The sequence below is a fragment of the Spodoptera frugiperda genome, chromosome 26 (genome assembly GCF_023101765.2).
Source record: "Spodoptera frugiperda isolate SF20-4 chromosome 26, AGI-APGP_CSIRO_Sfru_2.0, whole genome shotgun sequence".
Classification (NCBI taxonomy): Eukaryota; Metazoa; Arthropoda; class Insecta; order Lepidoptera; family Noctuidae; genus Spodoptera; species Spodoptera frugiperda.
The window spans coordinates 6,474,254-6,538,458 of record NC_064237.1 but is presented as its reverse complement, the minus strand read 5'-3'; the positions used below and the strand labels follow the sequence as shown (position 1 = coordinate 6,538,458).

Sequence of the window (64,205 nt, the reverse complement as noted above, 5' to 3'; positions counted from 1 at the left end):
CCATAAACGCTCAGATCCCCTTTATTGACCTCGAGGGCGATTTTGTTACCACCACTTAAGCCGTAATGGATTTTCTTTCACACCAACTTGCATTTAGGCCTATTTGTTTGGAATCTCAGCTCCTCAACACGTTCGCGATCAATTTCTCGCTAAATGGGCATTAAGGCACCATTCGAGCAAAGTTTTAGGTACGTAAGTTACGATCGATGCGTATTCGTTGAAGCGATTTACAAAATTGCTCTTATATCCAAGTTTCAAGTTCTTGCGGTATACCTGAACGAAGTTCACTTGTTATGCCCAAGAATAATGCTCGGTATATATTTGGAGGAGTTCACAACTTTTCAACGATCACGAAAAACTTGTTTGTTGTTTGACTGGCTAACGGCTCATTTTTCAGTCTAGTAGTTCGAGAAATCTTTTGTTCGAGCTATTATAAGCAGGTATTGAATATACTTTTGCAAATAAAAAGGTAAATAAAATTCATTGCTCTCTATTAAAGTAGATTGCCTGAAATATTTCAGCCAAATACTTTAGGTGCCTATATGTTTTTCTCTTACGTATTGAGATGCTTTTTTCACCAGTTATGATATTGGTCCAACTGTAACTGTGAGTGAATTGTCGTACATTAGTTACGTACTTAATGTTTATGTTAAAGTATATAAGAATTTCACAACAGAGAACTCTAGTACTACTTACTTATCTATCTACAATTCGAACCCGATATGATCTTAAGTATAGGTGCCACGAAAGAAATTAAATGCTGGTGATATCCGAATTTTTTTGAAATGTATGGTAAACAAAACTCCAATTCTTCATTTGTCTTTCCTCGAACAGTTGCAATATGTGGTTGGTAATTTTTCTTTACTATCACCTATAAAAAGTGGTTGTAACACTCTTATAGTTTCGGATACGAAAGTAGCAAACTAAATAAGAGGTTATACGATTTTCATTCTAATGTAGATGTGGTAAGGATGTTTTTTTGTTGGCGGGAGTAGAAAACAAGATCAACAGTTATGGCGGAGGGTAAATGATTAGGTGTGTACTGTTTACTCGTATCGTGCGTGATGTACTCTCAAAAATGGTCGTCTCTTCTTGCCGACTTGTCGAGACAATAAAGGAGATTAGGTTTCCGTATAAGTTTTCCTCCGTGAGACATTACCAAATAAAACCTTCGAACGTTTGTTTTCGTGAAAGCAAGATTAGAGATCTGTTTATTTTTTGTTTCTTGGAAATTATTTTCGGCAAAAATAATCAGTTATGTAGACTTATTTTGGATCTGATCTAATCTTTGTAATAGCATGGATTCTGAACTGTAATTTGTTTCATATAAACAACAAGAATTTCATACAAATTATTCGGTATTCGTAAATTAGCTTCGTCGTATCGTCAGAAAGTACTTTTTTATGAAATAAGCTGGTAAACGAGCAGACGGATCACCTGATGTTACAAGTGCGTTGCCGGCTTTTTGGGGGTTAGGAATTTAAGGGTTGTTGGGGAATCGGGGATTGATGAGATTGGGAAGGGGGGTAATTGAGCCTTCGGTAACTTCACTCACACAACGAAAGCGTTGTTTCACGTCGGTTTTCTGTGAAGCCGTTGCATCACTGCGGTCGAACCGGCCCATTTGTGCCGAACCATGGTTCTCCCACATTTGATAATTACTAGCACTAGCAAATTGGCTGGTTGAAAGACACCTAAACATTTTACAAAGTAAAATAAAGACTGAGCAATATTATTATATCGTCATTACATTACATGCACATCAATAACTGATAACAAATGATCATATATATGATAGCGCATCCAAGTCCAAGAGCCACACGTTTAATAAATAAGTCACGGCGACAACAGATGGCACCACTAGACAGTTTCCAGTTTATTCCTGTTTCTCGGTAGGCGATCAACCTTCTCCATGGTAATATATAGCTGACCCGATCCCCTCGCCGTCTTCAGCTTTTTAATCCCGTGATTTATATTAGGTACGGGAAACGATTTTTGAATACAATGGGATTTATTCTTACAGCTTCCCTGTCCAGTGATTGAGGGGAAAGTGTGTAAGTAGGTTAAGTTTTATTTAGAGTTTTTGTTCAGATTCTAAAAAAAGGTTTCTTAGTTACCTAATAAGTAAATTATGATTACTTAGCGAGGAATAAATTAATTGACGTACAATCTATTAACTGCTATATGCATGAAAAATTGAGAACTGTTTCAATTAACATTAACTGTACCTATACTACTTACATTATAAATATACGATACGTTTTATTTAATGCGTAGTATTTTTCCGGTCTTTCAGTAACAGTATAGTTAAGTATTCCTTTTTAAAATGGCCGGCAACGCACCTGTTACTCCACTGGTGTTGTGGGTGTCCATGGGCGGCGCTGATCGCTATTCCGCCTGCTTGTTTGCCCCCTATTCCATATAAAAACAACCTTTACCTTATTAATATTATTCGACTATAATGTATTGTGATCGATCAATACAATACAATAGATGAGTAATTAGGATACTAAAAATTAATATTAAAAACTGAATTAGAAATCAGTTTATGAGTAGGTACCTACTTAAGTACTTTTCCACCGTGAGTAACTAACTACCTTCCAACTGAAGGAATGGTAACCAAAGCTTTTTGTTAGAAGCAAATAATCAGCTTAAAGGTGAAAGAAAGGTGAAATCTAAAGCACCGTTCACACGTTACGGGTATTATAGAATTAATAAAATTAATCAACCGACTACGAAAATGTCTCTTTTGACGCCCAAAATAGATTATGAATTTCAGATTTAAGTTCAGACTTCTTTGCAAAGTTTTTTTTTATTATAGCAATATGAGTTCTACTTAAGTAAAAACAAAAAGTATACAAGGAGCTTCAAAAGTATATGCAACGGCTTGAAAGGGAGGTAGTGTTGTATTCGAAGATAACATCAACCGACTAGGAAAATGTTTCTTTTGACGCCCAAAATAGATTATGAATTTCAGATTTAAGTTCAGACTTCTTTGCAAAGTTTTTTTTTATTATAGCAATATGAGTTCTACTTAAGTAAAAACAAAAAGTATACAAGGAGCTTCAAAAGTATCTGCAACGGCTTGAAAGGGAGGTAGTGTTGTATTCGAAGATAACAATAGTAAATATAAATAATCGATTAAGAGTACAATAAAAAATCTACGTATGTGTTTGATATGAAAGAGCTATCTCTTTCACTTTCGCTTCGAATTAACTGGTTCCGTGTACGAAATTTCTTCACTCTTGTAATTTTCAAACATAACACTACATCCGATTAAAGCCGTGGCAGATAATTTTAGAATGCTTTATAATTATAATTTAACGAGTGTTCATATTAAATAAAAATAATTTGTATATTTGTTAACCTAGCTTTGCTCGTCACCTTATCTCATTTTAACTAATATGAACGTAGGTTTACTTGTGAAAAGTACATCATCATCATCATCATCATCATCAGCCGAGAGACGTCCACTGCTGAACAAAGGCCTCCCCTTGGTCCTCCACGTAGAACGACAAGCCGCCACCTGCATCCACTGGCTCCCCGCCACTCTGACGATGTCGTCGGTCCACCTAGTGGGAGGTCTGCCCACGCTGCGTCTTCCGGTCCGCGGTCGCCACTCAGTCACCTTCCTGGCCCAGCGGCCATCAGTCCTCCGAGCGACGTGGCCTGCCCATTGCCACTTCAGCCTGCATATTTTGAGAGCTATGTCTGTAACTCTTGTTCTTTGGCGAATTTCCATATTTCGGATTTTGTCGCGCAAAGATACTCCGAGCATAGCTCTCTCCATCGCGCGCTGGGCGACTCTGAGCCTTTCTAAAAGGCCAGCAGTTAGGGACCATGTCTCGGTACCGTACGTCATCACTGGCAACACACACTGGTTGTACATCCTGGTCTTCAGACACTGCGGGATTTTTGACGAGAAGACTTCATGCAACTTCCCAAATGCTGCCCATCCGAGTTGGATTCTTCGGGCGACCTCTTTCTCGAAGTTGGACCTACCTAGCTGGATGATCTGACCCAGGTATGTGTAGTGGTCTACAACTTCGAGTATATCGTTCCCAACGACAACCGGTATAGGTGCAACATGGACATTTGACATGATTTTCGTCTTGTCCATGTTCATTTTAAGGCCCACCTGTTGGGAAACGGTATTGAGGTCGCTGAGCATGGTGTTCAGCTCTTCCAGCGACTCTGCCATTACGACTATGTCATCGGCGAAACGGAGATGAGTGATGTATTCGCCATTAATGTTGATGCCGCGTCCGCTCCAGTCCAAGAGCTTAAAAACGTCCTCCAGTGCGTTCGTGAACAGTTTCGGAGATATAACGTCTCCCTGTCTCACGCCCTTCCGCAGCTGGATTGGCCTCGTAGTCTCTTCCTGGAGTCGGATGCGCATGGTGGCGTTGTTATACAAACACTTCAAAACCTCGATGTATCTATAGTCGATGTGGCACCGCTGGAGAGACTGCAGCACCGCCCAGGTTTCGATTGAATCGAAGGCTTTCTCATAGTCCACAAACGCCAAGCATAGTGGCAAGTTATACTCCTCGGTCTTCTGTATAACCTGCCGCAGCGTATGAATGTGGTCTATGGTACTGAAACCTTTTCGGAATCCGGCTTGTTCGGGAGGCTGGAAGTCATCAAGCCTGCGTTCGAGACGGTTCGTGATGACCCTCGAAAACAGCTTATACACATGGCTCAGAAGTGAGATAGGTCTGTAGTTCTTTAGCAGACAGTTGTCGCCTTTTTTAAAGAACAGAACCACCACACTCCGTTGCCATGCTGCCGGCGTGGTTCCCTCGAGTATGACGGAATTGAATAGCTTCTGGAGGGCTAAAAGTATCGGTTTTCCACCCGCTCGCAGAAGTTCCGACGTGATTCCGTCATCGCCCGGCGCCTTGTTGTTTTTAAGCTGTTTGAGAGCCATCCTAATCTCGTACAGGCTGATGTCTGGGATATCCTCAGTGTAGTGCCGCGTCAGTTTAGCTCTTGGGTCCCGAGCTGTACCGACGATGGGTTGCCGTGTTGAGGTGTATAACTGTCCGTAAAACCTCTCGAGCTCTCCGAGGATCTCGGACTTCGACGAGATGACGCTGCCATCCTCGGTCTTCAGCCTCGTCATTTGGCTTTGCCCAACAGACGAATTCTTTGCGAAGACTTTTGAGCCCTTGTTTCGCTCAATTAAGTCTCTGACTCTTGCGGCGTTATAGGCCCGCAGGTCACGTCGCATGTATTTCGAGATTCGTCTATTGAGCTTGCCGTATTCAGACATATCGTCTGAAGACTGCAGCCTCATCTCGCTACGATCCTTAAGAAGTTTTAAGGTTCCGTCGGAGAGCTTTTGGGGCCTGTTTCGGCGGGGGTCTTGAAGAAGTCTGACCCCACTGCTCGGACAGTTTCCACCAACCCATTATTTATCTCGTCCACGTTTCCACAATCAGCTAGACACTGGAAGCGATTTTGCAGTTGGAGTTGGAACTGCTCGGGGTTTTGGATCTGGGCACGTCCAGGGCGGAGCGTGGACTTCACCAGGCGTGACCGCTCTAGTTTTACATTGATGTTCAGTGTGCCCCTGACAATACGGTGATCGCTACCGGTTTTCACCTTCGCTATCACAGAGACATCACTGAATATACGTCTTTCGGTCGCCATGATGAAGTCGATCTCATTTTTGGTAGAACCATCAGGGCTTATCCATGTCCACTTCTTGGCCGGTCGCTTCTGGAAGAAGGAGTTCATCAAATAGAGTCTCTCCCTCTCCATAAAGTCGACCAGCCGCTGGCCCCGATGGTTTCGCTGCCCATATCCAAATGGCCCTATTCTCAACTCATCGCTATTCCGTGTGCCCACCTTTGCATTGAAATCCCCCATCACAACGGTGAAGTGTGTTTCGGAGGAGTGTATGGCTTTTGAAATTTCCTCATACAGAGCCTCTACTTCGTCGTCACAATGTGTCGAGGTCGGCGCATATACCTGTATGACCTTCAGCGAATACCGGTTAGATATTCTGAGTATAAGGTACGCTACCCTGTTCGACACACTGTCGACCTCACACACGTTGTTGACGAGAGACTTGCGGACGAGAAATCCGACACCACCCTGGGATTTACGGTCTCCTTCCCGGAAGAAGAGCAAGTTGCCGGAATCTAGGATTATCGTATCCTGACCCTCTCTTCGGATTTCAGATAGTCCCAAGATGTCCCACCGCATTTTGCTCAATTCTTCCTCCAGCTCGACAATCTTCTCATCAGTCCGCAGTGTGCGGATGTTGTGCGTTGCCAGGGCCAAAGTTCGTCGGGGGTGGTAGCGCTTTCTCTGCCGGGGATTCTTAGCACCCCCTGCTCCGCCGTTACCTGATCCGCTACCTAGATCAGGAATAGCGGAGCTGCCGGGGACTGGGGGCCGTGTAATTTTGTTGTCGCTCATAGTGAAAGGGGGGGGTTGCCATAATCCCCACGCTTGGCAGGCGGCTTGGGGATCGCAGTTTGGTCACCGATTAATTTTGAGAATGCTGTTGCCCATTCCTTGGTGGTTGGTCGCCGTTTTAGGACGTACCCGGGTCCCCGGTGAAAAGTACACACCTAAAGATTTCCATTAAAGGAACAACGGAATTTACAGAATATTGGTTCTTGTGGTAAACTAAATAAGGTACATTGTAAACAAACAGTTTGTGGTTGGTGTACAACAACAATCGTTTATTTAATACTTTGTAAGTATAAGTTTGAAGAATTGTGGTAAATTAGCTTGAGAGTTGTTTAAGCGTTGGTTTCCATTGCGACCTAAATAGTAATAAATAATAAGAAAACCGACGTGAAACAACGATTGCGTTTTATTTCGTTTTGTGAGTCAGGTTAGCGGAGGCCAAATTACCCCCACTTCCTAATCCCCGATTCCCCAATAACCCTTAAATTCCTAACCCCCAAAAGGCTGGCAACGTACTTGTAACGCCTCAGTTGTTTCGGGTGTTCATGGGTGACGTCCATATCCCCGAAGAGGTAGGCAGAGGTGTACATTATGGCACGTAATGCCACTGGACAATGTACACCTACTTTTCACTAAAAGTGTTATAATATATAAGTCCCATGTAATAGGGGGTGAGCCGATTGTATACGTACTTACAAATACATAAGTTGATGGCTTCAAATGCCTACCATATTGTTTTTTTAAATTTCTCTCATTAGCCGTCCAGTCATTCATTTGCTTGAGACGCGCCGGACTTTTAGTGTTCCGGTGTTTTCATGGTTGTATCTACTGTAGATACTGGCTTACAGGAGTTGCAGCGGTATGGGAGGTTGTGGCGGGCTAGTAAAAAAAATTGTATAAAATCAGTTGATTGGAAAAAGCCGTTCAGTAGAAAATCCGTTCACTGGAAAATCATGTTAGGAAATCTCTCTACTTTAGCAGGTAGACCAAAAACAAAACCAAATGACATCCAATCACATGATTTGTTATTAAAACTTATTAACAATAACAACCTCACCGCAAAGTCAATTATGCAAATAATTTTAAGCCATTTTACGGTAACGGCCCAGCTTGTTTAGGTTTCATGCTAATTTGCGACTATAATCTGGGAGTGCTAAATCCTGTCGTGTGTGCGGTACGGGACTAGATAGCGATGTTCCTACCCAACTAGCACAGACAGGCTGCATAAGAGTTGTATTTGAGTTTCCTTTTAAACTAAAAGCTGTACAGTCAGGCTGTACAAAGGCTGAATAAGCGCTTATACAGCCGTTATAATCGTAAAAAGGGCCCAAATTATACAGCTTATCGCGTTAGTACAGCTGTATAATAACTGTACAAGAACAAGATAAGCTGCTTAACAGCTGCATTAGAGCTGTTGTGTGGTATCGGAGGAAACCAATAGATTACAGTTGACCTCTTGTAAATACCGTGTAAAGATAATAGTTCAAAATCGGTTTTTGAAGAGAATTTTAGATGAATACAAAAATAAAGTACTTAATTGTAATTTATTTTTCCCTCCGGAACTTATTGTGACAAATGGCAACCATTTCAGTTGCTGTTGTTATTGTGTAAAGTATTGGAATTTTTAGTGGTGGCACTTGGCTAATACATGAGGTGAACTTCAAGTGCCGATTCATATTTATTGTGAACCTATGCATATATTTTAACTAAATTTTCACGGGCCGGCAAAATAATCAAGCAAACATTACAGAAAACATCAAAAAAGGTAAGTGAGTGCGTTTGTTTTTGAGGTTAGAATAAGAAAATGTAATTGAAATAACTAACCAGAGGACAAAAATAACACAGTTTTATCTTATAATCATGATTTGGATGTGGCTGTGGCCAAATAATGACTAAAATCCCTTTATTGTTATTTTATTTTTGTCTTTATTTAATTACAAAATGGCGAGAATTTAGAACAGCCTAAAGAGTATTGACAGTGTTGTATAGTCTTATAGGCTGTACTACATAAGATATGAATTCTACAATGCAGCGATTAGTTCTTAATCAGTTTTATAATAGAATATTTGTATTATTTCGGCTGCATATCAGTTTCTATCACACCACTTATAATACTATTTAGAGATACGTACTATTTAGAGATAGTTAAAAAGACTAAAGCTGTACCTGTGGCTAGTATTTATTTTTTTAGTGTTATTATATTCTCACAAACAGAAATTATAAAACTAGTGTATTTATAATAGTCTACAATTAAGCCATTAAAAAGAAGTTCAAGATTCGAGTCACTAAAAAAGACTAAAGCTGTATTGTAGCTGGTATTTACATTTTTAGTATTATAGTACCTTCTCTGACAGAAATTATAAAACTAATGTAGTTACAATGGTCTACAATTACGCCATTAAAACGAAGTTCGGTAATGGTGTTGAAGTGTACCATTGTACAGAAAAATGTATCGGGTGAGACAATGATAACACTTAGAGCTGTAATGGGGAAGTTATCTCATACAAAATACAGCCTTTATACAGCTTTAAAGATAAAACACTACTTGAAGTGTCACACAATACTTCAAGTGTTATTATAGAATTTTGGTATTCTATTAAGACACCCTAAGCTTAAACCGATTCCATAATACAGTCTTTATAAAGATTGAGCTGTATAATAACTGATAATCCCCTCTTGTAAAGAGAAAATAATTTTTTGACACTCTTGTAAGTCTCTTAAAGAATTATAAGTTTTAAATAGGCTGTTTTATGGATGATACCAACGCTTGTGTGCTGCTTGGGTACATATCTGCAATGCAAATGTTCACCATCAGAATTCCGCGCACACAACGCTATGTTGATGGACTAACAAATTTTTTGAATAAGGCCCTCCACAAATACACTTCTATATCCGTGAACTGTGTTTTTCACTTCAGGCTTCTTAAAATATCTGGGGAATGTTTGTGTGAAGTACAGTGATTACGTTTGTGTTTTTAATAAGTTAACGTAAGCAAATAGAGTCGTAACTATCAATGTATGACAGGCGTCAGTTGAGTTTATGCACATTTGAAATGAGCAACATTGCGTATACTCTCAGAGAATATTGAAAAGACACACATAGCCACACCTCTGTTTATTATTTAATACTAATTAAGTTTGTAGTAAAGTACCAAGTATGTATGTATAAAATTATCTAAATCATAGTAGACCTAGATTCTACAGAAAAATGTAATTTATATCTACATAATACCTTCATGTGCTAACGCATATATATTTTAAACTTTGGTGCTAAAGTTGACGACCCACAGTGCGACAGACGTACCTAAGTGTGTTATTTATTATCATGAAGAGAGGATTTTCTAAAAGCGCTCCAGTAGTTTAAATACTGAAGAGTAGTTGACCTTTTATCCGACCATTGGCTACGATTTATTTTGAGTGAAGAGAAAATTATTGTTCAAGCAATTTTATCTCTAAAACTTAATTATCTGAAATCAGTTTAAAAATCTCGGCGCAAATAAGTTAAATAACTTAGTTCAAACACAAATGTCTACTCTAACCAACGAAACGTTCTCTAGAAAAATTCTGAAACACAAACCAATCGGGGGAAATAGAAGTGAATTTCAAGCCGTTCTCTATTTATACCGGGCCGAACAATAAGCTCTAAAGCTATTTCCACAGAAATCTGTTTCTAGCTAACTTTTATATAATTAAAACTCCGGATTGGCTAACTCCACTACCGTTGCAGGCGAATAATTCATAAGAAGGTTAATTAAGTTCGGTCTTCGTTCGCAGTTCGTAGTCCAGTAACTTATAAAATTGAATTACCCCTATTAATCTAATTGCACACATTGGTTTTCGATCGGATCGCTTCCTAGAATAGCACTCAATGTGATAATGTATGAACAGTTAAAAGGTTTGCTTTTGCTTTAAAACTGTTCTGATTTGCTTTCCAGATTGTAAAGGTAACTATTTCTGTACTTCATTTAATGGATGCTCGATACGATTGATCGCTTATCAGTTATTAGTATTTTTTATGGGTTTAAATTGCTTTCGTTTTATCAGGTCAATGCTATCACGAATTTATTTAATGATTTTGATTCCCACATTGAGATTATGTGTTAATGGGGTGTGCAATTTTCAGTCCAATTCAGTTCTTTAGAACTGGATTATGAGCCTCTAGTCTCTATGACCTTGCATATCTGTCAGATGGGTTAGAGAGCGAAATCAAGAAGGTTCAGGTTTGCCCGAGAAAGAAGCAGCCCAGTTTCATTCAGAAGCGTGTAGCGGGTTCGATTCCCGAATCGAACAACTCTTTATGTGGTCCACAAATTGTTGTTTCAGGTCTGGGTGTTATGTGTTTGTATACTTGTATGTTTGTAAACGCTCGAAATCACGACACAGGAGGACATCCTAGAGTGGGTCAAGGTGTAAAAAAATGTGGAGTTATTCGCAATTTTTTTTTTAATAAAGTACATTTTACTAGACTGCCACTACGCAGCATTTTTCGTTTATTTTACTTGTAATATGCTACATTACAAAATTATTTCGTATCTCTCATTCTTTCTTTCTAGTGTAAAACGTAGTTGGGACAGTTTAATGAAAAATTTCTTGTCAAGTTAGGCTACTCGATGTCCCCTTGGATGCCTTAATAACATTCTTCACGTTTTAAACTGCATTTCGCCGTGACTGCAAATATTTCGAATTTCATTCGAGTTAAATTGTAAAGTAAATTTTGGAAAAAATACTTTCCTTTTTTGTGCATTGTATTGTATTGTACATGCCTTCGTCGTGTCGATGTCAGTATAAGTAATTATAATTCTTAACGTTTTGCTTTATTAAATCAAAATAACAACCTCAAAATTCTCTGAAACGAGTCAAAAATAGTTGTTTATGTATGATAAAATATGTTTATGTAGATGACTAAAGTAAAGCACTAGGTCTTTGTATAAAAATAAAGGTATTCTAAGGCACCGCGGGACACTCGGTCTCAACGTACTCCGTCTCGCTAGGCGTTTCATTTTAATTAAATTCGAGTGCTGCTGGATTATCTTAAATAATATTTTGGACCGACCCACGGATAATAAGAGAGGTTGGTTCTCTTAATATTTTCTGAACAAACGCCCGAAATAGCTTAGTAAAAGTGCGGTGCGTTTCCATGGATGGATGTTAAAGTACGGCTCTCGGCTCTTCGGCTCTTGAATGGGGTTTCTTTGTCCAAGACCCAGTTAGAGCTTTTGTTTTCCTTGTTCCGTTGTTCAGTGTGTAGGTTTTGAGGCCTGTCTATCGTTATTTCAATTGAAGGACGGAAATAAATTGTTTAGATAGGTATTCTGAAAATGTTCTTGTTTAAGTGTTTCCCAAAGACATTTATAGCTTCGAGTGTGAAATTATTCATAGAATTCATATTTTATGCTTAAAAGTGAATTATTGACTTTTTTCTTATTTTATGGGACAAACCCGCCACAGCCTCTCTTACCACTGCAACTCTTGTAAGCCAAGATCTACAGTAGATACAAACATGAAAACACGGGAACATTGAAGTCCGGGACGTGAATCACAGTCTTGGATCCCGCAACGAAATTAACCAGAAGATAATATTAGAGGAGAAGAAAAAGAATGAATTTGTGCCTACCAATTACTACTGTGGCGACACATTGACAAGTAACAAGTGACAGATGACAGAAGTCGCACATAGACTATCGACGAGCAAATCAACGGATGACGTCATAAATATCCTGCATCGCACATATGAAGTTTACATGCGAATTAACACGGATAGAAAATCCCAACGAACAACAGTTGGGCAGAAAGCCCACCAGGCTGATCACCTCGCCTGGTCGGAGGATCCTCCTTTGCTTAGGGAACTTTACTCTCTGTTCCCTAAAGTGGTGACCCCCGACGTGATTGAAACCAACCTTCACGGAGCAGATCAGCACCGTCATCCTTATCGTCATCTCCCTCACCCATCACTTCTCCGCTGAGCGGTAATCAAGTCGCAGCCAACCAGCATCCTCGGCCTCATCTGGGACCACCACACGCTACATCGAAGATATGCAGCCTGGTTCTTCCTTACGGCCTCATCAGCGTCTAGGCACAGCACTCTGCACACGGTCTGAGGACGTCTTCCTCCCGTCAACGCAGACGCCAGCCACTACGCACCTACCCTCGCAGCATCAATTCCCCGACTCACCGTGGGACACTGCGAGCTTCACTACTCCGACTCACTGGAGTATCACCCTGCACCGCTCACCCGACTCACTGGGCATTCAGCGGCACAGTTCCGACTCACTGGAACTAGGGGCATTTCTACACTGGCTCCGGCATCGCTCATCTCAAGCATCGACAGCCGTCTCAACAGGATCGACCTCCGGTCTTGGGGGGGAGTGATGTGGCGACACATTGACAAGTAACAAGTGACAGATGACAGAAGTCGCACATAGACTATCGACGAGCAAATCAACGGATGACGTCATAAATATCCTGCATCGCACATATGAAGTTTACATGCGAATTAACACGGATAGAAAATCCCAACGAACAACAGTTGGGCAGAAAGCCCACCAGGCTGATCACCTCGCCTGGTCGGAGGATCCTCCTATTTTTAGGGAACTTTACTCGCTGTTCCCTAAACTACAATTATACTATTATACTATAAAATATTAAGGGCTCCCATCAAAGTCGAAACTCGTGAATTATCGTGAGGAACTTGAATTTTATCCAATATCGTATAAATAATTACAAAAAATAATCAATTTACTGTTTATACACTCTTCTGCTAATCTTTTGCTAATCATAGGTAGATATGGGAGGGATAGCTGATAGCCTTTAATTAAATGAGACTAATCTCTTATCAGACGATAAATCCAACCTATTAACGTTATCAAGATAGTGTTTCAATGTATCGTGATTTACAGTGATGTATTCTACTCGTAAAGGATTATTCGTGACAGATGACATTGTATTTAGGTATATGCTTTAATCACAATATTGCTTATAGCAGTAACGTTTTAGAAAACAGAGAGTAAAGTTCCCTAAGAAAAGAAGGATCCTCCGACCAGGCGAGGTGATCAGCCTGGCGGGCTTTCTGCCCAACTGCTATTCGTTGGGATTTTCTATCGGTGTTAATTCGCATGTAAACTCCATATGTGCGATGTAAGATTTATGACGTCATCCATTGATTTTTTTTTAATGGCATTCACATCTCTAGTGTGTGAGACGTATTTGGCCAACTACGACGTTTTGTTCGTTGATTTGCTCGTCGATAGTATATGTGCGACTTCTGTCATCAGTCACGTGTTAGAGTGTCGCCACAACGTCAAGGCAAGAAAACAGCTACAATTTGCAATATACAGAGTGACTTGTAGTGCGATGTATTTCTCTCGGGAGGTGATAAATTAACTAATTTTATACAAAATTTACCCTGAGGTCCCTGGTCCGAGGTCTGAGAAATTCAACATTTTTTGTTTTGGTTGACCACATTTCCGAACTGATTATAAAAACATTAATTAATAAAGAATTAAATCAAACCAGTTGGTGTGTGGTTTGATTTAAGTATTTTTATCAGTTTTTATCAGTTGCTAATAAATCGATAAACATTAACTAATACTATGTAATAATGGCAGAAATATCATTCGTTTTAAAATAGCTACTAAAGTCTTATCAAATTAATTAGGAAATTAGTTATATTATCACTTTGCCCATATAACGTTTGAAATTAGTCGAGTTCCTTGTCAAAAAGTTATGTGTATAAGCCGATACCATAATAATTAATAATATATTACACGTCCGCCGAATTACAAGTCACCCTGTATAATCATATCAGTCAATTGACTGAAACTTTTTAAATTGACGTTTAAAATCATATCATATCACACAACTGGCAAAATGCGGTTATGCAACGGTTTTATCCCTTTTTCCACATTCAGGCGGTAACAAAATGTTGTACGTAATTATATAATGTTGTAAGTACTTATCTAGCTGAAAGATTTAAGTCTAGTATCAGAGTCTTCGATCTCTACAAAAGTACCTACCCACTATATTTTTTTTAGAATATTGCGTAAGCCTGTAAAAACAACTGGTACAATCATCATCATGATTATCATCAACAGCTCTACGACCACTGCTGGACAAAGTGCTCCTTCTTAGTCCTCCACGCCAAACGACAAGCCGCCACTAGCATCCACTGTCTGCGACTCTGGCGATATCGTCGGTTCATCCAGCGGAAGGCTCTGCCCACGCTTCGTCCTCCGGTCCGTGGTCTCCACTCGATCACTTTCCTAGCCCAAAGGCCATCAGTCCTTCGAGGGAGGTGGCCTGCCCATTGCCAATTCAGTCAGCAGATTTTACAAGTTATGTCGGGAACTCTAATTCTTCGTCTAATTTGTACAAACTATTCATTAATTAAACCTGAAAGTTAAAAATGATGTCTAGTACTAATCTGACTTTAACCTTTTATGCGAAAATCTAGTTTTTCGTTCATAACGAACATTGAAGGCTTTTATTCAAGAATTTGACACATTTCAGAGAACAAAGCTGAAAGCAGTGGCCTAGTGAAAGGGCACGTTTTGAACGAAACTAACTTTCTCATAGCACTTTCCCAACAAAGACATGCTAACGCTTTTGCAGCCAACTACGCAATTTCATTAACCATTCAAACATAAACTGCACAATAGACAATTTCATTATCATCGAGATTTGTATTAAAACACACAATAAATTCTATTAAGTAAATTGATAAAACCACCCCACTGCCAGTCTTCAATATCCAATAATAAATTACGGCCAATTTTCTTGAGAGCTTCGTTATACAAATTGTCAATAGCACTCGTTAATCCGGCAAAGTACCCACAAACAACGGGGTTATCATCGAAATTTATGAGCTATAAAATTGGCACGGACCACCTTTATAGGGTAAAATATGAAAATATTGAAGTTCGCACGGAATAAATTATTCTAAATTGCCCCAGTTTGGATTGTGGTGTACCCTTTAGAATCGGGAATTGAGGAGATTAGGGATGTCACACTGGGGACCGCGGTCATCTATCAGAGGAGATAGCGGTCGGCGACAATGAGACCCGCTTAAAGTAATTGGCTGGGATAAAACTACTTACACACCGAATTTGATGATCTTTTCTCAGATAGAATAACGTACAATTACGTATTGTATTGAGTAAGCGTGGTGATTAATACTCAAACCTTCTCCATGTGAGAAGAGGATTTGGTCAGCAGTGGCCACTTATAATAGGCTGATGATGATGATGATGACGTATTGATTAACTAGATGCAATCTTCATGTAACTTCTGTTCTTCTGCTATACAAAAGTCAAAAGGTATATTACGCTTCAAAAAATATGCCTGAAAAACAAAACTGTGGTCATAAATTGGCTTTATAATCAAAACGGATTCTTTCTAATCAGCTTATATCTAAATTAGATAAAAAAGACAATCAAAAACACACAATAGTTGAAATACATATCTATAATGAAAAAGAGTCAAGAAAAGATACCACATTTATCTACTGGCCTAAAAACCCGTTGTTGGTCGATCTTTGGCAAAGGCTACGCACATTTGCGAATACGCCTATCTCTCCGAACAACACAAATCAAGCCGACAAGATCTTTTTAAACGCAATAATACAAAAGTAATGTATGGCAATTTAGTCGCAAGAAAGCTTCCACGCTTTATCGCGCTTCCTTTTGCTTTCGTAATGGCGTGTGATTTACGATAGCAGGTATAATGATCTTGTTAACAAGTTGGTATAAAGTTATAATATTCTAATATCGCACGTTTGTATTTCTTGCTTAATTCCCAGGTATTTGTTTTGTGTATCATTATCTGGGTTATTTATAGATGTTCAGTTTTGATAAAGAATAAAAAGAAAATACAGAACAAATTGCTATATAGTTTGATGGCGAAATATTTAGAATATATTACGTATTACTTTCTACGTAGATACTCAATTCATAGCCAGAACTGTTGGATTAAGTTGTTAACTGTTGAATTGAATTGCCGTAATGTCCACCTCTGTCTATCCCTTCGGGAAAAAAGGGCGTGATGATACGATACGAACTGTAGAATTACACCATCATTTTCGTAGAGTGATTTATTCTTGAAATGATGGCACTATTATCAAATGACTTGGACATTTGGAAGTCTCGTTTACAAAAAGAAACACTGTCATACTGTAAATTTTCACGCTGGTTTTCATTGTGGTGGAACTGACATATAAAAAACTTGGCTTTACCACCAGAACATAACATCAGATCTAAACTAAACGAATAGTGTTTGACAACTATCGTACATCGTTCATTATTAGTTCATTAGATTGGTGGTCCACATCAAAATGTAGTAATTCATCAAAATAAGTACATAATACATACAATAAAATGTTGAAAACAACAGTACTATTATAACTAACGTAAGTAGGTATGTACGAGCATAATACCCGATTATACCTGTTCATGTTAAAATTGTACTTACTTAAGAGATTTGAGGAATTATAATACAATGTTATCTCATATTCTCAGAACTAAAATTAATACTTGTTGTTAGGGAAGGTACCGCAGTAGATAGGAACAGGAATATGTGAGGAAGATTGATAATACTATCATGTATTTTATTATTTTTATGTATTTTAAAATATCTCTGCGTATATCAGGCATTGGGTCGGGTATGTATTGTTATTATTACTTGAATTAAACAACTTTATATCGTTTCATTAATGTTTTACTTAATGTTTCACAATATGATATTTATTTTGCAAGGAGATGCGACTGCACTCCACACACACGAGAATGACAATGCCGTCGACCTTACATATTAGTGTTGGAGTAACATAAAATAAAGTTACTACCGACGAGACCGGATACCACAGCTCACAGAAAATCGACGTGAAACAACTCTTGCGTTGTGAGAGTGAGGTTACCGGAGGCCCAATTACCTCCCCAATCTTCCCAATCCCTGATTCCCCAAAAACCCTTAAATTTCTAAGCCCTAAAAGGCCGGCAACGCACTTGTAACGCCTCTGGTGTTTCAGGTGTCCATGGGCGGTGGCGATTGCTTACCATCGGGTGATCCGTTTGCTCGTTTGCCGGCTTATACCATAAAAAAGGTAAATGTTTTGTCCTAGATTAAGTACAAAGAGCTAGTCAGCGATGCCTGTTCAGCTATGTAAATTAAGGTGTTGAACACTTGCCCTAACACACACTATCTCAACTTTTCCAGTATAATTAAAGATTTATTTCAAAGTGCCTTAGCAACAAATTTCCTGTGTGCAAACTAACTTCTTAATTAACTGCTTTACTTAGGAACGTGAATAGACGCCAGTCTCTAAAGATCTCGTTACAGATTAACGAGTGATTTGTTTTAATTAACATTCAGCCTTTTTCAAAGCCCAATACGTTTTTCATAAAGGCATTGTTAGAATCAAAAACCCTCTGGTAAAAATCAGATTAAAATATAATGAAATCGGCCCCTCAATGACGGTTCGATTTTCATTCTGCTGAATGCTCTCTTCCAGATTAACGTCGACCGATTGAAAATTTGAAATGAATGAAAGATTATTACTTCTTCAACGATTTAGATAATTGACTGGGATCCTCCGGTTTCGTGGAATGATCTGCCATGAAAGAGTCCAGTTAAAACTTTTCCTTTTGCAGTTTCCCCGCAGTTTATTTAGACAAACTACTTATTTAATTGAATTTTAAACGAAATTCCTTACGTTATTTGAGTATAAAAGGCTCTCGGGTCGGCCAAGGAAAAAGGAAAACTTTTATTCATAAACTTCAACGTTGAGATACTGGGGTCAGAGAATTAGTGTCTATTAGGCATGTTTTTTCTGTGTTGTAATAATTCCTGGATCTTCCAAGTTTCTCAGCGCAGGGACGCCCTAAGGACGCTGAAAAAAGGGTCTCAAATGTTTTGTTTTAAAGTAGAAGAAGTGTTTAACAAATGACTCTCACAGTTTACGCATTGTTGTGTACGGTCAACGCTCGGTTGTTTTTAACAAAAGGAACGGCTTAATGTTGTATGAAATGAAGGTTTTATCAAAGAAAAATAAACATTAAGGGTGCTTTTCCACCAGAGATTTGCTTTGTAGCTATGCTACGAAGATGTTATAGGTAAGTTGTGAAACTATGTGACCGTTTCCACTGATACTAAGCTATGCCGCTGTGAGATTATATCGATAGTAGGGAAGCCATTCATAGCATACATCCATAGCACGCATCTTTCCATATAAAGAGTACGTTGACATATGGTGTAGGTACATAGAACGGGTCACCTACTCATTAGTCTGTCATAATATCGTCACTTATTATTTTTCGTTGAGTGTAGGGTACAAATTTTCTCTGAATTTTCTTGGGAGACAAAACTTGCCAAAAACTAGTTTTTTCTAGATAGGTACTTTTCTATAAGTACCGTAGCTAAAAAACCTATCTAAGTACGTTAGATGACAAAAGATTTTGAAACTAAAGTAAATTCTAATAAAGCAAAATTTCGCTCTAAGCGTAATGTAAATTGTTTTGTATTTGGTAGCTCAATGACTGGCATTTCAATTTTGTGCCAGTGTAGGATGTAGCGAATGATAGCAGTCCGTTGGTGTATGCTTCAATTTAGTCCGTATTTTAACTGTGTCAGCTTTATTCACTGTTCAATAGAGATTACTAGATTTCATCGGTATTGTTTTGTGATATTCAATATTCAAAGGTTCATGCTGCATAGAATTTCACTGAGATAGTAATGAATGAAGCTTATTGTAGGAGGAGAAACTCTAGAAATCTTCATAGTCTTTGTAATTATGATATCCAAACATCCAAACGAACAATCAAACAAACAAATGTCTTATATTAATGTTGGATGGAATTTTTGTAGAAAATGGATACTTTGTTGCAAATTGCTGGAGCAAATTGTTTTGCGTGTGAACTACACGCAAAACAATTTGCTGTACATTAAACTTTTCTTCAAAAGTATATCAAAAGGTTTAATTACCTATCAATTATTAAACAAGATAAACATTAACTACACTATTAACCCTTTAAGCGTCCAGTTAAATATTAAGTACATGAATAGAACAAAAAAAACATGCATGATCTCCGTCGCAGCAATGTGACATGAAAACGGTAGGGACACGGAAATGTTATAATATGGTCGGTTGCAAGCATGCAGGCAGTTAAAGGGCAAATAAGAAAGTTTGAATGTAATTTTCACATTTCTCAGTGGTTAACAAAAAAAGTAACCGAATCATATTATCGAATAAAAGTTTTATTAGCTTACTAACAATAATATCTACTTGAGGCTTATCTAATCTAAATAATACTTCAGAAGAAATCCCATAAAACTAAAAGAGAACAGATATAGCTGTTAATTTGACTAATAAATCACGAACAAACGTCTTATTGCGTTGTTTTTCTCGGAGAACATAATAAACTGGCTATTAAGTGTATCTGGTGGACTATCCGTGGTTCTACAATCAGATATCCAATGAAAAATGGCTGATGTGACGTAATTTGGCAATGTGCTTTTATTAGGAACTGTTGGGAACTAGATACATACGAGTAGGTACCCTATGTGTTTCCGATAAGCTATCTTTACTGTGACAAGGTCCTTTTTAGTGACGGAGGAAACCTTCAATAGACGCCTAGCTTTCTGGGAATAAAAGACTAGGTAGTGTGAGATTTTTACCTTACTAATACCAACTCGGTGGTCACCCTCACCTTACCTGTAACTGTTACAAGGTCCTAGTCACACAACATCGAGTTATTTACATAAGTGTGTACCCAAAATGGTAAATAGTACTAAGAATGAGATTTTGATTATCATGCTACAACTAGACTATTTTGTATAATCTTCCTTAGTACAATAAAATCACTGAGTAAGCGAGGTACTATCTCGCGAAGTCTATACCTCGGCTGGTAATCGCCGTAGCTTATAAACGACTCCCCGTAAATTATAATAGATTGTATCCGAAGATATTGCTGCCTGACACCTATACAAACAATTATAAGCGAGGAGCCTACCGCAGACTTATTACAAACATTTATTTCCCCCGAAAAACGGGGCCACGTAAATTACTTCGGTATCTTTCGAAGCAAAAACATAATTAATGTTTCGTTGTTTGTAATCAGAGAACTAAGTGGTATACAACGCCAGATGGTTGCCTGTTATTGCCACTCTACTATGTATTTTATCCGGCGCACTCTAAATGAGACTATCATTCTTACACACGTTCATTTTTCTTATAATATTACGCCTACGATTCCCTAGGGAGGAGGCGGTATGTCTCTTGTAGAACAATTTACGCCAGTTACGTTATTGGGCTTATTATAATACGAATTGAATCTATGTATTGCCAAATCCAACACAGTAATGTTATAAAAAAATCAATAGCCCCAATTTAATAAAGTCAGTGTAACATTACCTAGACATTAAATTAAGACCACTTGACTAAGAAATTTAATTAATTCCCGAAATTTTACGCACAAAACTCTTGAATGGCTAATTTAATAAATGCTTTCTATTGTAGTTTGTATATCATTAATCAGAGGAAACCTGGGATTGGAAGCTAGTGCCAAACAAATAACATATCTTTAACAAAAGAAAATCTATTTAAATAACTGTTTCTTATTCTAGTAACTTCGGTGTTACAGTTGCAATAGAAAATGTAACTGTCTGTCCAACACTGAACACATACGAGGTGGAAAAACGTCTTGCTACTAGATTTACAAAGATTCGTTCCGTGTAGGAATTGGACAGTTAAAATAGAGTGAATTTTAACACGAATTTATTTGTTTCGTTTGTAGTAAAATTACGATTTCTAAGTAAATAAGATGAATAGGTATATAACCTATTCTGTGATCGTCCACGACTGCACTATGGGTCTCTTTTTTTTTCGCAAAAATCAATCTTCGTACAAACATTTTACTTCTACGAAACTGCATAAACAGTAAGGGGGTAATCAAAACTAGACAAAGGTTAAATTCTCCGCCATAAATAAAATAAAATAATTTATTTGGAAATCAATTATTCAATTTAAAATTAAACTAATAATTACCTTTTCATTCAAAATTAGAGGATCTCAAAAAGGTCGACTCATAATTGGAAATAAACCTACGCCTACGGGATGTTGTTAATATTTTGTTTTCCTCTCAATTGACTTTTGAAACAGTGCCTCCGTAAGTTATAAGTAGCATTCAAATTAATTGGGTACAACAATTAAGCGTTACTGAAATGGTTGTATATGACCGCTTTCAAAATTAAACACATCTTTTGCCTTAGTTACATCGTTATTTCTATTTAGTGAACGTTTTATTGTTTAGTGTTTCTAATTTTGGCATTTTAAGCTCATTCTGTATTACGGGGAATCATAATGTAACTGGGGGAAAGTGGGACTTTGATATCTATTTGATATCTTTTCATGAAACATAATTATAATATAGGAACAACGTCATGAAAAGGTTTACCTTTACCTTTCTACTCTTAAGTAGACAACAATTTCAATGAAAGATCCACTATTCATATGTTGTAAGTTCCATATATTAGAAGTAGGCCTATCATCATAAATCGGGCGCATACCCGAATTAAGAATTTCCTAAAACCAGAAAAAGTTTTTTTGATACTTTGTCGGACTCAGAGATCTAATCTGAGACCGACCATAAAGATGACTCGTTTGTCTGCATAATATTCCTCTCTTGAAGAAAATGTGATATCATAAACGTATTTTTAATAAAATCTTTGTTACGTGGTTACAATATTGAATTTCTTTGCCAAACTTAACCTTCTTATAGAGAATGCAATAAACCACTTTGTAAGAGAACTTTCAACAAAACTTCAAGAGATTATTTTCAAATCTGTGACACTACCTGCTACCTACTCAACTTTATATTAAGGAATACTTCAGGTACATAACGGTATTGATAATATAACAGCTATTGTACCTATTATTAATATTATTCTTAAAAATGTTAGTTATATATATGTTATAAATAAAATGTTAGTTATATTTATCCAGAAGTGACACATAGATTCATATAAAATAGCATTTAATTGCTACTTGAATGAATAAATAGAAAAATAAAGCATGAATTGATGGATTTTTTGAAAAGAAGAATACAATTAATCATTAATGCCATTTACCTAGGGGACAGTTCCTCTAACACTACACTAATAGTTTTCTATTGGCAGTCAAAGACTTAATAAATTATTTTTTCACTAACATTACTATTTTTTTCTGTAAAACTGTGCTTACTAAAGTTAGTCAAGGGAATGGAATATTACTCATAATCATAACTCTTTCTACAACTCCCTCTGTGAACTGGAAAACTTTTCTTATCATCCATCGTGGCTGAATGAATTTAAGACAAACAACTGTAGTTTCAAACACAAAACTGTGGATTACATAATTTACCTGAAATTAGTTTTGCAAAACTTCATAGAAATTAACTCGAGATGAAGGCTTGAAACGTGATTAGTTATAAACTATATTCGCAACTAGAAGTAATCGATGAACTAGTAATTGCTGACACAGATCACTAACGTTTTGAAAATTCCCTGTAGAATTAACTGATTTGAATTAGTATAAGTACTCTTGTATCTCTCGTAACTTCATCACACCTTTAGTCCCTGAGACAGAGGTACTTAATTGACCATATAAAATGAGCCATTCTTTTTATATCATAAATCCCTTGAAATAAAGTATCTGGTACTATTGTCATCAACCGCCTGTGACAGTCCACTACAGCAATATGGGCCTCCTCTATATAAAATGACTCAATCACAATACATACACTAGTTACAATAATACTTTGGGAGTGAGCTCGATCGCATTCTCTCCCGCGATTGGTCGATATTATTCTCGCAACCAATGACATGGCGGACAGTGATCGAGTTCACTGTTACAGGAATATATGACGTAATGGATGGTCTATTAACATAATATTATACCTGTATTTAGTTACAATAAACAGAAGAAGTTATACTAAGGCTGAGAGTTTCGAGTAGTTAAAATATATTTTCACTTTTAACGCAAAAGCCGTCACAGATATATACAAACTTGTAAGAAATGGGCTCGAAACAGTCTCCCAAGACGTCTGAAGGTCGTCTGGGCAGTCATTAATCAAGAACAGATTATGTTTCCTGCCGTGACGCCATTTTAAATTTATTTATTCTCTGTACTTAATTGCGGTCTTCAGTTACCGGCTCCTTCCAGTAAAAAGCGTTCTGTTTTGATAATTAATGGATTCAATGCTCGTTAGGAGAGCTGAACGTTTTTGGACAGCTGTTTCAGTTTTTAGTACAGAAAACGTTGTTATCATTCGGTAATATAGTAAGAAACTTATAAAGACCAGATGTAATAATAATAATATAAGAACTATGGACAGGTATTTATTGGTGCGATTGAAACGATTAAGAGGGGTGATTCACAGTCACTCTCATCCATTTCTAGAATGTCTAACAGCTTAACCATGGCAACAAGTTTTGATGCATTCCGAGGTAATCAAATGAGATGTAGATGAACTATTCCTCGGTCCATATTCCAAATACCGAGCACACCCATCATCACATCAACAGCCTATAAGTGGCCAGTGCTGACCAAAGGCCTCTTCTCACAAGGAGAAGGTTTGAACATTAATCACCTCGCTTGCTCAACGCGAGTTGACGATTTCAAAATTATAATTATTAGAAAATAAATATGCCTAGATTTCCTCACGATGTTTTCCTTCAATGTTTGTTAATAGTGTCTACATAATACCGAGCACAATGCTAGAATCTATGCTATAATGGAAAGTTTCGAAATTGCTATTCACTTTAGGTAAGTACGTCATAAACACCATTATTTATGTTACACTGTCATCTCCTCAAAAGGTTTCCTCATATCAAAGCGGGAGTAATAACAATCAACACGACACGCAACGCGTACAATACGGAAAACATAAACAGTATGACGATAATGGCTAAAACACGAATGTTCACTGCGGTGAACAGATACGAAAAATTAGAGAAAATTCACAAAAGAACCAAGCATCCTGTAGATACTTGAAACAAGTGAACGGCCTATATAAAATAAAATCTTGCGACGCGAAGACGTTGTTATGCGACTTTGTCTTGCTTTCGTAATTTTTTTAGTCGCTGAATGGGCCATTAGGTAGCCTGTAGCCTTGTGTGTTATGAAAAAGTTTACTTCAAGACGTCTTTTAAAACAGGTAAATGGGAGCGTAATTTCAACGCTTTGAGAATGATTAATCGTGTTAATTTAAGTACGTTTTTTTAATAAGACCTTACTTTATTAGTCTCTTAGTAGAAGTACCTAGTGTTAGTGAAAAGGAAACTGAAATAAGTTTTTTACGTAAAATAAAACTTCGAGAGTATGCAGATAATAATAATAATCATGTTATAAACCACCTGTTAACAATTTCTTCTTAGTCGTTACACTCTTAAAAGAGTGGTCGTGACCATCATAATAATAATATAGTGGTGGTGATCTTCACAATTCGTCGCCACTCCTCGCGCACTGCAGCTTTCCTCATGCATTGGTAAATTGGATCATTGAGTGCAATTTTGATTTGATCCGTCCTTCGCATCGGTGACCTGTCACGCCACGCACTTTTTTACCCTCAATCATCCCTTGCACTACAATTCACTCTACAGAATTGTCTCTATAGCGGGTGATATGGCTGAAGAAAATGAGAATGCGACTCTGGACGATGGAAGGTTGGCGCTAAACAATTACCATCTAACACACAAGAACCACGTATACCTTATCATAGTACCACCAGAGTACCCATGACCTTGAACACACATGGAAATAAACCTCCAACATACACGAAATCGACAATAAATAAATAACCTTAGTATCGTGTGCTGCGTCATAATGATTTATAACCAGCAAAATTCCACTCACGGGACGGTCACGGTCTTGCGTGGCAGCTCGTAGCCTGAAGGTATCGACCAAATAAGGCGTTTGGGGAATTCTCTCGGGTCCAGGTGTACCAACATGCCTCGCATGACATAGTAATGAAGTTGGTATAGAACAGTATGTGATACGGCAATACTACCGTCAAGACAAAGATGAGATCTTAAAATGTTGTTGAATAGTCAGATCACGAGAAGCATCTATAGGTAAAAAGTAACATGATTATACGTAGGCATGAACAAGCAAACTTTGCTGCGTGTACTTTAACGCTGTATTATCAAGACTTACATAGGTAAGTTTTGACAATACAGCGTACGTATATAGATACGTAATCATGTAAAGAATCGAAATCTTGACCCGTCCGACTTGAACATTCCAATGTTTTCTAGTGTTCCTACGTCAAATTGTTTCAATTTTTTTCCCATATTGTCCCCAACTTTATAAATACCTACTCTTATAAAAGAACCTCCTGTTTAATGTTTCAACAAAATACATTTCCGCGTTCATACAATATACATTGAGGCCAAGAGTCACGCAGATCAGCAGTTTATCTTCGTTATGGTGTTACAGAAAACAGCAGAAAAATCAGCGACCATGGTGTTTAACTTTAAAGAGGGTCTTTTATATTATAAACTGCGGTCCAGTGAATTAAGTGCAAGAGCTTTAAAATTTTATGAGATTTTGTACTTTGCGTGTTTGATTTTTAAGATTATAATGGCTCTTTACTTGTTACGTTGAACAATATGCAAGAAGATAACAGTCGTTTTAAAGTTATAATTATGTGTTAAGGTTTGTTATTAGGAGTGGAACTAATTGCACTAATCTACTTAAAAATCTGTCTTCCTATTGATGATAATTGATGAGGTAAATAATAATTGATTTTATCTGAATTTGATCAACAGATACATTTAATCTTATACACTTTCATAAACGCATAACATGTACGATAAAGAATACATTTTTTTTTATTTCCCTAAACTTTTATCTATACAGAATTGTAATATCTACACATCTAAAAAATGTTTCGCACAATCTTGATAAAAATATAAACATCTGACATTGAATGTGCCAACATATTTACGAAAGCCCCATTACAGAAGAAAAAACATTTCTCTTCGCCGATGAAAAGGAACAGTAATCTTGAAAAACGGCCGAGAAATATTCAGGACGCAATAGCATTAAGTGTCTGGACATGTTGCGACGCATTCGCTATTTATTGGGTCATGAATTAGTAAAGTTGTAAACTCGGGTACCCACATCTGAGGCCCAAGAGATAGTTTTCGAACGACGCCTGTTTTTTCCATACCGAGTGGATCCAATGTAACATATGGCGGTACTTATCCCTCGAAACTACGGTAATTTCTGAGATCCAATTCAAGGATTGAAATAAAGAGTCTGTGCCAACTAGTGTACCTACCTCATACATAATGGAATCACACCCTCAAAGTTGGTAATGTCAACGTACAAATCACTTACGACTTTTGGAATAGGGTTGGTTTTTGGTTTGCGCTGAGAATTGTACAGGATTGTATATGGATAGGTATGTGTTTTGTGTATATCGATAGAGGACACGTTCGTGTTCGTTGGCTGTATTAAATATGTAAATGGTATTTTCAACATTGATTCTATTATTCACATAGATTTGTAAATCAATTAGCACGAGATTGAGGATATGCAATTTGGGTGGGCAAGTCATACTTAATTTTATACAGACATTATTTCTAAACATCAGCTCTCATATTGAAATCTAACTAGATGAAATCATGAAATATCTATTACTAGTATCTAGATTTACAATATCAAATTCTAGGATCCAATATTTCCCTTTCCAATAATGTCGTGTCGTCATACGGATTGTCACAGTGCCATATTGAATGTGACAGTTTTATTGAAACAACGTGAACTGGAAAGATTTTTGTTTGATATCTCTTTTATATTGAGTTTGAAGGCCAGATTCATTTTGCTTGATAATGTGTTTGTACTATGGTATAATAACATTCATGTATAGACACCATTCAGAGGATAAAAAAAAATCATAGTCATCAATCAAATCTAGTAATTTTGCTTAGTTACAGCAGATTTAGTGTACCTTTACTTTACATTTATTACTAAGAAGAATATAGTTTTGTGTGGTATTTAATACCCACAGAGAAAGAGAGCTTAAAGTGCCTACTTTGCCTTACTACACTCTCTATCTTTAAGCACTAAACATATTATTGTGATAAAAATCTAATTGTTTTGTTGTCTTAATCAGATAGCACAATAACGTCCTAATTAAGGCTAAAACATGTCTAGGTAGACCCAAATAAAGGGCAAATTAAGTCATTATTTTACAAGGGATTCCCTTCGAACCTCGCTTGTCTAATGGTAAGCGGCCTTTTTTCTTTTCAGATTAATTTAACAGCAATTCCAGACTTGCTCAACCAATTACAGAAAATTACCATGTTGAGTTATAAAATATTGTGTAGTTTTAAAAATATGTAGAGAAAATAATATGTTGATCGAGTAGCCCTTGCTCAGGAGTTGTAAGTGCGACTCCTGAGTAAGGGGTCTTGGGTTCGATTCCCGGGTTCCCGGGAATAATTCACAGTATTAGCACGGAATCTGGAACTGTACCTAGTATACGCCGGCAATAGGCTTACCCCCTATTACATGGGACTTATAACACAAATGGTGAAAAGTGGATGTACATTTTACAGTGGCATTAATGCTGAAGCTGTAATGTCCCTATTCCTTCGGAGATAAAAGGTAAGACGATTGTTGAAAATAATCCTGGTGTGTGGCAACGCTAAAAACACTTAATAAACCACACTAGCTCTCTAAACTAACATGTTAATCTAATCTGAAAATGGCCATAATCAATGCGGCCCTGAGCAATAGAGATGATGACGGGATATGAAAATTAAAAAAAAACAGTTTATAGAGCCAGTTCGGTAATAAAATAATATTAGACATGTTTTTTTTTGTCATATAACGTAATAATACTTTAATAAAACAAATTAGCAGTGGGAGCAAATACGTCATCTACGTGTAAAATGTACCTGAAGTGACGTCACGCGATATTTCAAATTGATAATTATCTTCGGAAGAATTTGTTACCGTAAGAAAATAAAAAATATGTGTCTAATATTTTAAAATATTCTAGAAGACGACATTAAAATAAAAATTAGTCATGTACCCTATTACTTTAAAAACTGATTTGCTATATTTAATAGAATAGCTTTTGACCATCATCTCGCCTCGTGGGCGATAATATTAAAAAATGGTATATTAATGCATTAACGTTATCTTAAAGTCCATTACAGATTTTACCAGTGATTTGTTATTTTTGTTTTCAATATAAGTAATCTAAATATGGGTACATCCCCTTCACACATTGCTAATGGATATTTTGATTTTTCCTATGATAAGTGCGGAGATATATATCAATATATTACTCTGCATTGAGCAATAATACTAGATAGTGTTGAGAGTACCTATTATTAGGCAACCTATTATTACAAACATCCATAAATATAATTATGATGTCATTAAATGGCACGTGTAGGATTTTCGAACGTAGTTTGTCTTTACACTGTTACATTAAAATAATACTTTTGCGAGAAAAGTCATTGGATGATTTTCCCGCCTCAAAAAAAAAAAAAAAAAACTGAAATTTTTTTAATCATCTTTTTTCGGTTTCTCGAAAATTTCTCAGTAGTAGCACGCAGTCTGGAATTGTGCCCAGTGTATGGCAATAGGTTCACCCCCTATTATATGGGACTTATAGTTAGGTCAAATGGAAAAAGTGGGTGTACATAGTAAAGTGGCATTACGTGCCGTTATATGCACCTCTGCCTACCCCTTCGAGGATAAAAGGCGTGACGATGCATGCATTTTTTAATCATATGCAACATAACTTTGTCTGACCTTAATTCGAGAACCCAATGGTCCAACTCAAGGTGAGGAAGTGACTAAGAATAGTCAATTTAAAGCCGGACATCAATTATTATTTTGCAATCACTACTGACTTGACATACTTATGGTTAATGAATTCTTCACTACTATAAAACTAATCTCACTTCTATTATAATAAATGTAAAAGATTGTTTGTTTGGATGTTTAGATATTTGTTGGTCAATCACGCTGAAGGTACAGAACGGATTTTAATGAAATTTGGTATACAGACAGGGTATGAGCTGAATTGAGTGATAGGATAAATTTTATTCCACTGGGACGCGGGCGAAGCCGCTGGCAGAAGCTAAAAGATAATAATTCAGGTTCATAAAATCGCACCTTCATTTAACAACTTTTGATAAACACACAACACTTTTATGGACTAACTTGATCAAATGCTAGATTACGTTTATAACTAGACACCTCGTTAAGCCAGGCAGAGTAGTCGTAAGTAATACCCGAACTTAGTAATACGTCTCCGAAAAGGTACTTACAAAGTGAGGCTCAGTTCTTCACCGAAATAACTTTAGACTTTCTTGACGCATTAAGAAGACAGGCCTTCAGAACTATCTTCGTGGCACCATCTGTCTTACTACCGTGTCCCCGCAAACGATCCAAGTTTGTTTCGACGTTCGGGTGCTTCGGGCTCTTACTCGCTTTTCTAGTAATAGTTGTCGAACTTCATATTTTATAGCCCTTTCGACACTCGTTCTTGTAGGTACGAGGTTTAGTAGCGGAGGTGTTTACTTACTCGTGTACGCCGTAGATGAATTACTTAGTAACTTCGTTACTGACTTTACTAAGTATGACTGTGGTAAGATCAAAATGAATGATAAGTAACTTGGTATGTATGTGCATGTAACAGAAAATATAGTGTAAAACATTTGACGTCACATTTTACTTTTTTATAATGTTTTCAAACCATCAAGAAAAGAGCAGTTTTTAAAAGGCCGGCAACGCACCTATGACGTTCCTCTTGTTTCGGTGTCTGGTGATTACCATCAGATAAAATACATGCTTGTTTTCCCCATTTATATAAAAAAAGTCTGGAATCATACATAAGTCTCCATCAATAATTTTTTACTAAACTCTATGAGAGCTATTCACTACGAAAAAAGGGACTCGTAATCGGGGCTATGACCGTGAAGCATTAAGTAAAGAACTTTTACGAACTAAGCATTTACAATTTTAATTAAACAAATATAAATTTTAAAAGATATAACAATTCCAGTATCAGCACTTTCCAGTTTGTTAAGTTAATAATCAAATTAATTAACATCCATATCATAATATCGATACGTTAAAATAACACCTTTGTACAAACAACCAATTTATTCTTGTTAATTTTAATTCGGCCGGGAACGTAAAATTATATGTAGTCATTAAAATAATGAGAATTACGCAAATAAATGCTCTCGAAATTTCGCTCCGGACCTTTGTAGAGAGATGGCAGTTTTTTCGCGTCAATGGACCGGCTAATTGATAGGCCTTCCTGTTTTCAAGCTAAGTAGATATTACCTGCCCTCCTTAAATGAACAAATTATGTTAAATTATGTACAAGTACGAGTATCGTTAGTACCTATCAGACGGTAGGCACTTTAGTGTAATGCGTAGTTATATCTAAAATAAGAGATTGGATTTTGTGTACATAACTGTCGCAAAATTCTGTAATGAGAGTGTAGGAAGATTTTTTTAAATAAATAAAAATAAATCCTGTTTATGATAATCGTTGTCTTCACTTTAAGATTTTTTTTATTCGATAAAAACTAATGCTTGACTACAATCCCACCTGATGGTAAGTAGTGATGTAATCGTTGATGGTGAGGCGCACTAGTTTCTTAAGATTTTCTACTGTACCTAAATATCGTAGAAGCGCTTATAAATTTTAAATAATTATACTTATATCGCATCCAGATCTGGAAAACAGTGGACCACACATTGAATCGTTCCATTTGGTTACCGAACGCGAGACACGATGCGCAGCAATCTCGTATCTCCAAGCGCCACTATGATTAATTTTGGTTTTGAAACATCGGTAAATAATGTCTACCTACCTGGGCATAGGTCGTATAGGCTGCTAGTGAAATAAAAATCTTAAAAAAATCTATAGAAAAGTACACTAAAAGGCTTGAGTCAAATCGACTTAACATTTCAATAGAATTCAATAAAGTAATAAATTAGATTAGGAACTACTCTTACTTTAGTACTTGTGCCTTTGTCCAGTTAGAAGGGTACTACATAGTGAGCTCTATGGATTGTCTGAATTGACTATGTAATAGGTAGGTATCGTTTAGATATTGTCGTTTGAAACGGGCGAATTGTTTACGAAGAATTTTAATAGCCAACCTTACTCTTTATACGTATAACAAACACAAAAATATTATAGTATACTTATATACCAATGTGTACGTAATGGAACTTTTGTTCACATTAGTATGAAATTACCCACACATGTATATTGTATAACGCTGTAAATGATAGTTGTGTCGATGTGTGGCCTGCTAACTAGATAGTGTTATCGTTTGTACATTCAATTTTAAATATGAATTTTGTTCTATACGATTAAACTAAATATGTAACAACAAGAGTCGTTCAACCAATGACTTTGATGTATAGCAATTAACTCAAAATTCTTCTCGATTAAATCTAAGAACAGATAATCGATTAATTGCCTCCCGACTGAAGTATAAAGCATAATAAATGAATCAATTTACAGAAAGTTTCGTCAGAGCCAGTGACAAAGGGTTCAATGTTCGCTGCCTTGAATAGCTTATTTGGCGCTAATCACCTAACTTTTAATTAATGACATCGTTTTATGTATAAAAGTAAAACGAACTACAGTCATCATTTTGAAAGAAACGCCCGCAATTAGTTTCTGAAAACCGTCGGCTTTTTAATGATTATTTCCATATTTTTAGACTTTTTTATGGTATAGGTAAACCAGTAAATGAGCAGACGGATCACCTGATGATAAGCATTCGCCGCCGCCCATGGACACCCGAAACATCAGAGGCGTTACAAGTGCGTTGCCAGTCTTATGGGGGTTAGGAATTTAAGGGTGTTAAGAAATCGGGAATTGGGAAGATTCAACACACAACGAAACACATAATTTCGTTTGCCCTAATTTATATTAATATTTGACCTACGTTGTAATATTTTTTAACAATTTTAGTTTGTGGGTAAGGGTCCTCCCTTTCTCTTAATTAAACATTATGTAACGAATATAAGTTAAAATACATGTAAGATTTTTTATCAAGAAACAAAACAATTCTATTTCAATCCTGTATTTTTACAAACAGACTTAACTGCAGTTTCAATAAACACTGTGACAAAAATCGAAAACAATAAGTGGCCCCAGGATTGCAGAGAGTAATTGAATTTCGTTCGGAGTGGTCTGATGTTTCTCGTTAGCCCCTGTCGCGTCGAATCATTTCGACGGAACCACAAACCGAATGTCAATCTATATTCAAACTTCATTTTCACACCAAAAAACACAAAGCGGATTTCTGTGCGCCAGTTCGAACCTTAAAAAAAAGAATTGGTGTATGCAATTACCTATTCGCTGGGAGCACGCTTGCATCAACTTGGGTTTTCTGTTATAATGAACTTTCGAATCTCGAGGTAACAAGAATAATGCTATTGCAAGTTATATTATGTGAGCACAAAAATATTACTAGAAATGGCAATTATTTCCAAAATCTTTATGATATAATCCGGTAAACGAGCAGACGGATCACCTGCTGGTAAGCAATCGCCGCCGCCCATGGACACCCGAAACACCAAAAGCGTTCCAATTACAAGTGCGTTGCCGGCCTTTTGGGGGTTAGGAATTTAAGGGTTTTTGCGGCTTTCCCACACTAAATTGGTCATCTGTCTTAAGGCTTCACACAATTAGGTAATTTTTTGAAAAACCTCAAACTTTTAAACTGCGATTTTCAACTCACCTGCTAAGCGTGGAGATTATGGCAAACCCTTTTATGTAGAGGTTCATATTTTGCAATAAACTATCACAGGCTGATGTAGTAAAGACAACTACTTCACTATTAAAACTATAACAATACTGATTGCGTCACGACTAAACACCAAAACGAACTCAAAATAACAATATGCAATCTATTTGCAACCAAAGTCTATAAAACAAAATACCGAACAAATTGGAACTGACTAGTTAACGGTAATTACTTACGTAGGTATGCGTCGCTTTTCATTTAACTGAACAGATCCAACGATAGATAGTCAACTGGTCGTACTTACAGAACTGAATGCATTGAGTAGGTCGATGCAAGAGCAGCTCCATAATTGTAACTGAGTTAATAGCATTAATAGATACTCTGAGAAGCTTTTAGCATTCTCTCAAGTTACTTTATTTTATTAGTTCCTATTGGTTTAATGTCTAAGTGAATTTAATTTGTTAAGTTGCAATGGTATTTTATATTTTTCTCTTCTTGGTTTGTTAAAGTAAGTTTGTTTATAAATGGGATAATTGCTAAGGTTCTATGAATGATACAAATTGAATTAAAGCATTTTTTATGCTAATTCTTGCAAAAATCATTTCCACTATTAAGCGTGCACTCAAACTGAGAGTACGTACAGTCTAGTAACTAGTCGCTACACAAAATCCCAAGCCTTTATTTTCCCACCTTCCATTTTACAAGCACAAAAACAAATATTGTAAACAAACGTTCAGAGAACGGAACTGTGGGGCTTACGGTCTCAGAGGACTGAGCATCTGGTTTGTAGCAAATTTAATACAACACGTTACTTAAGCCACAGTCTTCTCCCGAGGGAATAAGGGGCGCTCTTGTCGCATAGTGTGACTAATTCACGCTTCTTTCCCCGTGTAAGCAGATTACAGAGACACCTTCTGCGTCTTAATGAAACTATTATAGTGGGGGAAAATGTGATGATGTAAATTGACGCTTGGGAGTATTTTAAGAAGGTTGTTTTTTGAATAAATTGCTTGTTTGTTGCTTATAAAAAAATCAAGACTACGTTTTCTTTTTGTTATAAGAACATGCTAATGTTGCATTTAATGTCAAGGTACATGTACTATATTGCATAAAGTGAATTTTAGGGACATTACAAACGAAGTAGTCTTTAGTATTTATCTATGACAGGAGTAGGTAAATAATTTATTTTTTTCATTCAAGGTACTAAATGTCTAGATTCCCTCATAACTGGGAGAATGCTTTCAATGTTATTTATTAGTTTTTTTACACCACCTAGTTAATAACATAGTGATAATGATACGTTTGCGTGGTATACAACAAGAATTTTCAAAGACTCGAAACTGCTTTTCTTTTAGAGCTTTTCTCCATTAATAAACGTGAGAAAACCGTGAGTTTTTAGTTAATTTAGTATGTCTCACGATTATAAAACATTCTCAAAGACTCGTAAGTTCACGCTCCGATGTGAACTAAGCCTTAAATGCAGAGGGTCCTCATCTATCTCCGTAAAGGGCGTTACACCCCATTTGTATTTACGTGCAGCTGTTGTCTTTATTTACTTTACCCCACCTAATCAAAGCGGCAATAAAAACTTTACCGTCAAAACACGTTTAATAAGCATTTTATTTACGACTTAATTAAGTTACAAAGCGCTATTATAAAACAGTACTTCATAAATAAAGCCAAGCATACAACAAACGATTGTTTTACTTTTCTTTATTTCTTTGAATGTATTTCTTACAATACGAGTTATGGGTAAATGCAGACTTATGAAACAGTATGAAAGTAGTTTGCAATTTTCTTCAAGCGAAATACTGCATTCTTCTACTCTGTGACTATTTTCATTAAAGTTTTCCAACGAGATTACAATGCATGGGTGTATAGAGAAGGTTTTATGTTTCATTGGAGTTTTGTTTGAATACTGTAATTGTTTTATTATTTTACTTTCTAGTTCTACACGTATGAGGATTCTTATTTAGGTTACTTTCTGATAAGGAAACTAAATGGATTGGTGGTTTTTGTTATAATTGTTAGGTAATTTGATTATTTCTTGGACATATTTTTTATAATCTTAGCGTAGAACCTTAAGCTCAATTCCAAAGGTGATCTTGTTGTTATGTTCTAGTATTAGATTTCTACCCTTAACTCTAAACTCTTTGACAAAGTCATCCAATAGTTCAAAGACCTTTCCACACTTCACCGCTAAATTAAGTAAGTAGGTATTAATCATTGCGTATGTTTATAAAAAAAAACTTCTAAAATTACGTTTTTTACTGCCATCTACATAAAAATTAATTTAAAAATACAAAAATAAGAGTCGTACTTAAATTTTATCACTGTGATATATTTTATTCAATAATTTTAAACCACCAATATAAGTCTAAAATAATATTTTTATATGGTATAAGCCGCTAAATGAACAGGCGGATCACCTGATGGTAAGCAATCGCCGCCGCCCTGGACACCGTTGGCGTTACAAGTAAAGCACTTGTCACGTTTAAGGGGATAGGAATGTAAGGGTAATTGGGCCTTTGGTAACCTCACTCCCAAAACGGAAGCCCTTTTTCACACTTAAGTAAAAAATTACGTGTAAAAGTGTTACCTTGTAACCTATTAGTAAAAACAAATAATCATTTATCATAATAATCTATTTCAGAATCTCCTTGTAAAAGTTCCACAAAACATTGGCAAGCAAAGAACATAATTCCAAAATGTTCATGAACTTTTAAACTTAACAATTTGTAATATTTCTAAAGTATTAAGTGCAAGGTGAGTTGAGGAGTTGTTTCACTTGGAATGGAACAGTTATGTCGAAAATTGTCTAAATTGGTGAACATTCTCTTTTCCACGCTCACTTAAGATGGTACCACAGTATACATATATCATTCTAGAAATTAAGGTTTAGACTGTTATGTGTACACTTTAGAATAAGGTAAGATGTGGTTAGCATATCTTTGTTAGATAAAAACCCCAAAAAAATAAGTAAATAAGTTTTTAAAGACACCTTTCGGTGTTAGGTTGTTTAAGTCTGAAATGCTGGAAACCGCATTAAAATTGGTTCAACCAAACGCGAGATAATCGCGCACAAAGACATACAAACACATACAGGTCAAACTGAGAACCTCCTTTTTGAAGTCAGTTAAAAATCACGCCTTTTATATCTTAAATTACCAAAATGCCTATGTATGTATGTACGAACATGCCGTATATATGTATGTATGTAGAGATTTCTATCTTATACCCGTTACGTGTACAAAACACGAGTAGGTACTCAACTCTTACTTAGCAACGAATTGAAAGATTACACAAGTTCTTTTTTAAAGGGGCTACAAAACATCTCCTTAGGAAATGCTCTTATGATGGATTGCAAACATCTGTACCAGCAAACGAGGCTTGTAGAGATAAGGTGGCTACCATCATTCACTTTTTTGGCCTTCTTCGCTTCACTTTGTTATATTCCCAGGATATCCGAATGTTTTTTTATGACGACCTTTTTTCTTCTTCGCTTTCAAACGCTTTTATATTGATTTGTTTTTGCTTATTTATAGAAAAGGCTTTTTGTTTTTGTTCGTGAATCCGTGAATCTGTGTTCAATATTTTTCTGGAGTGTCTCAATACAGTTATTGGATATTAAATTCCAAACGTATTTTGTAAGGTTTATTTATTTAATTTAAGTTTTGATAAAACAGATTCATGTTTGATGTTGCAGATGATGATGAGTGAGTGAAATGATCCAAAGACTTCTCCCGCCTTGGGCGAGACGAGAGGGAGTGTCAGACTCTTACTGACCAGAAACCATCCCGTTTCTACTCCTCCTTTTCGAGCCGGAGCCCCGGTAACTCGCTAGGTAGTCCGCAACTCCGGATCAGGTATCAGCTCTACAGCCCCCCCCCAGAACGCGACGCGCCGTACTCACGGGCTTACTTCTGGTCGGGCGGCATGCTACCCTTGCTCGCCGTCTGCAGATTCGCAGTTAGATGAACCCTACAAATTAGTTTTTAATAACTTGGGTGGCCTTATTTCTTATTCTAATAATATTAATCATTTTTAATATCACTAAGAATTCTAAGCTACAAGAACTTAATCAAAACAACTACTTCAAAAAAGATTCTCCTTTTTTCTAATATCATCGTCCTCGTACAATCGGATTATTCGGTATTAGAGAAGCCTTTTGACAATATTAAGATTACCTTCTAAATCCGTATTAACAACAAAATCCTTGATTGAAATCCGAACTTTGATCAGACTTGTCGTCTTTTTTGAATCGCAAATCAAGTGGGCGGTTATTTGTTTGTCTAGAAGTAATAGCAATCGATGTCTTTAAATACATAGTAGGTCAAGTTGGTTGCTATCTCGGAAGGTACGGGGCTGTAGGATGAAAGTACGGCTGTTACTGTACAACAATTCGAAATGATTCAATAGCTTACTTGTATGAGGTTAATATCAATGTCTGTATGTTTCCTGTCGTATCATTAAAGAGAGCCAGGTTTAAAGATACGACACAGCTGCTGAGTAAATACTGTTTATTAATATAAGTTTACACACATGATATCACACCATACTTTTATAATTTATTTTCTTATGCTGAAATACAAAATATGTTTTATTTCTTAAATTTCGTCACATTCGTTTCATTGGTTACAACTGGGTAACTATTGAATGACTTTGTTCCAAAAAACATTTTTGGGGTAAGAGCAAATCATTCGTAAGGAATAGTTTAAGTAATCATTAATGTCTTTGAGTACGACAGTCATTTATAAGTGATTGTTACTTATGTACGAATGAAGGTAAGTAATAAATCAGTACATTGTTCAAAACGTTGGACCCGCTATTTGATAAGTACTTAGTTGGGTCCGCAAACACATTACTAACATTAGGTACTAAACAATCAGTCAACTGGAAGCCTTTAGCCGTAATTGATATTCAACGGGACGATCAAATTGACAGCTTCTAAAGTTTATAAGTAATTAGAGACGTGCTTAAGTGTTATTCTACATTTTTTTTTCAATTTAATTTGATATTGTAACTAATCGAGATTGATTGTAAAGATTATCTAATCGTAATTTGATTACTGATCTTATTCCAAAATCTTTGGATCGATCTAAATTTTAACTGATACTATCAATATAAAAGGGTATATGACTAATTTTTTTTTAATGTCTGTCTTGTAGATTATTTTAAAATATGTTGCTTTTATTTTTATATTAGATTTATCGATTTGAAATATCGCGTGACTCCTAAACTTTGATTCGGTTTTATCTAAGTATTGTTATCTTATATGACAAAATAAAAAAAATATTGGCTAATATTTTTCTTTATTTAACTGGCGGACTAAATTGATTTTTAATTTTCATACCCCGTTGTCATCTATTGTTTTGAATTGAGATTGCCAGCGTGGTATTGATATTTCGATTTTAAAACATGTATAACATTTCATTGTATAATGTTCTCGAGAAATAAAAGACAAAGTTGTTTCTAATTAGTGTAAGATTGAGAATTTGATGTAGATATTCAACCTTTAACGTTATGATTGTCACAAACAACCTGTATGCCTTAATTTCGCACCTCAAAACGTCTATATTAGTCTCTCAAACTTCGCTACCACAGACAATACTAAAGTTCTTAACAGTTAGAAATATCTAAACTTAGGTTTGAACAAGAATGGTTGGGTCAAAAGTATTATTATTGATGTTCGACAAAAGGTCTCGGTAAGAAGTGGGCGCGATAGACCGCGGTGCGGGCAATAATAGATTGTTCAATTCTCTTTCAATACTTAAGTCTATGTTCAATGGAGATTCGTATACGAATTCAAATGTTATTTTAAGTCTGTTTATTTGTGCCTAGGTATTGTGTAGGTGTATACCATTATAATTTTGGTATTTTAGGCTTTGATTTGCTTTTTGTGGGTTGGTATTTATAATATTGAAGTCTTAGAGGAGGCCTACGTTCATAGACGTTTTGTAATAATAAAATTATCTTCTTGATTTATTTAATAGACTAGCTGCTACCCGCTGCTTCGTTCGCACGGATTACGGACTGTAATAATTATCGACTTAATTTATTTAATAGACTAGCTGATGCCCATAGCTTTGTTCGTGTGGATTACGGATTTTGTGAATTTATTTTCTAAAATAAAAGTAGCTTTAGTTACTCCTTAGTACATCAGCTACCTGTCAACAAAAATATAAAGCGGTGGTATCAAAATTGCCAACAGATACTCCAATTTTATTTATGTATTAGTCTAGATGTACATTACAATTATGTACTCAGTACTTAGTAAAGGAAACGAAAGAATGAAGTATGTTGAAACCTTTATGTATTACTTTATTACGTAAAAATTGTGAATTGGTTAAAATACTACCTTAAAATTAATACTTTGATTTTTGAGGCACAATTTAAAAAAAAGACTATAAAATCGGTAGATACATTGATTGATGAAGCATATATAATAAAATAGTTGTAAAAACAATGGATACGATGTTGTATGCAACATAAATCAAACTGTAAACCAGGGATTTCAAAAGTAAATCAAAGTTTTATTTTTCATAGCGAATAAAAATCAATACTTACTCGAATATTCATTTTTATGGCGCACCTCTAAGCGGCTTATTGGAAAATCGAATATTTAATAAGAAATCCGATCTACAGCAGCATAAAAATAAATTAAGAATTAGGTATATTTTTCCGTTATTAATGGAGGATTATCATTTTTATTGTGTATAGCTATTCGATTATTATAATACCTTACATGTTTGGTTATTTAATGTGATACCATCGAATATAATGTTTTGAGAAAACAAGTGATCCGAACAGAGACTCTAATTTGAGATACTTTTCAGGTATCAGACACTTATCGACTAAAAACTAACCCGTTCCTACTTCTGCCTTACTAACCAAGGCCCCGGTTAATCGTTAAGCAGTCCGCAGCTTCAACTTGAGACCCCTTTTAGGCGAGGGGCAAGTGAGTGTCAGACTCTTACTGACTAAAAACCAAACCGATTCTACTGCTGCCTTGAGACACTAGAGTTACTGTGTGTTGGGAAGATTACTGACACGTTAAATTAAGTAGCCAGTTCGAGTTTTAATTCAATTCCTAGTTTTCTCTAATTATAAATTGAAACTAGGGTTATTAGTTTCAATACAGTTCTCGTTTAGCCGAAACCGCAACGTTCAGGTATCGATAACCGTAAAATGTATTACCGGTCAATTATCGGTACCTCGGTCCCTGTGGCTAAATGGCTTTGTATAATTAACTTACTATGTACAGTCGCTAGCAGATCAACCTTCACCTTTCCAATTTCTCTATTCGATTTTCAACTTTATTCTTGTTTATATAAAGTCGTAAATTTATTTAGAGTAGCTTGATCTGCTGTGTCGATACGTAAATTGCCGGTAGTACAATTGTATTCAGTCTGGTTTTGGATCTAAATAGAATGTGTTTTAGGGTGTGAATTATTAAGGTAAAGTAAGATATGTTACATTACAGTACGAATAGTGATAGGGGTTTTTAAGCAGGGGAAAAACATCCAATGACTTCTTCCGCCTTGGGTGAGGCGCGAGGAAATGTCAGATTCTTACTGATTAAAAACCACCTCGTTCCTACTCCTGCTTTTCGAGCGTGCGGAGGCCCGGTAACACGCTAGTCCGCAGCTCCAGGTCGGCATCAGCCCTACTGTGCCCCATCTGTGGTGATCTGATGGCTCTTTGAAGGCTCTTTAGTTCTAGTGGTGCGACGAGCTACCCCTGCTCGCTATCTGCAGACCCTTAAACAGTGATAGGCTAGTAAAGTATAGTTTTAGTATTAATTGTTTTAGCTATAATTTTTGTGTTTAAAAACTAGAAAGCTAGTATTTTAGGTAGTATAAATTTCAAGTAGCTAGAAACAATTTAGTAAGTACTAGAACATTGTTTCCAACAATTAGGAGCTTGTAACGTTTTCATTATGAGTAATTTGTACTTGTAGTGTTCATCATTCATCATACTATGTAGCTCTAATAATATTATATTAATTTGAAAAGTAATTTAAGTGTTTTTGCGCTAATAAGCACTTTATAATACAATAAAGCAAACTATTATTTTTTTAGTAAACGCCTGCGTAATAATTAATATCTGTACTGTCAGATTTACAACGTTTATTATACTCCATGATATAATATTTTAGGTGTTTATTGTATTTGAAATGTAAATGATATTTTCTAAATAATCAGTCAGGCTTTATAAAAAAAATGTTTTAAAAGTTAAAATTAAAATTGTCGTATTATTTTAATACAAAGCATATCTATTCACAAATTAATCAGTATGTGAACTGAATTAACATATAATACTATGATACATAAATTGAGATTCGTCTTTCATAATACCTACCTAATGCTTTGGTTTTATATTATTTTCGAATGCTTAATCGACATTTCTATGGAAATGAGTAATCATTGTTTCTCAATAACTTTGGTCTCAATTTCTTTTGTCAGTTTAGAAGTTACAGCGTCTGCTGTGATTTGGAACACAATAGCTTCATAATACCATTGATACTCGTAGCAACGACTTTGTCGAAGTAAAACATAGGCCAAAATGTCTTTGTTATATAAAATACACAATACCGTTCATTGTAAGTTAATTAGTGTCGAAACAGACTTTTATCCTCCGGGTGACGTAAGATTAGCATAAGTAAATTCGATACTTTCAGGCCGAAATCCTTTTGGGACTCGTTCTAATTCAGATCGCGTCCGAATATTTACAGAATCGTGTTACATTTTTATCCTTTTAGAATTGCAGACTCCCATTTGAATAATTGGCAAATAGAACCCCTTTTTATTCCATTCGAAGCCATGGAAAGTGTAAAACACTCATTCGAATTGATTCGAGAACTGAGTTTCAATAAGTTGGAAGCGAGTTTCTGAACAGTCGTTTCTTAACGGCCGATTTAGCGATGCCTTTATTGCAAGCCTAATGAATTGTACTTGTTTTAAAGTTTCTTGTATCACGGCCTGATATCGGATTCAGATTGGAATGAGGGCGGCTCTAATGACGGCGAAGCAAGGAGCCGTTCCGACTTTTTCATTTCGACTTGGGTTTTAATTAAAAACCAGCACGTTCATTGGAACTGAGAAGAGGAACGGTAAAGTTGACTGTACTATTATGGCTTTTATGACTTAGCTAGCAAGTGCTTGTGGTTACGGTTTATGGACAGCGTGCTTTTTAATGGTTCGCCTATAATACCTACTTGAATCGTTTTATTGTTGGCAATGGCTTCGGAAAAATTGCTTATTATTTTATGTTCTTTAGACATTTGACCTACAAAAATAGATGTGTATTAAGACTTCAGCATTTTTAGTATTTTATGAGTATATTTAAGTTTTGCTCTCAAGAATCTTACGTCAGAGGCGATATAAAAAGTTCTACGAATTTATTTTTCTCTTGGATCAGACACATTAATCATATATTCTGTGTATTGCTCAGAAAAGGGCGATTGGTACCGTTACCTGTCACAGAGGACATAAACTACAGTCCCTACGGGAATATATCGAGCACAGCGCTTTCGACTGACATTCTAATAAATATCCCTAACTTATATGGGCGTACCCATACCTTATTTAAGCTACGAAAATGTTTCGTAAAACAAGAATCAATATTCTTAAGTTTTTTAATGAAAAGAGGTCGCCGTAAGGACATTTAAAGATTAGAAGTATTTCGTAAAATATCTATTAACTTCACTCCAGATTAATTACAATGTTATCGAATTGTAACTGTTTGACGAGGAACTCGACTAGTTTCAAGCCATGATAGAGGCTTATGAGAAACATTCTGCGAGACACGACGCAACGACAATCGCGTTGCTACAATAGTAACGCGACTGTAGTAGTTGGTTGTTCGCCTCTCTTTATTAGGATCTGCTTGCAAGACTTCTTTAGGCTAGCAGTACCAAAAAATTATCTCGATATACTGAACAGGTGCAGCAAAAATACATTCAGTTTCTACAAATAATCTAATTGAAACTTCACTTTTAATAAAAATCAATCTGGACCACATTATGAAGTAAAAATTGCAGTTCGAAAATATCAAGGCTTTTTTTAAACATCACTTAATAAACCTGGAATTTATGATGAACTTGATGAGGGTATTACAAATGGACACTTTTATTGCCCCGTCAGACCCTTTTAAAGGTGAACATGATGCTAATAAAGACGACTTATTTTCGGAACTTGAGTAATTGAGACCTTACAACGTTGTTTACAGAATGCATGAATTTACGATTTCAATGTTAATTAATGATGATTCGGTTTTGTGTGAGCTTGTCTTTTGATATACAGATGCTATTGGAGTTTTTGAGTAGAAAGTGTAATATTGTTTTCAATTAATTGTTTAGTGTTGATATAAGGAATATTTTTTTTATGATTATGATAAAAAATTATATGTTTAAGACACTAAAAATACGTTTTAAAGATAGTCGTCTTCAGGCGAAATGAATTTTATCATATGAGTTAGTGTTAGAGAAAAAATTAATAAAAAATGTCTCTTTTTAAATCTAATTACAGCCCGCCCTTAGTTTATACAAACTATGTCGTGGTTTTTGTGTATTATTAATACTAGTTGAACGTTTTTTGCATGACTCAGATGACCACCACCACCGGTGGTGATTTTTATATCAAATAGATACTTAATAAAGAACATTTTGGATTATTTATGTGCAATTTACCAAAAGAGTAATAACGTTATTATATGAATCTTATATAATAAGGAGCAAGATATGAATTTATAATGTTAAAATTAAGTAAAATATGTATAAAACTTGAGTCGAAACTCGTGTTCAGAAGTCGACCATCAGATCAACGAAGCAGTTAAGGGTTAACATTGATTAAAGATTAAAGGGCTGTAAAATTAATACCCCCGATAATTAACCTAACGCACTTGACCGATTTTTGGACAAACTGCTAGCTTAGTTACGCAACATTGAACCTTAATGACTAACTTAATATACACAACAAACAAATAACTTGTATGTAACTATTCAATATAGTAAAATTGCTTTGAAACAGTGATTGCTTTGGACTCCATCAAAATAATTGAACTGTATTGTATCAAGCAAACGTTGATTAACTTTTGTTCCATGATCGAGGCACGTTAAGTGTACAAAATTCAATCAATGGATATCGAGCTGGTGACATACGTGCGCCCTTTAGCCCTTGTCGTATAAAGCTAGCATTTATGTCAAGGTCGAGAAAGAATCACCATTAACTTAATTGGCGAATGGTCAGCCTTATCAGTTTTCCGCACGGTCGACTGATTAACGATTTACGAAAATAGCTTTTGCTACGAGTAAGACGTACGGACAATATTTTTCTGTTATCTGCTCGCGGATATCCCCTTTCAAGGAGTCCGATCGATAATGGTTATATAATTTGATCAATGTCTTGTGATATTTCAACGAGTGATTTATGGGGGTTAACTTTAGGTTACCAATTGTTTTGGTCATTTGCTAAGGAGTTGTGAATGACATTTATTCGAAATCCTCGGGTTAAGGTTGCTTTTCTACCAGAGATGTGCTATGCTACATTGAAAGATGTGTGCTACGAATGCGTGCTATGGATGGCTTCCTTAGTATCGATACATCAGCTGATACTCGAGCTACGCATTTTCCTCGCACAGCTACATAGTAGTATCAGTGGAAACGATCACATAGTTTCACAGGTTAGTTATAACATCTTTGTAGCATAGCTGGGTGTTTCGTCAAAAAACTTTAACTTTTATTTAACAATTAATCATTAATCTAAAATATTTATACCTATGTAGGTTTAAATAAAAATCTCTGGAAAAAGCACTCTTAAACAAGTTTAAGCTTCATTAAAATATTATGATCATAATCTGATATGAAGCAGTCAGATCTTAATAGAGTTGCCAAAGTGGTAGAATAGGTTTACCTTCTCTTGACTAAAAAGTACTATACCGGTACCATTCTACCCTATCTATTATTAACTTAGGTATGTTGAAGCACAAATAAAGGAAGATCTATATTTGGATTAGTATTTTGGAATAGGTAAAATAATACTTGATTGTTGACATGATAACTCGTAGGCGCTCGGCTACGCGCTTCTATGGGTGACAATGCCCGTGATAATTTCGTAGCCGTAACGTCGTAGCGTCGTAGCGCTACGAATGTAAAGTGAGAAATTGTGCCTTGGTTTGTGTAGTTTATTTTTGCGTTTGCTTTTCTTCAACCTAATTATTTAATTGTGTTAAGTTTTCATTACTAAGAAAAATAATATCTACATATTGGAGTGATGGAAATTAAATCTAACACATCACATCAACGGCCTATTAGTGAACACTGCTGACCAAATCCTCTCGCATAGAGAAGGTTTTTGAGCGTTAATCACTTTATTCAATTTATTCAATGGCTTTAATGCGGGTTGGCGATTTTAAACTTATAATTTGAAATTACAAACCCAGGTTTCCTCACGACGATTTCCTTCCCCGTTTGTTTATCTCAATAAATCTAATCTAATTATCCAATAATTAAAACTAACCAGCAGAGGTAAATACTTAATTAAAATAATTTTTCGAACATATCTTGACCTAAACAAGTCATGTACACAACACATTACTTATTTTATCGTCAACTAATTTTCTGTTCAGTCTGTCTAGAAGAAAAACGAGTCTAATTAATTAATTACACCACTCTAATTACAGACAATTTGAACAAAACGAAAGCCATCAAAATGTTTAGATCTAATTAGGTTGGAGTTTCTATACATTTTTTTGTTTAGCTTCAGTGAGAAGATAAACCGTGGTGGAATAAAAATACGAGGAGACGAGGATTACACGTTTTTACATTTTTATTCCTCCCTCGAATCAGCATGCAAACATTTTTCAATGCCCGGATTTGCTTTATTTATTACGAGTTTGACTACACAAAGAACCGGCTCAATATTATGTACATTGAACCATTTTGTTCAATGTGTATGTAATTGCAGACAATTGCATTACATTTGCACACTGTTATTTAAATTCAGAAATTAGAAATTGCGTGTTAATCGAACGCGTAATATGATTTATTTTTGACTTGCATACCTCGAAAACATATAATTATGTAATTCAAACTTATCTGCCTCGTTGGTCAAGTGGCCGTAAGAGCGACTGCCGGGCTAGGGGTCGCGGGTTCAATTCCTGTGCCGGGCATAGTAAAGCTGGGTGATTTTCGGTTTTTAAAATTTTCTCAGTAGTAGCACGAAGTCTGGAATTTTGACCGGTATTACACTATTGCCTATTTGTTGTAATTGCAATTAAACCAACCCTTCCAATTATTTTCTAAACACCCGCTAAAGTCTACTCATCATTCAAAAGAAAATAATAATGTAAACCGTTCCATCTATCGAAAGATTACGTATTCTAAAGATAACTGCTCTACAACACAAAATACCGTATCGTATCTCCACGTATAGAGGTCTTCAATCACTAGAGGACCCGACACATAAGCCGACGACCCGAAAGAAAGGGACACACTTGAACACCACACATATGTACAGACACAGCAATTCAACCTACACCAAACTGTAATTTTTGCCACAATTTTCAACTTTATAGTTTTTGAAATAACGTCGAAAATTCATTGAAGACTTTGGACAGGAAGGTGAAGGTTGACGTGATGGTCACTGTACTTTGTATATGCGTCGATATTACGACATTTTGGGTTTGTCTCAACACTTTAGGGAATCTTCACGAGTTTTACTAGTTATGTTCCCCAAGAAAAGGTACAAAACATCGTGAATGTTTCCCAATGGTGCCTAGATATACTACCTAATACTATAAGTAGTATGCTATTGAGCTCATTGCAATATAGTGAAAATGTAATATATACCTTATTAAGATGCAAAGAAGTTAGATTTCTTAATGTAGATGCAAATAACACTCCTTTTTCTGATTCATATTTATCTATATCTATATATTATTAATATGTAATGTATACTTTGGATGGTTTTCCAACTATTACAACTTAGTAGCATAGCTAAATAGCACGTCTCTGGTAGAAAAGCCCCTCAATGTTACATTTGTCATCCAATAAAATATACAAGGGACCAAAATCACAATGTTGCTTTAGACAAAGTGAAAAATCCTAACCACTAAAGTCTTAAGCTTTGAAAAGGGTTTGTTGTACTTTTTGTAAACGAAACGAAAACGATTTTAATGACTCTGTTCTGCTCAGTCTGCGTCCTGCAGACTAAAAGGCTAGACGATAAAAAAGAGAACATATTAAAAATGGTTCTAATGAATGTTTATCCAATGGCTTAAATGGCTACTCGGTTGTGGAAACGAGCAGATTCTTCGTTACATTTCATTTTAGACTTTAGAGACTGTTAGTTATTTGAAACAGTATCTAAAGTGTTTTTTGGGCGTACGAATGGGCCGGCTCGACCGGAGTGATACCACGATCTCAAAGAAAACCGACGTAAAATAACGCTCGCGTTGTCCAATTAATCCCCAATGTTCCCAATCCTCGATTCCCCAATAACCCTATGTTGCAACGCACTTGTAACTTCTCTGGTGTTTGGGGTGTCCACGGGCGGTGGTGATTGCTTACCAGGTGATCCGTCTGCTAGTTTACCAGGTTATACTACATAAAAAACATTTATATTTTTCTAACGAAAACCTGTACGTCGCCAATAGTAGTATAAAGAAGTCAACGTAATAATAAACTTGGCGAATAGTGAGTACCACATATTTTATGTAAAATACGTATGTATGTATTTTATCGTATTTTATTTACGATATAGTCATGTAATACTTTTTTATATGATACTCAGTACATACCTCGTCGTAACTAAACAGTGAATGTTTTATCTATTCACTCATAAAAAGCCTGGAATAAGAATATCAAAAGAAATAGTAGGTAATTTAATTTAGTTCACAACCTATTTGATATAATTTATTCCACAATTTAAAAGAAAGTATTTCCATGTTCTCAAATAGAACTCTTGAATACAAAAGATTGAAAAAGCAATTCAATTATGAGGAATAAATGCAGCGGAATGTTGTGGCTATTGCTCAACGTGGAGGAAGTTAATTAAGTCTCTGAATAGAAATTGATTAACAAGAAAAACTAAACCAAAACAAGCAATACAATTTAAATTCAAAGGGCAACGTGTCTGATTGAAAAGCCTACCTTACAGACATGCAATACAAGTTTAAGTACGACACCGAGGGAGCGCTGGGGTGTAAAAACCAACCCTCACATTCACTATAAAAACCATTCAAACTTTGAGAACGCATCGTGACGTAACGTCCATTACAGGCTCTCATCTTTTGTGTTACACACTCGTTGGTAGTTAACATTCAATGTAATAGACACAGGGTTGAATTGCGAGGGGTTGGCATGCAGCCTTATAGTAAACGAAGTTCGCGAACAACCGCGTAGTCAGTCGGATTCGAGCCTTGAGCGAGGGAGCACGCGTCTCGCTCGCTTCGAAATCGTTCGTTACGGACAAGAACAAAGTTTTGTGACTGAAAAATAAAGTTCAGTTTCGGAGTTCGCAATCAAACTGGGAAGAGTTTGTTTGAAATTCGCATTTGGAAGTGCGCGTAAATAAAGGTTTGTAGGCTCATTCTGTATTTGCATAGGTTTTGTTAGAAAGGGTTTCTGTTGTGTTTAGAATTTAAATTTTATGCAATCCTTAATTAGTAGGTACTTAACGCCCACTCTAAATATACGATGGGAGAGTTTTAAATGGACGTTCTAAGGTTGTCAGTGTTATATTTTTTGGAACCTTTAGACTGAGTAAATACTAACGTTATGCCTTTGAAACATTTTGATTGTTCAAAGACAAACAATGTGCTATACTAAGCTACATTTTATTTCACTTTGAAAGCTAATGGTGTAGCTGACATTACGAGAACATAATGATGATTGCCACTACATAACGACTTTATGTCATCTGTCTAAATACAAGCCATTTGTCACACTAATTGTTATGTGTGAAAGTTTGTGACAATGTTCACATGTTTGGTGCCCAACTGGGTGAAAATGGAAGGGTTCCATTTAGAGTTTGATTAATTTACAAGGTTGCTATATGTATGTGTATGAGTACTGGTAAAAGTTATGAAGCCAGTTTTGAATGGAGATGTTTGGTACCTAAAATTCGTTAAATGTTTAGGATTTTTTCAAACCAACTGCTAATAATAATTTTGTTAGAGATAGGTCTAAAATATTCGAAAAATAAAATATTTGGTCTGGACTGATGAAAGTTACAAAGAGTTTGAAAACATAGTTTTGCTCAGTATTAAATTTTAATTTGATTATTATTTTAATTTCGTTACAGAATCAAATTACGGTCCTTGATAGAAGATTTCCAAAAATTCAAATCTTTCTAATGTTAAAGCTTGACCATACTTTCCAAGCTTGACTATGTGCTCCAAGCTTGGCCATAATCTACTATCTTGGCCATAGTCGCCAAGCTTGGCCATCGTCGCCAAGCTTGGCTAAAGTTGCCAAGCTTGGCCAAAGTCGCCAAGCTTGACTAAAGTCGCTAAGCTTGGCCGTAGTTGCCATAGTCGTATATTAGGTGTATATGGTTTTAAAATATGGTATATAATGCAGATAGTTTTCCACGACGGTGTAAAAAGTATTAAAATTTCAGCTACCTTTTTTAGTTTACTCACATGTATTATATATATACAGACATTGATAAATATCTATTATTATGTGGAACTTTGAACCATATTATAAGTAAGTAAAGTACCTTTTATTTCCACGTTAGAAACATAATTTGTATCAAAACTTGGGTAAAATAAAAACAAAGGGTAATAAATATGATTAAATATGTAGGTACCTAAGTAACCAGTTGTTTTACTGCTATTAGTAATCAAGTACGTAATTTTCAGTCATTAGGTATAGCCTGGCGCCCGCCTACTTATATTTCAGTCTGAAAACAAAACTGTTTGGGCCTTGAAAATTAAGGTATAGATTTGAGGTACTTGACATTCGTACCATGTATTGGTTATGTATTGTTTTACGAATGTGTGGGTGGTTTCATTGGTTGATGTAGTCATATTTTAGGGTGCTTTTCTACCAGATGTATGATCTATGTAGCTATACTACGAAGATCTAATAGCTAAAAAAGCATCCTAGTCCACGAAGCGGGTAGAAAAGAGTGTTCATAATATAAAAAATATAATTATGTATAATATAACACCGACGTTTACACTTTATATAAATTTGAAAACCCTCTTATATTTTACCCGGGGCTCGAAACCAAGGTTCGTTTTTGAGTAGTCGTTCAATTTCAATCGGGCAAAAGTCTTCCTTATTACAATAGACATAATCTTGAATGTTAAAAAGTAAGCAGTATAATAACATCAGTCTACGCTTTTCAGACACAACAGGCGTATTTATGATAGGAATTAAAGCTGGTCGGCTAAAATACAGTATTATTTGTCCTTTCAATAAATTGTTTCGATAATGTTCCCCGATAAAGGTGTAATTTAAGTTTATCGTACAACCTGATTGTTGTTAAAAACATTGTTTAAATGCTCCCTCTGTATATTTTATACGGTATATTGTTTCGGCTTTTGAAGTTTGTATTTTAGTGTTTCAGTGCTTTACCTGTTCTACTTTTTTGGCTGCTTTTGGCTGATATAGGGATTGGATTAGGGGGAGGCCTATGTTCAACAGTGGACGTCATCCGACTGATGACGATGATCATGATGAGTGATTTTATTTGTACACTCAATTTTTTTATTATTTAATATCAGTATTACTGATGATGATAGAGAGATACATCCTCGTAAAAGTAGTCACAAATTTGTTTGTATAGCATATATTTATATTATATTTTCAGCCATGGTCGTCTCACTGCAGGGCAAAGGCCTCCCTACCCTCCTTCCATTCGTCTCTGTGTAGAGCTTTCTGTGGCCAATCCTTTTCATAGGCGTCGAGTTCATCCCGCCATCTCCTTCTGGGCCTGCCGCGGCGTCTATTGACGTTTAGTGGACTCCACTCAGTGGTGAGTTTTGCCCACCGCTCGTCCGACATGCGGCAGACGTGTCCAGCCCAGTTCCATTTTAAGCTGTATAGCATAGTTAATTAGTTATTATGTACCTGAATTGGAAAGTCAACTAGAACTCTCTGGTTCTGCAGTCTCAATTATTACTACTCAACTAATGAGGCTATTGTCAATTAAAATTAACGCAGTCAATAATAGTCTGCATTGTTTTTTAAATATAAATTACTATAAAAAACATAAAATTCAAAACAATCCCGGAACAGCGGTCGGCTTAGCAACTCGATGAAGCTTGAAGCGAAAATAAAATTCGATGGAAATAAATAAAAGATATTCAATAGAGGATTTTGTTACAGAAAATAGCTCGTGGTCACGTGTTTCAATTTTAGGATTTCGCTTTATACGAGTATGTTTCATACTTCCAAAGCACTCTGAATTTTATAAAGTGGAAAAGGATAAAATAATAAAACAATGTTTGAAGTGTTATTTTTTCCGGGAAGTACACATACGTTGACGATTTGTTCATTAAGCTTCATGATAATATGTATTGTTCGATGTTTTCACCGAACACCTTACTCAGCTATATTGGCGTGACGCACCGTCCTAATTGAATATGTTTTACGATATATTCAGTGCACTTTCGTCTACCGCGAGAATCGGCTGCATTCAAAACATTTAAATATTTCATCCTTGATAAGTTAAGATAAAGAATATTTAATAATTATAAGTAATAAAACATTATTTCTCTTCTTAAACAACAAACTACGTACCCTAACATATTTTTGGTCCTTCGAGCCGGATAGGACCACGCATCACGTTATTTCGGAATGTAGGAGTTGAATTCAGTTTGAGTCATATTTAGGTAATCTAGGTGATGATGATACCGGTTGTGAGTCGACCAGTACATCACACAAAAAAAGGTTTCATGTGAAAATGGAATCCTTGACACGTTGTGTAACAGCTGTTTGTCCTACCACTGCTTCAACTATGCAATCAAGTGTTAAGTGTCACTACACACTAATTCTATTTACCGATATTTTTTACGTCAAAAACTGTACAACCTATATACACAAGATTTCACTTTATATTTTCTTCAAATCATAGTGTAGCTAGGGCCGAGGTGTTTGTGTTTTGTCTAGACAAGACGGTAGACGTGCCGTTCCTTACTTACTTTAGTCACGTAGCCACGATAATGTAGAGCTAATGTACACATTTACGTTTAAGTAAGAACTTTTTACTTCACACCTAACATTAGTGTTCGGTAAAGTATTCCTTGAAAGGATATTAAAAGGGTACAAACGACTTAGGGTATAAAAGAGTCGGAAAAGTTGTGTTATTTTTGTTTTTTGACAATTGAAGCAGTTCTTGTATCTGGCGTATTGCTATTAAATCAACAGCCTGTAAGTGGCTACTTCTGACCAAAGGCCGCTTTTTGCACCATGAAGGTTTTGAGCATAAATCATCACGCTTGCTCAATGCGGGTCGGCGATTTCAAACTTATAATTTGAAATTATAAGTAAGATTTCCTCACAATGTTTTCTTTCACCGTTTGAGTAATCTTAGAAAGTGCATATGACTTGGAATAAGTCACATTTAGACTTGTTGTTGGTAGGTTTCGAATCCTCCTTTCCTGATGTATGAGAAGCGAAGCGTCTTAAACCTCTGGGCCACTACGACACACTTCATATATCCCTATTAATATACCGTCAATTACTTATGACGAAAGACGTATAATTATGTATCATCCATCATGATATGATGATACGAGAACAATATTATTGTTCCACCAGTTGTGCTATCTATGTCCTTTGTAATAGGGATTTATAACGAGGATTTATCACATTGTTATCGGCTTACTTACGTAACTGTTTGACGAGGAGCTCGACTAGTTTCAAGCCATGCTAGAGGCTCATATTTATGAATAACATTTCGCGACACCGGACGCGGTGATTGTCGCGCTGATATTCTCACGAAAGTTATAATAAAAAAAATTAAGTTACATTTTTACTTAACATTTCCCTCAAATCTAAAGTATTCGTTAAATATTTGCATTTCGTCTAGACGTGCTCCGTGCTCCCTGCTTCTCACATGTCGACGATAATCCAGAACTAATGAACATTTACGTTCAAACGACAAGTTTTTACTTCGCTTACACTTTAATACGACTTTTTACGGCTGTGAAGTTTAAAAGAAGTAGCAACGTTCTATAAACGTCAGTGTAAAGTATCGTTATCGTTCTGTACTGCATGTGAGCACTTGTTTGAGTTGAAAGCACGCTTCTAGAATTTTCTAGAACTTGTTAGTTTAAATTGATATAAAATTATTATGACTTCTTTTTTATGTATGTGAGTCAACGGCAAGTCCGTTTTTCTGAACTTCTAGGTCAGTTGTATAAAAAACATTTTATATGTGCTTATTTATTTTTTAAATAAGACGTTGCCCCCTCATTTATAAATTCACACACACATGACAAACAACAATTTGCAGATTACACAAAGAGTTGCTCCGTGTGGGAATTGAACCCGCTACACGTTGTACGCAACATAATACCCAGCCACCGTACAAACCATGCAGTCACTTTACTTTCACCGCAAAAATTATTCTCTAATACGTAAATAATTACATAGCTCCAACACTACCGAATAAGAATTTATTATTCAAACCACAAAACAATACCTCAACGTAACATAAAACGCAGAAAAGAAACACAATTATTTATACAATGTAAAAATGTAAACATTAATATCAATACTGTTTTAATTACAATAATAAAGAAAAAATACTAACAATATCTCAACAAGCAGCCAACATGGAGCAAAAAAGAAAAATCTAAATATGCAAATAATGGAGGTGACAGGTGTAGATAATAACGCCGTATATTAGAAGAAAACGTATTTTAATAAGACCTCAGAGAAAAAAAAAATCCTTGAACAAATTAAAAAGTCACCACATCGTTCAACTTTTGCCCTCGGCACAGGAGAATTCCATAAATTTCATTTTAGATGGCAATGTCGTCGAGAAACCTGAAAAAATGAGGTATATTTTCTCTTAGAAATTTCGAGAATGTTAGAATTTCAATGGCTTCTTGGTATCGCGCGATTTCGATCCTTAAGTTATGTTTATTTACACTTTGTAAACACCTTGATATTATTATTTGAAATACACTTGATAATAAAAATAAATCGGCAGTGGAATTAAATGTATTTGTGTATATAAACCTTATTATCTTTGTTGTATCATTAAATAAAGCGAGTGTTTCATTTGATATGAAAATCTTGGTTTCTTTGCGATGGAAATTCTATTCATGTTCTAGAATATATAGTGGTCAGGACTATTTTTTCTATCTGTGTTTTTTTTTCATTGAATTTTAAACTTTGTATGAAATGAATAAAGTTGAAAATGTAATACAGCTATTTGAGAGAAAAGAGACCAGACAAGTACCGAGACGGTTAAGCATAAGCTTAACTGTGTCGGACTGCGCGCCCCGGGGACCAGAACAATTTGTCTTGAATCTCGCAATGAAATTAATCAGAAGATATCATTGGATGAAGGAAAGCAAACTGTTTTTCAGATCGTTTCGACTGAATTGTCTTATTAGATTGGGATAGTTCAGAATTGTCTAAAAGTGTGAACTATCATAATCATAATTATTTCTTCCGTAATTTTGTCGCGCATCTATAGTATGAGTGCATGTGAAATTGTATGTTTGTAAACGCACTCACGACACAGGAGAAAATCGTAGTGTGAAGCAACGTTTAAAAAAATTGTATACCTCAACGTAATATCTACATAGCGCATCTATATATTTTTTATATTTTGAAAATGCTAATGTAATGTATTTAAAGTTATACTCGTATTAAAATAACACAAAGAGTTGCTCCGTGCGGGAATCAAACTCGCTACACGTTGGGCGGCAGCCGGTTGCCCTGCCAGCAGGTCAATCGTGCAGTCGTATTCAATAGTGAATGTTATAGGCTTTTTTTTTGAGGGGGAAAATCATCCCATGTCTTCTCTTGCCCTGGGTGAGGCGAGAGGGAGTGTCAGACTCTTACTGACTAAAAACCACCCCGTTCCTACTCCTGCCTTTCAAACCAGAGCTCCGATAAACCTGCTAGGCAGTCCGCAGCTCCGGATCAGGCAGCAGGCGGATGGGCCCCACTGTGGTGGTCTGATGGCTCTTTAAGGCGCCCACGGAACGTGACGTTATAGGTTAACATTTTTTAACAAGCTTGACAGTAACTTAAGATCCTTCCAAGAAACAAACAATGATGTTCTGTATAAAAACAGTTATTTTCTTACGGAAGATTTCTTGTAAAATGATGACTGGAAAGGATTTAGATTACAAGATTTCCAGTGAATCCATCCACCCTAGTTTCTCGTTACTAATTTAAATATTAATGTTACAGCTGTACCTTGGAAATATTACTAAGAAGGAGATTTAGTTTGATAAGGGTCGACGCGGAACGACTGGATTGAAGTCAGCAAAACTCTGTTAAAAATTAATCTAAAAATGTAATGTTTCAAAAAGTTGCTAACAGTTGGCTTACTTTGAAGTATAGAAAAACATAATTTTGTGTTTCAATTTGATATAACTTGACTATGTACAAGTAGGTATATGTAGTTCCGAAATGGTAATAAGTCATGATCAATGAAGATAGTATTTTCCATCATTTGTGATCTTTGCAGAATACATTAGCACGTATTTTTTAAAACAAGCAAAAAAATTATCTCTACCTAGATACCAGTTGTAGTGGGTATAAACATATTATAACCACTAACTGAGTTCAGGAACTAGATCCTATTGCTAGGAGATTAGCGTCCACAATAGCTTGGCTGTGTAGCAGATAAACCGCTACACAGTCACTAATATTTTACTAAACCAAATATTAAGTTAGGTACACAAAACTTAAATACCTCTTACTCTATCAGTTAATAAAAGCCCATTATGATAAAAAGTTCAATCATTCGAACTATTCTTACCTTGAATAAAAAATTTGGTGTTCCCACTAGCACCTTCTGCTGAAACCGTTTTCGTATTCGTCCCTCGATCCGACCCTTTAATAAGTAGTTGCAGATTCTTTTCATCCGATATCCTGAAACGTTTAGTTTAGTCAATTTTAGATGCAAATATAGATTTGTAAAAAATAGTATACGTATTATTATCTTGACGGCGGCGACTGCAGTTGTTTTTGGTACTATCAGCTCACACTGAGCTTGTAAAGAAAGCACCAATGGCACGCGCGATACGCACCCAGATAGATTTATTCCACTGTTCGGTGAATGACAATTCGCAAGTGTATTCGCATATTCGGTTAATATGTTTGTTATTGTTTGTTTATTTTGTTTTAGTAGCTTCTATCGCATTAGATTAAGTTTAAACCTGTAATAGTAGATTTCGTAAACCTATTTTTATGAAAAGCATTCTTCCACTCAGTGGAGAGTATATGGAGAGAGTCATTATCCAGGAAAGAATTATTGTGGGCTGTAAATGATGATGATGATGATATCAATACCCTTAGTATAAGTCTGCTTAAATCAAAACAAGACCGCATTCGGCGCTCTGATTGGCCGGTTCGAATTTATCAACCAATCGAATTTACCAACAGCGCCAAACGAGCTCTCGTTCCGATCTAGTCAAATGCAAAGCAAACTCGCACTAGGGGTACATGTAGCTAACACACTCAATGTAAAATAAATAGGTTACATGAGTGGAAAGCGTGAAAATTCGGAATAAAGCTTCTTACGTTTAGTTAGAGGAGAATTACGTCTATATAAGGCAATTTGTAAATATTTAAAGCATATAACGTTCATTGTAATGTACATAATTACATTATATTATTAGAACGTCTGGCGTCTGTACGTCTAATGACGGTACAATTATTAGCTACTCTTGTTTCTAAACTTGACCTCGTTTAATTACAAAATTACATACATAATTTACACAGCTGTCTTGATGAGTCAGGTACTATTGATAGGTGCTAAGTAAAATATTGTCTTTTTAATTTTGGTGTGCTGTATCGATGGGTGTTAATTACAGTAGTGTTCATGCTTTTTTTCCGTTCAGGAAACGATTAATATTGTTGTCGATAAATTTTCATTTAAGTTATTTATTTTGCTATCGGTTTACTTTCGTAACTGTTTGCCGAGGAACTCTGCTAGTTTCAAGCCATGTTAGAGGCTCATATTCATGATCAGAATTCCGCTACACATGACGCCTTGATTGTCGCGCTGCTACTGGAGTTAAACAGTTACCTGAATAAGCCGATAACACAATAATTAATATAGGTAGTCTCACGAAAGTTATTTCATTTTAGTAGTTCGGAAGCATGTTTAGCTTAATATTACCTAATTTTTGTTCTAAGATTGATTTATTTGTCGACTAGCCGTGAAATCATATTGCTAAACGTGTCGGAATCGATTCCCAGGTCGAGCAGAGCATTATTATCTTTTCAAACATTTCTAAGCAATAACACGGAATCTGAAAATATTATGTCATATGCTCAATGATATGCTCAGTGATATCACACTTGTAATCATTGATTCAACAAAGCAGTCAATCTATCCAGTAGAGACAAGTAAATTTTATCTCTGTTTCGAGGATATAACTATACCCAAATTCCTTTGGGCACTAAAGGACCCAAACCCATTGTATTATACGACCTATCACGTCACTGTATGGTTGAGAATGGCCTAGCTCATAAAAGCATGCCCAACCTCTTGACTCAGTTTATGACACTCGCAAATTGAAATGAATGACCTTCAGAGGGGAAACTTGAATTTTCTAAGCTTGCGTTTACGTTTTTCAGCTATATTGAAAGTAGGTTCTTTGTGTATTCATTTTTAAAACGGTTACAAAAACTTTGTTAGTTAGTTTTTGTTCAGTAAAATATACATTATACTTAGTACATAACTCATCGTGAAAACAATCAAATTCCAATTGATTGCTAAATACCGATCAAAAATTTATATTTTTTTGATCGGTGTATAATCGTAACTTCCAGTTGTGGATATTGTAGATGAATTATTTTTTTTATGGTATTAGTCGGTAATTGAGCATACGGATCACCTGATGAGAAGCACGCCGCCGCCCATGTACACCAGAAGCGTTACAAGTGCGTCGCCGGGCTTTTGGGGGTTATTGAGGAATAGGGCATTGGGAAGATTGGGTATTGAGAAGGTAATTAGGTCTTCGGTAATCAGACTTACACAACAAAACACAAGGCAGGCGTTGTTTCCCGTCTGTTTTCTATGAAGCCGAAACATGACTCTCCCACACCCAAAAAAATTAAAACAAAAGTCATTCAAATATGATCTCCAAAAAAAAAAAACTTATTGACATACAATTACTTCTCATAAAAAGGCTTTTCTTTTTAAAATCACCCAACTGTGTCACGAGTACACAGATTACGTAACGCACAGAGGAATAACTCAGCGCAATTCTCGAATATGTGGGACGCAAATTGTAACTCAACTATTCTTTTTGCATACATCACTGCGAGGCTAACAAAAAGTGTTCGCATACTTTTACACCGAAATCACGACGTGCCTCTACTGAAAATTCTGCTGTAAACTTTACAAATACCCAACACGAAGTTCAGCTTAGTTCGTGGTTAAATATTTTGAAGCCACGAAAGCTAAGGCTTATTTTATTTCATTTTGTGTATAACTGGTAACTGGTAGCTGCGCTCTTTCGAAATTTAGGTCTAAAGAAGATGTGAATAGTTTGAAGTTGTTTATGAAATGTAGGTTATTTGGTCATGAATTAAATAGTCATGATTATGAGACTTTGTTTTTGAAAACACACTAAAATACTGTATTTCTTGTTATGTCTCGAAACAACCATACCTAAATCGAAATTTGACTTATTCGAAATATATCATACACCTGCATGAGAATCGAACCATGGAAATACTGCAACTATAAATGAATATGTTTTATTAAAAAAACTCAATAGTAGCACAGAATACCGGAATGGTGCCCAGATATGGCAAAGGCTGACCCACTATTACCTGGGACTTATAACACATATGGTAAAACGACGCGGCGAATACGTTGTATAGCGGAATTACGTTGGATATATAATTATAACTTTATAACATCCCAGAAAAGTAGAAAATGTAATTCTTAGAAATCACAATACGTAGTAAGTTGTAAACAACAATGAATAAATATCATTTCACCAAGGTACTCTATTATGTAGCAAACATTTATAACCGGCAAGTTTCGATGATATACTGATAGGGACCTATTTCAGACATCATTACAACAAATACCATGAACATAGTTTGGCCAACTGTATTAAGTTTAGTTTGTATTGTTCCAGGTTCCAAGGCTTCGGTGAAACGCTGTTATACAGCCGTATAATGGACTACACAGTCTTTGTTATTGTCTTCGTAGTGTGTATCAGTAAGTAAAATCTATACAAATTCCATTTCTATATAAATTCGAGTAAATATTCTCTCTATTGTACACACATGTATCTAATATTCGATCATTTGGAGCACCATATAATAGGGTAGATGACTAATTTTTATTTTAATGTCCGTCTTGTAGATTTATTTAAAACAAATACTTTCGAAGATATATTGATTAGAAATATCGCGTGATGTCACTTCTAGGTACATTTTTTACGTAGAAATTACGTATTTGCTCCCACTCCTAAACTTTAATTCGTTTTATCAAGGATTGTTAGCTTGTACGACAAACGGTCTAATATATTTTCGTTACCTAACTAACAGACTAAATAGATTTTAAATTTTCATACCCAGTCATCATTCCTATTTTTCTTCAGAAATTTGCGACGACATACTATTAATTTATTGACAACGTAAGACAATATTTTGACGATACTCATGAAATTCAATGAAACTCGTATCGAATAATATCTCATATAGGAAGTTTCTTCAAATCACAATCACAATCACGTAAACATACTCAATAACTCGAAGATTTATTATTTACTATAACACCGACGAACAAAGAAAAAAGGAAAAATCGGTAAATATATCAGTGCTCCCGGGCAAAACATCAATCGAAATTTCTATCAATACAATAAAAACGAGATCATTCTGAACCAACCTTTGAGAGGTTCCTATTCATTCCGAAATTACTATCAGAGTAGAAATATACCTTTAATTTATTTCCCACAGATCAAGGCGATGGACATTGGAAAGAAAGGGACAAAGAAAAGCTTCGGCATGATATTGAAATGTACAAAACGATGGCAGGTAAGATATGTTACGGATAAATACATAATATAAATAAGAAAATACTTAACGTTAATGGGCACTGACTATATATGTTTTTAACATTAAAAGTAAATACTTTTCTTACTTTTGACGATGCTTCTAACTCTAAACAAGCTCTTTATCCTTAATTTTCTTCTATCAATATTGGATTTTGGTTTTACAGTTACTATCGATATTGTTAGGTAGACATTATGACACGTAACGCCACTGTGCAATGTACACGTACTTTTCACCATTTGTGTTATAAGTCCCATGTAATAAGGGGTATGCTTATTGCCATATAATGGGCACAATTTCAGACTTCATGCTATAATACTGATTTTCGAAAAACTGAAAATAGTCCAGCAGTTCTTTGACCCGAAACCCCTTCGGGGATAAAACGGTATTTTAGTAAATGAACAGGAAAACTAATTAAACGTACACACAACCTTGGAATAGATAATACATAGTTTTATGTGTTATCTGAAACTTCACCATAAACTTGAATTCCTAAGTTCTGATGTCTTAGAAACGCGATCACAATTCCAAGAGACTTTCAAACCGACTTCGAAAGAAGAAAGAAGTTTTGCAATTTTATCTTATTCTGAGTTGAAATCTTTATTAGATGAAGTTTTTGCCATTTATATACACGGATAAATCAGAGATATATTATCTGCAAATACATTCGTTGTAGGTACTCAAACACGTTTTTACGTGAATTTTGGAAATCAGTATTTTACTGTCTAATTTATTGTTCTTAAAATAAATTTCCTTAATTACACTTGTACAACATGATTCTCTTACAAACATTTCTTTATTACTCTCCGTAGATCCTCATTTGTAACACAGAAAATGTTACCTTTTAAAATAGACACTTTTGAAGGGGACTGACATCGTCAACTTCCTCCTCATTTCGCTAAAATATCTGCTTAATTCACGGCAGGAGCATTAACAAAACAAAACAGTTTACAAACGATGTCATGAAAATTTGTTCCTTTTAAAACTTTCCCCTTTCCCTAACAATCGCTTGCAAAAAGTGTGTCTGACATATTTCAATTTCCTTTACAGAAAAAATTGAGCGCGAGATAGAAAGCTTTTACGATGAATATCCAGAGGAACGATACAAGGGGGATAATGTTGATAGAATACACTACAAACATGTAACAAATATACTGGATCGTAAAAAAGAAACGGGGAATGATGAACATAGCGATAAAATAGAAAAGAATTTTTTATACACCAACACTAGTCATATAACGAAAGATGTGCCCTCTAAACATTCTATCAATGTTCATAATCCTGTCAAATACGGAGCTTTAAACAATAAACTTAAGCCTAGTTCTCTAAATCCACAATGGCCTAAGTTTGAAGATATACTCTTAGCTATGGGTAGAAAATATGACTGGAAAAACGATAGATGGATAAAAATAAAAGGAAAATTAAAGATGGACACAAAAGAAGACATCATAAATACAAGAGGAGATAATAATAGTATCGAATATCACGAGAAACACAAGTTCAGCTATAGAATCGTGAAACTAAAAAGTAAGAGCAGAAGAAACGTTGTGGTCGCGGTATCGGCTGTGAGATAGTGCGTAATGAATGAAACAGTAAAATAAGCCAAAGAACTGTAAAGGGACATATTTTTTGTAGATAAAAACGGGACCAACAAGGGTGGCGCCGGCATTCGATCGTTTCAAGAAGACATCTAGGCTGGAATGTTGCGTCGATGTGTAAGCCACGAGTAATGACTGCAGCTGAGTGAACATTTAATTGTGTTAATAATATAAAGGCGCTTCATTGTTTCCTCATACGCCCGAAAAATGTATAGTTATTGCCTATAAATATCTTAACAAATATGCATGTAATTAATTAACTCTCAAATTGTTGTCTGTTATCGCATTAGTAGAGCTCTGAATAGTTTCTGTTTTCGCCATATAAAAGCTAGATGTGTAACTTTGAACTGGTAAAGTTAAACGGGTCTCTGAAATATCAATATATGAACGAACGTTAAAATAAACTTCTCCAGTAAAACTTTTGTTTTATTATCCTCCTGTATAGAACTATTTAGAAAAGTTTTTGTTGATCCCTTGTGTGCCATCCTTATTGATTTCAACAGCCATTTGAATACGAACGAAAATAAAACGAAGTTAGTAATCACGTCATACATTTCTACGAAGATGTTTATCAAGAACATTCTATCTAGACCAATGGCTCTGACAAATCGCTGCAATTTTATTTTTAAAAGGATCCTTATTTTAGAATAAAGTAGTGTGAGCTGTGATCTGCGAGGTTTGAGGAGAAGCCGTCATTTTTCATTCTCAAGCGTCGCTTGGCAGGAGTACGAGTATGAACAAGTTCCCAGATAATTTGTCGGAGCATATTGTGTTTTCCCACGTCGACATATGCATGCGAGATATGAGTGTCATTTGTTACAAGGGAAGTAAAAAGTTTACGAAAACAAATGACCTCATTCTTTACCGCGGTGAAAAGAATATTTTCAAAATGCTCTTGGTACGATGTTTTTAAATGAAATATTTGATATTTAGTGCTAATACTGACTCCATAATGTAATCCTAGTCTCAATATGGCTGTTTGTAAATAGGTATACATTGTCTAATCCTCATTTACATAATAAATCTTAAATTCAAATTTTATATTAAGGTGGTTGGGACGGAACATTACGTCGCCACCGCGCCGTGGCATTTTGCAAAGTGTGCTTACAGATGATAAATTATCATTATGCCTAACTGACATCATGATCGATTGAGTCGTTAAGCTAAGGTTGACGATGTTTTGTTTGAATTTTAACAATGAAAATAGATTAAATTCGCTGTATTTCAAAGTCTATGTCAATATTAAAAAGTAAATTAAAGTAGCTAAGCGTGTAAAAGGAAGTAATGATAAGAAATGGATTTAAATTAATAACGGTTCTCTCGGTTGTCACAATGCAATTTTTAAATGAGAACAAATCTTTTTACTTTTTGTCATTCGTCCTTGAGTTAGAGTGGACAAACAATTTTAATTAATTCAATAACAAAGAAATGTTGCCTCTTTGTTTTGCCTTTTGTGGTAACGTCTTATCTGTGATTTTTCATCTTCATTTTCTGGGTGACCTAAAATATTTTCTTATCTCGTAAGTCGTTTCACAATGTTTCTATAGAATCTTTTTCATAGAATGTAGGGCTAAAAGAGTTTTGCAGGGAGGGCACGAAATATTCAAATACTCTCCGTACAATAATACACCTTAATTGAAGTTTCAAGAGTTTCTTGTAGGGATTTTTTTTTGCAGAAAAGTACCAAGAAGTCGGTGAACCTGGACATAAATGTTAATGGCGATATTTTCGGGTAATACGATTTCACAAGAATGAACTCAAAGTACTTATAGTGCGCGGGGAATTAGTCGGGCGCGTGTTAAACTTTTAAAAATTCATTAGTCTTTTGTGTTTCAATAATTGAACAATTACTATTCACGTTCTTTTGAGATTTGTCATCAATCCTCATTGTCTAATCTCATATGGGTTGCAAGCAGTATGCAAACCACCCACCCCGTCATTCCTGTTTGCCACCTAAAGAGCGGCCAACAAGGTCCGCACAAATTATGGTGCTTGAAACTATGTGACCGTTTCCACTGATACTAAGCTATGTAGCTGTACGAGAAAGATACGCACTACGCAGTTCAAGTATGCGATGTATCAATAGTCCCTAAGCCATCCGTACATCCACCAGTGCTATCTTGTGCCATATAAAAAGAATAGCTTAGCTGAGTCAGTTTCCACCAGGGCTGTGTGTGT

General features: G+C 35.7%; 1 protein-coding gene and 1 long non-coding RNA gene across 3 annotated transcripts; one reads left to right on the top strand and one right to left on the bottom strand.

Annotated features, from left to right (window-relative positions):
* Window positions 1-32,518: 32,518 nt before the first annotated feature.
* Window positions 32,519-33,244, bottom strand: LOC126912541 (uncharacterized). Its single transcript, XR_007707264.1, has 2 exons — window positions 33,195-33,244; window positions 32,519-32,774 (listed from the first exon to the last, which is right to left on the bottom strand). It is a non-coding gene; the product is annotated as an uncharacterized LOC126912541 (long non-coding RNA).
* A 15,361-nt stretch (window positions 33,245-48,605) lies between these two features.
* LOC118264786 (uncharacterized) lies at window positions 48,606-62,445 on the top strand. 2 transcript variants are annotated; one of them, XM_035577419.2, is made up of 5 exons: window positions 48,612-48,777; window positions 59,508-59,590; window positions 60,334-60,411; window positions 61,480-61,956; window positions 62,065-62,445. In XM_035577419.2, exons 2-5 carry the CDS (start codon window positions 59,548-59,550, stop codon window positions 62,121-62,123), a joined length of 657 nt encoding a protein of 218 aa, XP_035433312.1. In that variant the 5' UTR covers window positions 48,612-48,777; window positions 59,508-59,547; the 3' UTR covers window positions 62,124-62,445. The 2 variants fall into 2 exon arrangements, with proteins under 2 accessions (XP_035433314.1, XP_035433312.1); XM_035577421.2 differs by having other exon boundaries at window positions 48,606-48,777; window positions 61,480-62,445.
* Window positions 62,446-64,205: the final 1,760 nt, after the last annotated feature.

What these genes read in the sequence shown, in the direction of transcription:
- LOC118264786 (XM_035577419.2), top strand. Translation starts at nt 59,548, where the DNA reads ATGGACTACACAGTCTTTGTTATTGTCTTCGTAGTGTGTATCA. An exon ending in AATGTACAAAACGATGGCAG is followed by an intron (nt 60,412 to 61,479) that starts GTAAGATATGTT and finishes TTTCCTTTACAG; the next exon opens with AAAAAATTGAGCGCGAGATA. An exon ending in TAGAATCGTGAAACTAAAAA is followed by an intron (nt 61,957 to 62,064) that starts GTAAGAGCAGAA and finishes TATTTTTTGTAG; the next exon opens with ATAAAAACGGGACCAACAAG.